This window comes from Echeneis naucrates, chromosome 19 (genome assembly GCF_900963305.1).
Source record: "Echeneis naucrates chromosome 19, fEcheNa1.1, whole genome shotgun sequence".
NCBI lineage: Eukaryota > Metazoa > Chordata > Actinopteri > Carangiformes > Echeneidae > Echeneis > Echeneis naucrates.
Window position 1 is genome coordinate 6,967,321 of NC_042529.1, and position 66,212 is coordinate 7,033,532.

Sequence of the window (66,212 nt, forward strand, 5' to 3'; positions counted from 1 at the left end):
GAAGTTAAAAATGTGTTTAAAAAATAAATATGTTGAATCAATTGTAACGAAGAAACATTAATAATTTAGAGACGATTATATTTTTTAAGACTACTGTAAACACATTTTTATGAGGCAAAAATTAAAATCTTGAAAACTGTCCAATGTTTAACAACCTTTGCTCTGAGATGGACAAATTTGACGGAAAAAGGGGGGCTAAATTACCGCAAACGAAAAACCCCTTAACACTTGTGTGAGTGCAGATCTCTGACAGTGAGGTGGACTGGACCAGGAAAAACTACATAACCCGTGAACACAGCGGTCTTCCGGGTTTGGATCAGTCCGCTCCGGTCCCCTGTCCCGGGTGAAGAGCGGCAGGCCTCGGAGGGCGAGGTGAGAGACGCGTTTGTGGTTTTATTTCGGGCTCTAACCTCTCACTTAGCCTGTGGAGTCTGGATCGAGGAGGGGAGGGGCGGCTGGCGCGGGATTTGATGGCGAAGCGCGGTGCCAAGTCGCTAAATGTCTGAGCACCAGTAACGCCAGAGACCAGTAAAGCCCACCATCACCGGCCCCGGTGCCAGCTGCGCCACGTGGCAGCCAGGCGGCCCCTGCCAAAGTGGCCCTTGTGGGAGGAACCAAGTATTTCTTTCCTAATTCACTCAGCATCTGTTCATTATTCTGCGCCGGTAAAGGAGGCTCGCTGTCCATCCGCGCTCCGGCCCCCAGCCGGAGAGACACACGTTAGTACGGTCAAGCATTTTTGTTTGTGTGTGTGTGTGTGTGTGTGAGATTGGTTGTGTGTTTTTTTTTTTTGTGCAGGGAAACCGACAAATGAAACTAATCGAACATTTACAGGGTTTAAGAGGAGGATTTCAAATCCAGATCTTCGCTCCTGCAGCAGCTTTTACACCGAGTGTGACGTTAAATTCACCTTCACGCTTCAATTAGAAAAAATCTGTTTTATCCAAGCATCTAGACCGTATTACTATTATTATTATTATTATTATTATTACCACCATCATCATTATTATTATTCATAATAATAACAACACTATCAGTATTAATATTAGAGCATAACCCTTTAAGGATTAATTAACTCTATGGCTTTAGGGCTAAACGAATTATCTGTAATTATTGATTAATTCCATTATGATGATCTATTTCACTCATTAACATTAAGGTTGCCACCTTCCAACTGAGCTGATAGCATCAAATAGCTGGCGTTGTGGTCATTCTAAATATCTGTGACAAATGGGCATAACCGACCTAACTGAGGTCCATAAAATCAATTATCTGGAATCCAGTTCCAGGTTCATTGTTCCAGTGAATGTTTGTAAAATACCACGCAATTACTGTGATGAAATAATCCAGCTGAAGTGCTTTAAAAACGGTCAGATGATCGGATAAAATCGCACAGTACAGCACAGTAAACACAAGGGAAAGTAGGCCCAGGCCTACTGTACATAAAGCTCCATCTGGAGAGTTTTACTCCCATTTATCAGATTAGGGAAACATTTATTGGATTCATTATTCTGGGATTAATTTGGAAAAATATTCCATTGGACTAATCAGTGTCACAATTACAACATAGTAGTTTGTAATGCAGGAGAGGGCAGTGACAGAGCTGCTGAGCAGAAACCAACCAGCCTCAGAACAGCAATTTAAATATTAAAAGATGAGTTATAATACCCCCCCCCCCCCCCCCCCCCCCCCCCCCCCCCCCCCTCGTGTATGTGTGTGTGTGTATGTGTTGAGACAGGAGAAATCCCAATGATGCATATATGCAATGTGTTTTATTTGCCACTTACTTCCCTTTTTTTACACACACCAGTTGAGGAGAGGGCACAAAAAACAAAAACTACCACTTAAAACTGTCTTGTCTACCTGCACATGAGCTAAATTTGGGAGTCACCTCCACCGCAGTGGGCACTGGGTGCCACTGCATCATGCTCACCCACCTTGTATCCTCCCACCATTACCACCCTGCCAGCCCACGCCCAGCCCTGTGAAAAGGGATGAAGCTGGCAGATAGGGGCGAAATTCCACTGCATCTGTGGAACAATGAGGCTGGTGTGTGGCTGCGTGCATTGTGTGTTTGTGTATGTGTGGGCATGTGATTGCGTTCTACCTGAATGTCATATTTGTGGCTGGTTTTTATGTTACATACATGCAGAACGTGTGATAAATAACTAAGTAACTGTATATTTTTAGTCATAAAAGACACGCACACTCAATCACACCAAAACCAAACCACTCACAGACTCGCTGTCGAGTATAAAAGCACACAGAGACCATGAGTGAGGATTTGTTATGTTTGATGTGTGTGTTTGCCCCAAGTGTGTGTGTGCAGTATACAGTCTGTGTTGTGCATGGTAGGGTATAGAGGTTGTTGTCACTCTGCACAGATGGTGGGAGTGTTTTTTATTTATTTTTTGGGGGAGTGTGAGGAAATGGGGGTGAGAGAGGAGGTAGAGGAAAAGGGAAAGGAGAGGCGAGGAGGAGGGCTGCATCTCTGATGCTGCCATGCCACGGTCACGCGGGCAGCAGTAATTGGCCTCCATATTGAGGGGTTTTGCGGTGCTGAGGGGTGGGCAAACTCCCAGCTGGACCTGTCAGATGGTATTCAATCCAGCTCATTGCCCTCGCTCCTCTGCTCCTTTCTCCTCTCTTTCCCTCTGTCTCCTCTTCTTCTCTGGCATGTTCACTTCTTTTTGCCCCCTCCCCTTCTCTTCTCACTGCCCTTTCATCCATCTCCTCGGTCTCCGATTCATCCCACACACAAACTTACACTAAAGTCTCTCTTTTCTTTAATCACACACTCATCACTTTTTTTCTCTTTCCCCTCCCAGCATATCACTTTTTTCCTCACCTTTCTCATCTCTTTACTTTCTTCCCGCCAATTTTTCTCACTAATGGAACATGGTTGCTTCTATCTAACACGTTCAACTTCTTAAAGTACATCACACCCTCGCTTAGCTTCTTTATCACTGGTCACCCACAGACACACACGTTCACTTCTCACACACACAAATACGCCTCATCCAAAACACACAGATTCCTGATTCCCACCAGCACAATTGTGTCTCAGAGACAGCTTTGACTTAAACACCGGTCACTTTTTCAAGTCTGGTGTAGTCAAGACATTTTGCCACATACTGATGCAGGTCAGAAGTTGAGAAAAAACAGCTGGGCTATTTCATTTCAGTTTCTTGTGAACTGAGAGGACATCAGGAGAGCAGGAAGTGCGGTTATATCATGGAGCAGGATTTACTTAGGCCTGGATGTTTCTGCGATGCTTCCACAAATTGAATAGTTGCCGTTGATTTGTTGTGCTTATGGAACAGAAAAATCCATTTCCAAGTTATGTACCAAGACGTTTGTGGGTCATGACGTTAGCGTGGTGGTATAGACGGGTCTGTTCTCACAGAAAGATGAGTGAGGTGATTACCTGGTGACAGTGAATTAAGATCTTGGGTAGGAAATGTGGCAGCAAAATCAAAATGAGTTTGCATTGTAAAGCTGCAGTCGTCTGTCATAATGGCTCAAACCAAACATTTCCAAATATGCAATAAAGTATAGAGAAAGTGGCACAGGTGTGTCTTTATGCTCCAACTGTCAGGAGGATTTCTTCATCACAATGTGATTGTGGAGTAAACAAAAAAAATGAAGCCAGCAGAACATGTATGTGCCAGGAGTGTAGATTTCATTCAAAGTTTAACAAAAACATGCATGCTGGCCATATTTTTACCAAAATCTCCCACTGACGGAGAAAATAGCAGTTGGATACAGTCAGTGGGAAACGAAGCTTTCTTTGTAAAAAAAGGACTTGAGTTTATTTGAGGTATGATTTGGTCAGTGAAGGCTTCAAAGAGACAAACAAAGAGAACGTTGTTACAAACAAAAATATATTATAAGAAAGAATAAATGAATAAATAAAAAGCACCCATAGCATTTTTACAATTAGTCTTTTGAATGATTCCAGTTACAACAGTTTATATGAATTGACTTATTTTTAAAAAAACAAAAAAAAAAGTCCAACATGGAAATAGAATGTGTCTGAATGTGTGTCGTCCCATCCTGCAGAGTTCCTGCCATCACCACTGTGTCTTTCTGCTGCTTTGAGGAATCAGCAGTGTGGGGTTGTAATGGACTAATGAACAGCTGTTGCAGAATTTAAACTCTCTCTCGCACATACAGGGACTACCACCGTCTCACACATGCAGATGCTCACAACACACACATACACATACACACACGTCTCTTTAGTCGCTGGCTTTGACTTAGCCGCCACCCACAGATTTCGACTTTGTGTGGCTCTGACCTCTAAGTGTGCATTTGTCTATGTGTGTATTTTGGTTGGTGTGCATATTTGACATTTGTTTGCTGATGAGAGGTGAGATAATGTAATTCATTTATAAAAAGTTCTTGCTCTATTTTTAGAGGGGATCTGGCATTTTATATTTAGTTTAATATCACAGTCATAGACTGTCCGACTGTGTTCCTTTACTTCAGTCTTAGTGTTTGCCTGGTTTGTAATAGACACTTTTGGCTCATCAGTTGAAACAAAGTCATGATTTATTTATGATATTTCTAAACCTTTATCTATATATTTTGACTGTCACACATCTTTAAAATCAAACAATTTAAAGTGCAAAAGTCAACTCTTTTACTTATACAAACCTTATGTGTTACGGTTTTAATATTTTATTATTTATTTTAGATATTATTTTTTGAAGAATGTGACATAAAGATTTTATTTTATTTGATAGTAGAGTTGCTGTATATGAAACATGTAGAGAAGTGTTACTTATTTTGTCTCTGCATCAGAATGACGTTATCCTGCATATAGATGTAAGGCATTCTATCAAAATGCTTTTTTTATTCTCATTATGATGAATAAGACAAAGCCTGGCATTTCACGCTGAATGTATTATGTAAAAAAGCAAATGACTAACACATGTCATGATAATTAGTGAGTATTGTTGACCTTTATTAACATAATCTCATCTCTCTGTTTAACAGAAGTCAAACCTATATGTCACAGCCTTTCTCTGAAACTGTTTCTCATGAGTGTTGTGCCCACTTCTCTGCTCTCTCTTCCTCTTCTCTGTCCCTCTCTCTCTTTCCATCTGCAGATCCATCCTCCTCAGCTGCTCCTCGGATGCTAAGAGGAGGTAAACAAAATGGAGTGTGTGTCCTGGTCGCAGCCTTGACATGAGGTATTGACATAGCTGTCCACAACTGCTTTATCAGATTAAAAGAGATTATCAGAAGAGGAATGAAGAGAGGAGCTCTCAATTCCCGTCACCACATGGTAGAGAGGGGAGGAGGCTGGTTCTTCCATTAAATGGGAGGAAGACTTGAGGGTCGCAAAGAGACATGCTGATATTGGACACATGCTCATGCATATGCACAAATGAATGTATCAATGTCTATACAAACATAAAGAGTAGCACAGGACCAAGTTTTCGTAATCCAATGAAAATGCATGTTTATCTGTGGTGTGGAACATATGGACACGTATAATATATTGACAGGATTATCACATAACATAAATGTAATGAAAATGTTTTAACTCCAGGAACTGACCTAAACTCTAAAACCATTAAAGCAAAGCAAGGGAAGCCAAATGTATTTGCATAGCACATCATCGTCCACTGAGGTCCTCCAATATTTTAGGAGGAATAAAAAAGGCATTAACGAACAGAAGTAAAAAGCATAGTAATTAAAGAATATAACAGCAAACAAACAAATTAATATCTAATCAGGATCATTAATTTAATGATTTGAGCATCAAGCAGCTTAATGGCTTAATGTCATTTCACCCTGTTTAGTTTTAACTATTGGCGACAGTTACTCACCAACCCTGTAGATCATAAACCTGCTAGGCTTACATACATTAAACTTTTCAGTGATATGTTTAGTGACTCGTTAACAAAAACAAAACCTTTTCATTCATAAAGCAGCAGTGAATAAACTAGCTGGAGATGTGTAATGATCTTATTCGGTAAACCGACGCGTACACATTTTATTAGTCTGGAGGATATAAAGGTGTCAATAATTTTGGTCTTGGTTTGAAACACAAGGTCTCAGATTCCAACTCTGTTTTTGAGATGCTGAAATTCAGATTTAATGATAGTTTAAACATTAAGATCCCTGTCAATTATTACAGAGAGAATTTTAAAATGGTTTAAAGTGCGCTAAGTAATATTTCTCCTTTGTTCTCAAATGGCATTATCTCAGTCTTGTTTTAATCTCACTGAAGGAAGTTTTGTTGCTTCCATTTATTCACTTTTTAAAGGCAAAAACACAAAGAGTCGATGGAAGCAAAATCATTTGTGAAAGAGCTGGTTATCATCCGCATAGCTATGACAAAACAAGGGAAGACACAGGAAAGAAATAGCGGGCTGAATGAAAAGGGCCCAAGAGTAGATCCTTGTGCGTCTCCATGTAGGATGGTGATGACTGAGTCATGAGTTATGATCAACACAACACTATCACCACCTTCATTCTGAGCACCAGGTACTGATGTCCATGCATATAAAGGTGAAGATCTTTGACTCTAAGCTGCAGAACTACTGGGTCTTTCTGATGATGTAAATTTAAAACTAAATTTGTCATACACTTTCATTTCTAAACAAAGTAAACAACAGGGCGGTGTGAAGGATTTAGAAAGTATTACTCAAAAAGGACTGAATTGTGAATAGGTTGGGGACTGTTTTCAGCTGTGGATAAACACTCTTTTGGTGTTTTGGTGAATAACAAGGACAAATTATGGGCCTGACTGAAGATATACTACAATAACCATGTTCTTTGTCATGTCGGCACACGCCAAGCAAGGCAAAGGTCTGGATTTATTGCAATTGTGAGGAAATATTTGTTCGGGGGATCATTTATAACAAAAATGTAAAAATATCACAAGACTTCTTCTTTAACTTGTGCAGCAGTGAGGATAGAAAACCACTGCAATTAGTTTCAAGAGTGACTTGGTTTGAAAAATGAAAAGCAGTCAGCAAATGGGCAGCCATCACAGTCAAACATCAGAGCGAATGAGGAAGTGCATCTGTATCCACCAGGATGAATAAATCAACACTTTCCCCTGAATTAATCTCTCTCAAGTTGAAATTTTATTACAGATGAGCTTGGACATCACCATGGTAACAGGAATTCCACCGCCATTCCCATGTGGATTCACAACCGGCATGTAGGGACTGACAGTGTGACATGCTGCACACACCGCACACCACATACACAGTACACCTGCACAGGCATACAAAAAGCACACTAACTTGCTAAATATAGACACAAACACATTCCTGTCTTCTGCTGGATATTTGAGTCATTCTTCGCACTGAGGGACCTCGTTTCAGATTAAAATATAGATACAAATACATAACTGTTGCAATCACTGACAGCTCAAGTTTTGCACCGTCTTGTACTTCTGTAGGTACACGCACAGACACACTTCCAGACACACAAAGAAACAGTCCACTTTGAGTCTGCTGTTTTCTTGGTCTTTCCAGTTGGCGGCGGCCAGACGCAGCAGAGTTGGCACAGCCAGAGTCAGAGTGCCAGGGGGAATGGAGCGCCACATGGCACGTTCATGGCAGGGCCAGCTGGGGGGGAGGGAGACGGTGAAGGTTTGTGTGTGTGTCTCCGTGTTTGTGTGTATGTTTGATTGGGGGGGTGTTGTGGTGGTGGGGTGCATTTGCATCTAAAATTCCACAACATCTGTTCAATAGGCAGCACCATATATACCACTGATGCTGGTGTGTTTACAGGCAGCTACTATGACTGGGGGTTGGTGTGCACATTTATGTGCATGTGTGTGAGCATGTGTGCCGTCTGTGCATGCATAGGTGAGGTAGGAGAGGGGAGTCAGGGGGAGTGGGAGGGATGCAGGATGTTGAAGGTAAGTTTAACATTTTCTACCAGTGGCTCAGCAGCTTCCAGTGCATGAAATACAGTTTTGGTCAAGAAAGCACAAAAATCAAACGAGAGCTATTAAATTCCCCTCACATATGGCCATTTTGCTGGAGGCTGATTTATGGCATCCGACGTGAGGATCACAATTTGTAGTTCATCACAACAACTGGGTTACGAGTAATTTAAGCATCGTGTTCACACAGTCTTTATGCATCTGAACTAGCTGTGTTCTGGCACATGAGGGAGTCATCACTCTCTTCTCCAGTGTGAGAAATCCATAGATAGACAGACAGACACTGGGTGTGCATGAAGCACTGGGGCAAAGGCCTCTCACCTCTCTGGATGAGAAACTGAAGTCTTAATGTGGCTCTTCCTTCACACATGAAGCAGCACACACGCAAACGCAGGCACGCTCATACAAAAACATGCAAACACACACCAACCCCTCCTCGTCATCCCTGCTGGCACTGTGGGGAAAAGTCCCCCCTCCCACCCCCATTTATCTGCCCCCACTCCACCCACTCCCCGACTCCCCACCCGTGGCAGCCGACGTCCCTCGCAGCGTGGCGTACCATCTGTTGCCCCCCCCATCCCCTCCACCTCACCACCATCCCCCCAACACCATCCCACCCTCCTTCCCCAAAACTCCTCCGCCTTCTTGCACCATCCTATCCATACAACACCTCTCTAGGCCAGCTCTGAGCGGCACCAACCAGGAGTTACACATTCAGCACACACACGCCAGTTTTCATACAATTACACACACAAAACCCCATTGTCCCGTGTTTCACAAGCAAGTTCACTATTGCATCAGCTCAAGAAGGTGAGAGTGTAATGTGGACACACAAGTAAGTGCAGCATTCAGTAACATGAGGCTGCACAAACATGACACAACACACAAACTACAGATGAAGTTGTAGAGCAGGAGAGAACACATAGGGTCCACTGATTGCTCTCATGAATCTTTAATCTGCAAAGCTCTAATAGGGATGAAGTCTGTAAATCCCTCTCCAACACCTCCAGGCTAAAAGTAAGGCCATGCCAAAAGCCTAATTAAATGTTTTTTAAACCTTTCCCCTTGGAGAGGACATAGAGTAGTTTCACCCCAAAGTGTGTTTCTGCCACACTGGCTGCATACACCTAACTGACTTCACAAAGACAGTTTGTGCTATTCTTGTGTATCTGTGTATGCTAACTGTGGTTATGCTTTTTGACAACTCTCCCAGCAGCATGCACAAAACATGAGCACCACAGGCAATTTTAACATTTTAAACTAGGAGCAGAATTAAAAGAATATAAATATATATATATATATGTATGTACTTTATAAGTTTGAGCAATACAAAGTATCCAAAAAAATAAATTAATTACTTAATTAAAAAAACAAAACAAAACTAGGAAACAGTGTAATTATGTTATATAACGTAGTAACTGGTCACAGGTCTGGTTATGGAATGTAGAAAACTGTTTTTAAAATGGATGACCTCAAGTCAAATTTTTAAATAATTTGTGAAATCACAGATCCAATATCTACCTTTTAACAGAGACATCCTATTTTTCCATTTCAGACCACTGATTTTTATCATTAGGAACTTGTGATAATCACAGATTAATTCTCTTTACTTAACTCTGTCAACTTTTACAGGCTGTTAACAGCCAAATCACCTCCAGAGAAATTAAATACTGGAAAACCATCCCTCCATGTTAAGTCCTGCCACTTTCCATACAGTCGTGACCTTCACAGTATGCCAAAAAAACAGAAAGACGGAAAGAAGCTGGCAATCAGATTCAGGGTCATTCCAGTTGATTCAACTGATTAAAGCAACAAATTAAAATTTATACGCCGCATTTGCCAAATTAAAAAGTGGAGTGACACCTAACCTCAGTGACCAGTCTTCCCTATTTCTACCATTACATGTGGGAGATGGAAATACAGATTCAAGAGTTTGATTGCGAGACCTTCAAATATGCGTGTTTGAGCATAAAATTTTGACTGGCACTTTCATTTAACAGTGAGTCAATACTGGCCTTTTATCTTGCCCTTCAACTTCATAAAGACATGTTTATACACCAATTTCACTTTTTGAAGTCTTTCTGTATTTTTTTTTTCTTTTATTAAGCACATCTCAGTGTAGTTTTCTGCGGTATAAACTGATTTTATACTTGGTTTTTAGTCATCCTTGCAACAGCACCAATCTTGTGAAACAATGAACACTTGCCATGGTTTGGCATTAAATAGTCAATTTGAAAATACCATTAATACTGGCACAGATTAACAGCTACTGGCAACTTCAGACTAAAAATAACAGTGATGGTCTTCAAAAACTCCTCTGATGAGCCCCGTGTGTGGGTGGGGGACGAGTGTGGACAGCAGAACGTATCTAAGCAGAGGAAGATGGATAGATGGGGAAAGGGGCACTGCTGTTTGTCCATTCATCTCAGGTGTTCGTGGAAGAGCTCAACAATGACAGCTCATCCATCAGCCACAGGGATACAACCGAGCCTCCTGGAACTCAACCAAAAACCATCTCTATCCATCATGCTCCTCTTCTCCTCTCTTCTCCTCACTATACTCTTCCTGTATGGGTGTCAGGTCTTGACAAGTGGCCGAAGCTCAGCCCTTGTGTGTGTTGCATGGAACAGGGGAACAGCATCAGCAGTGCAGCTTAATAAAAAAAAAAAGAAAAAAGTTTTGAACAAGAAGGTGAAGCAGTGAAACAAAAAGGAGAATAACAATTAGAGTTTGTTGAAGACCATGTGTGCATATGAGGAAGGGAGAGTGCAGGAGCAAGGTAAGCAGCGACACAGCAGCTGTCGACCTAATTCCTTCTTAACGCAGTGCTTGTGCACTGATTAAGAAAGCGATCCGGCCTTTAATTTCCTCCTGACACCGGCTAATGCTCTGTGTCTCAATCGCCTCTCCTTGCTTTTCTTCGTCCTCCACTGTGAAGCGATCTCCTCACAACTGCTGCACAACAGCCTGCGCTCAGCCTACCATCATGGTCTAAGTTGATCTAAGAGGTGTAAGAGATACATCACACACACAAAAAACTGATTTGGAAAATTTTCGAAATCCCAATTCTGTGATTTCATCAAGTGGACTAAACTCAAACCTGGTTCTTGGTTAAAGCTCAGGGAAAATCCAATGGCTTTATGCTCCCGAATGATAAAACCACATAGTCACAGTGAAGACAAAAAGGTGAGAAAAAAAAACAATAAATTGAAGTTTGTTGAACTTTGTAAGATATATATCATTACAAATTTTACTGTGCCTATTTGTACATTTTCTTTGCCAAGAGCGGGTGATGGGGATTGCCAGTTTAAAAGAGCTATGGTCATGGTAAAAAAATGCCATTTGAGCAGCACTACTTGCAGAGTGGACGCTGCAGTGACTCGGCATCAGAAAGGGATGAGACCCTGCTGTTAGCATGCTAACTCCAGTAGAAGAAAAGACATGCTAGAAGAGAGCCAAAACTGGCGAATATTCCTTCTGGACTGGAACATAAACACTAGATCCGTGTTGGATGTGTAGAATTAGCAAAACTTGCCCACTGCTCCTTTAACGTCATGCTGGCGGTGTTTATTATGACCTCGTGTGTGATTCTTTTTGAATGAAACCTGAGCATAAACTCAGACCTTTAACTTTGGTGGTCATCAAATATTCATCAGTGTCAGTACATTAGCACACTCAATCCAGTCTATTCAAGCGTGGGTGACGACACACAAAATAATTCAGACAAAAGTCATCCAGGACCTCAAATCTTGAAGGCAAATTTGTCCATTGTAAAAGATTCTTGTGCCACAATTTTACAATTTGAGGGCCTGATATTTCATGTCTTACATTGACCCGCCAGGAGATATGCCCATATCTGCAGGATCTGCTTATCCAACAAATGTATAAAAAACAGCATCACACATTTCCCAGGCAGAACTAACAAAGTAACTGACATATTGTGTATAAAGTAGCCAATACAATCTGAGAAGTCACTGTGAGAGAGGCCAATATACTACTCTCACATAACATTGAGCACCAATAAAATCATATTGGCTTCCTCTGGGTCCTCTTGAGCAGCCACAGCTCAACTGTACAACTTGATCCACACTCCTCATTATGAACAGATTGATGGTCTGGCTGCGAGAACAGCACAGAGAATACAAAGGTGGAAAGAGCAAGATGTCCATTTTTCAAGTAAACAACAAGAGGAATTTTACCCTTCAGGAAACACAACATTTTACGGGTTTTGGGAGCACTTACCAATAGAGGAAAATTACAGAGTACAGTCATGAATGTGACAGAGCTTTCTCATTTTATGTACTTGCATATCTTTGTAAATACTCAGGACAGAAGAAAAAAAAGGAAGCATCAGATCACGGTTCGGCTGACAAAGACAGATGAAAAGCCCCAAAACACGCTGGAAGAATAGCACATTATGCTCAAAATGGGGTTTCTGTGTGTATTAAATATATTTTACGGTGTGATTAATTTCTCCTGTGTGTTACAGTATGAAATTAGTTACTTTAGATTTGGTCTGCTGGAAAAACTCTTGACTGTTAGTCCATGGTCATGTACATGACAACCTTTCTCTGGACATGGACATGACCTCGTTTTCACTTGGAATAATGGAACGATCTTGTGCATTTCCCAGGCAAAAATATCAAGTTCAAAGACATGCTGCACATTGCATAAAGCAGTCTGCCATGACAACACACTGAGACAGGCCACGGGTACACACAGTACATCCTATTAAGTACACACTGCCACACTGTTGTGAGTGAGAGAAGAGCTGGGTGGTAAACAGGAAAATGGGACAATTAAGACCCATTTTAGGGTTTAAAACGTAAAGTAAATTGAAGAAAATTCATTTTAAATGCACATGCCTAATTCATGAGGCAATATTCTGACAATGTGTGCATTTTATTATGAAAGAGACAAAACTGTTGTGATTAGTAGTAAAGGTAATAAAGAGTAATATAATTGTTTGATAAGATAGTAAGTAATTGACATGGTCGAATAAATATTCAACTTATATGTTGTTGACCAAGGTTTTACGATACTACAGATGCAAATATAAAAGTGCTAATAAACCTAAAAACAAACATGAGGCGTATTTGTCTGTGAGTGTTTAGTACACAGGCACACACATGCCATTCGGAACGCCATGTGGAGTGTATGTGAGAGAGGTGGCGTTGCTAGGAGCACCAGGTTGTGTGCAGACAGTGGTAACAGAGTAGAGACGGCGGCGGCAGCAGCCTGGCAGTGGAGAAGAAAGGAGTGGAGCAATGCCAAGAAGATTCCCCCTGAGAGACTAGTAGGAAGGAGAGAATGAGACAGACTGAGAGGGAGAGAAACACGGAGAGGGCACGCTGATATGATCGTGTGTTTTCAGCTGAACGTTACAAGAACAATTTACCAAGACAAACATCTAATGGGTAATGACTTGGATATAAGGCTAAGATATAGAGGGTCATTAAAAAGCTAAACAAAAAAGAGATAAAAACACTTACTCCAGCTTTGAGGGAAGAGGATATAATGGTGTGGATGCAAGGAAATGGTGATGATGGAACAGCAGGAGGGGGAAGATGGCTTACAAGGTTGACTGGAGGGATGAGAAAGAGAGAGAGAGAGATTGAGACAATCTGTTGGGGCTCATGTTCACCGTCCCTCCTCATGTCACCCATCTATCAGATAAACTGTTTGCCTATTTCCAACCAACCCACGTCACTTCCTCACCTCTGCGTGTTACCCCGCTGTGAGTCTCCCTTGTTTTCTATTTGTTGTCTCCTTGTCCAATTTCTCTCTTCCTTCTTCCTCCTGTGCTTTTCCTTCCCTTATTTTGTCTTTAAACGGGGAGTCGTGTGAACAGGCTATGCAAATGAGATGGTTATTACCCCACTGCTCATCAAGCCGCGCAGAAGAGACATTAATAGGCTGATGAATATGCATGTGAATTTGTTAATTAAGTTAATTATTCTGCTGAAAATGCATTCGTCTTCCAAGGACATCTTCCCCAGGATTTCAACCTGCTCCACTCATTAGACATGCGATATTTCATACACAGAGTGAGAGAGAGAGAGGGAGGCAGACAGTGGGAGGGAGAATGAAGGGGAGAGGAGACAATGCTGTTTTTGGAAAGTGGGTGCCATGAACAGTTGGGGTTGTAAAAGTATGGGGTAAAAATAATGTAGCTTAATGTCATCAGTGTTCGCAATGGGATGCACAGTAACTACCCATAATAGCAAACCACATCCTGCTTTTCAGATATGGCACATTATTCCCAAAAAGCTCTTGCTGGAGTTGATACTTTCAGAGTTTTCAGCATCTTTTTTTGTGGTTGCTTCTACCTCACTGGTTACTTCTCCCTAATTGCTTATTAAAACCCTCTTAAATGAACTTTTTGTGCCAACTTTCCAACACATTAATTAATTGTTGTAGCCAATTAAGTGCCGTTGTGCAAATGAGCCTCATCACAAATGGTCCTATAGGGCCGACCCCTCCTTTCGCTCTCCCCTCTCCCTCTGTCTCTTGCTCGTCCCTCCCTCCACCACCCTCCCAGCTACTCTTCCCAGCTGCCCTTACACTTCAAGGCACTCGGTGCCAAAGAAGCAGAAACTGTGTCCTGATAATGCTTCACTGTTTTCTGGACGTTTCCAGCCTCCAGGCTCACTGATCTCAAACTTGTATATCTGGTGGAAAAGCAAAAGCCTCGGTTCATTGCTTTTGTTGGGCTCTTTCATACAAGAGACAGCTTGATAGTCTATCCACCAAAGCCAATAGCGAATCTGTTGTTCGCGTTGTCTGCTTTATTTGTCTTGTAGTTGCAAATTGTGATGTAGGCATGTGCGCATTAAAAAGGCTATCTTTACTCACTGACTGCAGGTAAAATGTGAGCTCACCTAGAGAGATGGTGAGGAAAGGAGGGTAGTCAACTTCAAAGCACTCAATAAGGTTGCCAAGCTGTTCACACATCTACATCCCCTGTGTTAAAACTGGAAACATGCAGAAGAAAATCAAATGTGTTTTCATCGCCTTCAACACCATAACGTTGTGAAAATGTATGGAGGGTTGGAAAAAAAACATTAGTTATGTTGTTATAGGCTACATGAGAACTGCACATGCAAACTATACAGTCTTTATATGGAGGAGATTCAACAAAGGTCAATTAACACATGTCTGAATGTGTACCTCCAACAGATACATATGTACATGTGTTCAAATGGGTTTATATTATTTTTTCTTAGTGTAGACGATATTGAAGAATATCTAATCAATGCATTTTTAATTCATGACATGTAGCCCTGAGAGAAACTGTGCAGAAAGGTGTATAGTAATGATTTATAAGATACCCTTTTCAGGCACAAGCTGAATTAATGTTAACATTTCAACACCACAATGCAAACAACATGTAGTGACACCTCTTTCAGCACAGGGGCTGAACTTTCCTTTCTTTTCCTCGTGTCTGGCTCTGCCCACTCTCCTGCCATTCGGACGTGGCACTGATACACCCACCATGAGGATTAGGGAAGCTTTAGCCACTGTGCCAGCCTCGCTCCCTGTGCCACCCCTTCCCTCAGCACAGAGGAGGGTCCCGTTTGGCATGGCAAGGTGAACTAGCCTCTGATTGATAGGCATGGTTTCAGCCTGCTACTGTGCTCCCCAAGGCCTGTGCTTCCCTTTCCTTTCTCCTACTGCTGTCTTGGCAGCGGTGCCCACCTTCTCTTCCATGCCAGTCAGCCAGCTAAAGCTCCTGGTGGGCACATCAATTACATAGCGGCACCTCCCCTCTTTTCTCATGTCTATCTGTGGGTCTGCCTACTGTCTCAGGCGATGCCAATCTGGTCCCTCTCCATCTTCACTGCTGTCTATAGCTATCTTGTGTGTGTCTGTGCGTGTGTGCATGAATGATTTTTTTTTTTTTTAACCTAAGTTCATAGATATATTTTTGCAGATGCACAATTGCACATGTATTCATGCACACACTCCTGGTCCCTCTCTTCCGCAGGTCATAATGGTTGGTGGGAAAATCCTCCCCAGAGAGTCCTCATTGCCACAGGCTCAGCTGTACAATAGGCTCAGGTGTGTGTATGAACGTGCATGTGTGTGTGTGTGGTGCCTTGTGCAGACCCAAGGCTGTTTTAGCTGGTTGAAATACATTTATCTATTTCTTCATTACATATAGGATATTGTAATTTTCCTATACAGGAGGGTATAAATATATTCTTCGTGGGAAACAGTACTATCATGGCATTGAGGCGCTGCATTGCTGTGATTTTGAAGGTAATGAACAATAATTTTTCAGCCTTCCTTTGGATTTTCGCGGTTAGTTTCTTTTGGCAAACCATGAATCATTTACTTGCGGTGATCGTACGCCATCTGGAGTCATGAACAGACCATAGACTTTTATTAGAATAAGTCCAGTTTGGAGATTTGTGTACTGATCTGATCGTTGGAGTAAAGCCAGACCAATTACAGGGATTGAACGCCTCGTCTTAAATTATAGGCTATAAATAATCAGAAATAATGAAGTGGATAGTTACAGATCAAACCTTATTTTTTTTTTTATCTAATTGGGTCACAGAAGTAAACAATCTTATTTTTATCTCATATTTTTTTAAAGAAGTTATTTAATGGTTAGCATGTGAAGGAATAAAGACTGAAACAAATTGGGACGGGGGAGGAAATGCACTCCAGGAAGAAGACGAGTTTTTGACGTTTGCCCAGCTCAGACTCTACGGGTCCTCGGACGGTGAAGCGGGGAAACCGAAGAGGAGAAGCCGGACAGGGGAACAATGGCGGCGGGGCCTGGTGTCTCGATGCAGAGCGGAAGCCCCGCAGGAGAACTTTCAGTCCCGATTCAGCAACCGGGGAGCCAACCCCATGGGGATCGGACCAAGACCGAGGAGGTCACAGGTGAGAAGATCACCTGCGTATTACGTTTATTTCTCTTGTTGTTGTTGTTGTTTTTTTTGTAAGCTAACCATGGCTAACGGCTAACTTAGCCGGCTACGTGACGCTAACCGGTGTTTGTTATGTAGTTTATTAAAATGTTTGGCGGGCGAGTTTGGGTGTATTTGGACAACCTAAATACACCATATGAAATACTATTGAAACGGAAAGCTGGTGGTAGGAGACGGAGTTTGGTTTCAGCGCAGAAGCAGCTGGCTCTGTGTAGTGAGCTAGCAGCTAACGTTAGCACCTGGCTAACGTCAACTTTGTAGAAACGGCACCGCTCAGGTTGGGCTCTACAAACATGTCTCCTAAACTTATACGTTGGCACCTCTTAAGCTGACTTTAATTTGAACTGCTGACGAACTGAACCAACTCGCTTAACGAACAAATTAAACTAACTAGCTGTTGTACTGTAATAGCTATCTCTTTCTGACAGGTTATGATGCCAAAACATTAGCCTGTAATTGACCAGACATGGGGAGCTGACTTCTGATCTGGGGGGGTGTCATGTGTCTAATTTGCTTGCTCAACCTTTTCTGCTTTTATTTTTCTTCTTTATTTCTACGCTGCCCCGAAAAATACCAAATAAACTGGCACCAATGACAGAAACTGGTCATTTTGGTACACTTCAAATTTGTTCTAATATTCGAGGTAGCACAGCCTTGGTACTGTGATTACTGGTACTAAGTGTAGTAGATGAGGCAAACAAGCAAAATGTTGTGTTATGCACATGTCCCAAGCACGTTGGTTATGTATATTGTGTTTTTATTTCTGTGGCCTTTTAAGGGGGTATATTGATGAAGAAAGGATTTCACCTTGTCATAGTTCTAATTAGACCTTCTGTAGAGATAATCAGCAGATGTGTGAAATTGATGGGCATCAAATACAAAGACTATCGTTGGTATTGAAGTTGTCATTGTAAGAAATTGAATCAGTGTACTGGTGAGGTGAGGCTATCAGTATTTTGAACAAAGACATAGAATGTATGCTAATAGAACTTTTGCTTTGTTAACTTGTGTGTATTGGCTCATTTGCAGAAGCGGAAAAGCAGAGTCGCATGGCTGTCCTGCTTGAGCGGCTTCATGCCAAACACAATGCTTCACGGCCCTGGCAGGAGACCTGCAAAGTTGTGCGACAGGCCATGGTGAGACAGAGTAATATGTTTTAATTTTCAAATCAGCATTTATGGTCTTGGATAAGGGTGTTACTTTGATTTTTTTTTTTTTTTCCTTCTTGATAGAAGCCCCCAAACTAAGAAAAACAAATCTTTTGCAAAAACAGTTCACTAATGGGTTAAGAGTCGATCAAAGATACTCCCCCAAAAATCTGAAGGAGCCATTGTCTCAAATGTGAAGAGCTAAGAGTATGGTAGCTATGTATGATGAAATGCACCATTAAATTTAATGGACCTATGCAATCTTTAGGTTTCAATGGAGATCATGGCCTCAAGCAACAAAAAAAGCATCTGCCATAATGAGGGGAAGACTTTCCCTGCACTGAATGAATAATAGAACAAGTGATATTTTTTTTTTAAGGTCCCCTGCTATGAGCACAAATATAATACACATTTTAATGGGTATCGCAGCCGGTGCCAAGTAGGGAGCCAGAGGATCCTTTGTCAGATCATTTTTGTACTCACAAGAGAGACTCAGTACCAACAAATTTAATATACATCATAACAATTATTCACTGCAGTGCTCAAACAAGTTTTTATTCGAACAACTTTTTAATAGTGACATAATAGTGACCTATTGTGCTGAGTAAGCCAGTTGAAAAAAAAAAATCCTGAATAATAAATCTTGTTGATCCAGCACTTTTTAGTTTTTCATAACTCCTCCCCCATTTCTGTGTTTGTCGTCACACTGCCTCCCAGGAGAAACGTGGTACAATGCATGCAGCAGGTCACCAGCTCCTGCTCACTTGTCTGGAGACCCTGCAGAGAGCGCTAAAAGGTGAGACTGTCAACTCAAAGGACAGAGATACAAGGGAGAGCCAGGCAGCATTTTTAGATCCTGTTACCATCAAATGATAGGGGACATAACTAAATTTAGACTGAAATTACTATTAATGTGAAGGTAATTTCAGCAGTCTAGTATGTAGACATGCTGTCTGTAGTCAGTTTTATGACATGATTACATTGTTATTTTCTGCTTTCTTTTTCAGTCTCAACTCTGCCCTCCATGACAGATCGACTAGAATCCATTGCGCGACAGAATATGTGAGTTCCATCACTTTTGCTCATGTTTTCTCATTACTTCAACCAGGTCGATGTCTGATTTAGAAAGAAATCCTAAGTAAAGGGTATTAAGGTTGGAAGGTGCTGATTTTTTTTTTTATTATTATTATTTTTTTAAACATTTTTTTTACATTACAGATGAGAGTGAGATCCCTAAATGTCTTAGTGGGTTACCCACAAAACCATTGAGGGTTATCTGAACTGTAATGGCTTCAATTAGCATGGATAATTACTTTCTTGACCAGTGCACTAAAGTAGTTGTAAAACTGACTAAAGGTGAAACAGGTGAGCGTGTGTTCCCATAGACACAGGTAAAAGTAATGTTTTCTCAGTGTCTCATTTGTGTCCAATGATTTGTTTTATTTGTGCAGGCTGGGCTCCCACCTCAGCCCAACAGGGACAGAGTGCTACATCACATCAGATATGTTTTATGTGGAAGTACAGCTGGACACCAGTGGCCAGCTAGTGGATGTTAAAGTGGCTCATCAGGGAGAAAACCCCACGGTCAGTTTACTCTAAATCTGAGTCAGATACTGTAGGCGATCGTTTATCGTGAACTTACCACATTTTTAAGAATTTCTTGACGACAAACTGGCTGTTTTTCATTCCTCCTATTTATTTCTGTTCATGCTCCTTGAGTAACAACATTGTGTTTGTGTACTATGCCAATCTTTTCTTGATTGATTGGGTACAGAGTTGTCCTGAGCTGATTCAACATCTAAGGTGGGTGGAAAGGACACACATTGATTTACACTCATTGAACTGCTGACTTGTTTTATTCCATAAAATACAAGTGCCTGTGAAAAATACTTTCCTAAATCTGCTGGTTTTCATATTAGGGAGAAGAACTTTGAAGAGTTTTCAGAACATCTTAAAGGATTGGTTGACCTGTATAAGCTCCCCGGGGACAAGTAAGTATGGGCTATAACGATTTTCAGTTGAAACTGTCATAGTGTTGAATAATTTTTTGGTAGATAGACTTAATGTTACACCAGAGTAATGTGAGCACAGATGCCACATATTTTTTACAATATTGTTTTGTATCAGCTGTATTTGATCACCTTTCTTTGCTGCTGTGTTCCAGTAAGCTGAAAACTAAGATGTATATAGCACTGCAGTCCTTGGAGCTTGATCTCACTAAAATGATGCACATGTTTAGGTAAGTTCCCCAAATCTTTTTGTTACCTTACACATCACCTTTTTTTGTGCGATGTGATTTTAGGGTTCTTGTTACTGTTACCTGTATACAAGTGCATTTAATATCCTTGCTGGGGGTTGGCCAGGTTTATGGAAGTCTTAGAGTAGGTATTGGTAGTTTCCTGTGACAATTTTAGCTGCACTGGGATCATTTTTAGAGCTATACAAATAAGGGAAATCTAATCAGAATATTGTATGTAATTGCAGGAAAGTTAGCAAGTTGAAGTGGTTAATTTTGGAGCATTTCATTTTTGATGTGCGTTCTAGGTTGGCAACCAATGCCAATACAGTTGAGACAATTCTTCATGGCAGTGTGGGTTTGCTGACAGCCAGAAGTGGTGGCCACCTTGTTTCTCTCCAGTGTTATGTGTCTCCTTATGACATATTTGAAGAGGGAACAGGCACGCAGTTCAACGTAACAGACAACAATGGTAAGTGCTTGGAGGACATGGATAACAAATGTCCACAGGAAGGATGAGGAACTGGCCTCTAGCCATATAATTTGATGTAGGGTTTCAGTAATCTTTGTGTGACCCATGAACCTCTTTTTTTGCAGTTCCACGCTCCCTGGGTGTTAGTGTCTCGGTGACAATTGAGGGAACTTCTGCCATCTATAAGCTTCCGATCGCTCCACTCATCACTGGATCCCACCCAGTGGACAACAAGGGGTAAGAGAGTGGAGCTCTTTAACCATTTTGTGGTTATGATGGAGACCCGGTACAGAGCTGGTTGTTGGTTGAGAAGCGAAACGTGTCATGATATTTTTTTTCATGTGTTGAATTTCAGGACGCCTTCCTTTTCCACTGTAACTAACTCCAATTGTGTCGACCTGCCAGCTTGTTTTTTCCTCAAGATGAACCGCCCCATGCCTTTCTCCCTGTCCTTTATTCAGAGGATGGGGAATGCTAGTTGTGAGTAAACCTCATGGAAACCGAATATCAATTTACAAATATGTCATTGAATGACTGATGTGGACTTAAATCTCTATTTTTTTTCCCAGCTATCCCAGTCTTTGAGACCTCGCCCCAACTCTCACCTCTTTATCAGTTAATTGTACAAAGCCAGCTCCAGCAATTGGAGGAGGGCAGCTCCACTCCACCACCATCACACAACATGCATTTCTATTCTGTGAGCAAACAAACACATTATGGTTATTTGCTTTTTCATTCCACACATTCTTACATAGTCATCGTCTTTTATTTGTTATATTTACTCTTCCTTAGGTGTTGCCAGATCAACAACACTGTTATTTTTTGAATGGTGATGCCCCAGTGCAAGATGGTCATTCTCTCCAGGGAGCACTGGTGTCTAAAATCCCCTTCCGCCATCCAGCACAAGTGCCACTCCTGTTGGATATCATCCGACACCAGGCAGCCTATAACACTTTAATTGGCAGCTGTGTAAAACGAACTTCCATTAAAGAAGGTAAGAAGTTGAATAAACTGTATTTGGTCAATCGGCAATGTGTACTAATTGTAACATGTTTGCTGTTTGCCCACAGATAGTGCAGGCCTGCTGCAGTTTGAAGTATGCCCTTTGACTGATTCCAGTTTCAGCGTGTCATTCCAACATCCAGTTAATGAATCATTAGTCTGTGGTGAGTTCTTACTTTTACTAAAGGAAGTTTTTCCTTGTCACTGTCACCAAGTGCTTGCTCAACGGGGGATCTGTTAGGTCTCTATAAAAAGTTTGGTCTAGACCTGCTCTATATGTAAAGCGCCTTGATGTAACGTTGACATGATTTGGCGCTGTACAAAAAAGAAAGCAAAGCAAAAAACAAAATCTCAATAACCAGCCATCAGTATTGACTATTGTACATTTTAGTGATATCACACTGTGACTAATTGGTCCTTTTCCCACTTAACTCCTAGTGGTGATGGAGGTGATTGACTCCAGACAGGTATCCTGCAAGCTATATAAAGGTCTGTCAGATGCTCTGATCTGCACTGATGAATTTATCACCAAGGTGGTTCAGAGGTGAGCTTGTTATTTCCTTCTGACTGAATGAGAGCAAACATTATAGGTTTCAGTAGTAATGTAGAAAATTGTGTTGTCTCTCCTCTAGATGCATGTCCATCCCTGTTACCATGCGGGCCATTCGGAGGAAAGCAGAGACCATCCAGGCAGACACTCCAGCCCTCTCTCTAATTGCACAGACAGTGGAAATCATGGTTAAAAATAATTTGCCACCCTCTGCTAGTCCCACCTACAACATGGCAGCAGGTGACGGAACCAACCCCATGGGACTGCCTGGACTCACAGGGGGAAACACACCTACAGGAGGACCCCCTGGGGGACCTAATTTTACAGGTCCAATTACTTCCTTGTTTGGAATTTCCCGAACAGACAGGCAAGCCCAAGGAGGAGAATGCCTAAACCAAGGAGGGGTGGCTGGCCAGCAGCAGTTGCAGCAACAACATCAACAGCAACAGCAAGGTCAAAGCCATTCAGATGACTACAGCAAAGTCACCCAGAATCCCATACTGACAAGTCTGTTACAGATAACCGGAAGTGTGGGTTCTAGTCCCAGCTCCCAGAATGCACCACCTCCCCACCAAACTCCACCGCCAACATCCTCCCCTGCCAGCAACACCAAGAATCATCCTATGCTGATGAACTTGTTGAAAGACAACCCTACCCAAGATTTTGCGACACTGTATGGTTCTAGTCCATTAGAGAGACAAAATTCATCATCTGGCTCCCCACGGACAGAAGGCATGAGTGGAACCTGCCCTGGAAATAGCATAAAAATGAAGAAGAAGCGCCAACGGACAACCGAAAAGGGTGGGGTGTTGCCTGGAACTGCTGCAGGTGGTGGCATAGGCATGAAATCGCAACAAGGATCTTCCATGCCACCACATCACCAGCATCATCCAGTCACACATGAAGATGATTTCCACCGTGAGCTCCTTTCTATGGATGTGGATGCTCAAAATTCTATCTTTGATGTTAACCTGACAGGTGATGGCTTAGACACTCCTCATAGTATCACCCCAGCACCCAGCCAATGTGGAACACCGCCCTCTGGTCCTGGCATGCCTTATTCCCAGTCTCATGTTCAGTCTCAGCAACAGCAACCACCAGGTACCGTGCCACCCCGAATGGTTCGCCTCTCCAGCTCTGATAGCATTGGACCTGATATCACAGAAATCTTGTCAGATTTGCCTGAGCAGACAGGCAAAGGCAGTAGTGGCAGCCATGGACAACACCCAATGGGCAGTGGTGGCGAGGATGGAGGTCCACTGGGTACTCCCATCCGTGACTCCTCCAGTTCAGGCCAAGGTAGTGCAGTGTTTGACTCAGCGGATATTTTCAATAGTAATAGCAATGAGAATCCTTTCACAGATGCCGCTGATCTTATTGCTGAAGCTGCTGCAACTGCTGCCACTCCCACCAGTGATTCCTCTTCCACCAACTTTTTCCCTGATGCAGCTGACTTCAACCCTGACCTTCTGACCTCAGGCCATGGCTTCTCCCAGAATTACTTTGATGATAGCTCACCAAGTGCCGATGCAGACATGGACCTGGTCAAGGGTTTTGGGGGAGGTAGTCAGCAAAATACCCCATCAGGGACCCCTCAGAATCCAACGCCACATGGACAGAGCACCCCAGAGCCCTCACTAAAGGACCCTTTTGATATTGGAATGGTTTTTGGAGGCAACAGTGGTGGTGGTAAACCACTCTTGGGGCCAGCTCCTGATTTGGGAGACACACATGGTGGAGGGTCCCAGAGCCCCCTCATGATGGGCCTTGGAGCAGCTTGTGGTGATTTTAAAAGTGCAGAACCTAAAGTTAAACAGCAACAAGCACTCATGCGCCCAAAAGATGAGAATGGTGCTAGTGGAGGGACCAGTACTGGGATGGGAATGGGGAGCAGTTCAACAGAGAGCAAACAGGTCAAACGTAGCAGGACCCCATCAAGTGAAGGAAAGTCTAAGGATAAGCCTCCCAAACGCAAAAAGCTGGACCCTGATGGAAAGTCGCCATCTCACAGCTCAGGTGGAAGACCTTACACACCTCCTAGTGGTGGCTCAGGCTCTGGTGGAAGTATAAGTGGAGGAGGCTCCAAGTCCCCTGGCAGTTCAGGACGCTCGCAAACTCCTCCTGGTGGTGCAACACCTCCAATTCCCAAAATAACAATTCAGATCCAAAAAGGGACTATAACTGGAGGGAAGACCTCTTCCCATGGTGCATACACCTCCAGCAGCATAGCCACAAGTAGTACGGGCGGGACAGGAGGAACCAGCAGCAGCAAAAGCCATCATTCTCACTCATCTTCCTCAGGGAAGATAAAGTCCAAGGAAGGCTCCATGACACAAGGCAGCAGCTCCAAGCCAGGGAGTGCTGGAGTAGCGGGTGGAGGTGGACCATCCCAATCCAAAGGCTCCTCCCAAGGAATGGGTGTGGGCAAACCAGGATCCTCCCCAATCACTAAACATGGGCTGTCTGGGCCTGGTGGAAGCGGAAGTGGAATAGGAAGTGGTAATAAGGGTAAACCTCAGGGTGGCAAGCCTTCTGGGTCTCTTATGAATCCCAACATGAAGCCGAACATCTCCCCCTCTCACTCCCGCTCCAGTAGCTCTGGCGACAAATTGTCTTCCCCTATGAAAATGCAGCAGTCCCAAGTTCCAGGAACACCTCCCTCTTCTAAAGCTAAATCACCAATGGGCTCAGGGGGTGGCAGTTCTGGAGGGTCCAAGTCTTCCTCTAGTGGGGGAATGAGCTCCCAGAAGCCAATGAGTGGAAGCTCTTCCTCTGGTTCCACATCTTCATCATCATCATCATCTAATTCATCCTCTTCATCTGGCTCCATGACATTCTCAGGAGGATCCCAGTCTCAGTATGGGAGTGGTGGGGGTGGTGGGGGCGGAGGGGCAGGAGGTGGGAGTGGAGGCAATAGTGGAGGCGGAGGAGGAGGTGGAGGAAGTGGGAGTGGTGGTGGAAGCAGTGGAGGGGCAGGTCAGAACAATGCAAACAACCCAAACGCAAAAGGGAAGTCTCCAAGCAGAAACAAGAAACCCTCTCTTACAGCAGTCATAGACAAGCTGAAGAGTGTAGGTGGAGGAGGGGTGGGGGAGGATGGCTGTGAGGCAGGACCAACAGTGGGGGGAACTGGTTCTGGATCTGCACCTGGTGGTGGTCCTGGGAATGTTCCCTCTAGTGTACCTTCAAACATGGGTCCTTCCAAGCATGCTTCATCCTCCCAAAGTGGGGACTATAAAAGGGAAAAATCTGACAAAGAGGCAAAAGCTAAAGTGTCAGTTTCTGGAGGGAACAGTGGGGATAAGAAGTTGATGGACCCAAAAACAGGAGGGGTAGGCACAACTGGTCTGGCCAAAATTATTATTAGCAAGCCAGATGGTGGCTCACCAAGCATTAAGGCCAAAGTGACCCTTCAGAAAGCAGGAGAAGGATCCAGTGACTCCATGCGGCCCCAAATTTCTAGCCTCAAAGCGTCCCCCCTTTTCAGTGGCTCTACCCCAAAGCATGACCGCTCCTCCCCGAGCCACAGCCGCTCACCAGGATACACCCCACTCAACCATGACAGTGAGAGCGAGTCGGGCAGTAGCTCAGTGGCTGAGAAGTCCCACCAGAACAGCCCCAGCTCAGACGACGACCAGACCATGCGCCCGCTTCCTCCCCAGGACTACATGAACTCCATCCCCCTCAGCTCAGGGGAGAAGCACAAGAAACACAAGAAAGAGAAAAGAAGCAGAAAGAGAGGGAACGGGAGAGAGACAGAGACAGAGAACGAGACCGGGACAAAGAAAAAAAGAAGTCATCATTGTCCATGGGGCCGTCTTCGCATCCAATAAAAACAGACAGTTGGTCTCGGTCACCCATCTCAGCCTCAGATTCATCTTTGTCTATGTTGGGTTCAGAGCGTCCGTCCCGGCCCAGCCCAATGTATATGAGAAATGAGGATGATGACCTCATGGACTCAGCCCTCACTGGGAACCTTTAACTAACAAGTTCTTTATCTTGCTCTTTTGTTCTTACACTTTTAACAAGCATTTTACATACAAATCAAACTTCTATTTATTTAACGCAAGCCACAGATTGAAACTCAGATTGAGACTCTGAATGATCACTGTCCTGTTAAAACTGTATTTTACTGTTATAGTGTCAGTGTTTAATTTTGCCACACTGTATTACAAATCCATCTCAGAATACAGACTTTCATAAGTGTCGTTAAGGAAATGGCTTTAAACAGTATATTTTTGGATTATTATGGATATTATTGATTATTTTTGTTTTTCTTTGACATCAAAATATCTTGAGTCAGTCATTTTTACTATTCATTTATTTCAACTGTCACTGTTCAGTCATGAGTGTTCATGGAGGAATGCCACTTATGCTTTGTGTTGTAAGTTCTGTTAAAAAAAAGATTTTAGATTTTGATACATTTTTAAATGTTGATGTGTAAATTAGCGTAGGTAAATAACTCTGCAGATTGTGACAAAAGTGGGGGACACGTGTAGGTAATTTTTTTAAATGTAGAAGTTTTGGAAGGTTGAAATAAACATTTCACTTCTGCATGAGGTTCATTGTTACATTTCTGTTTTAGCAGATTAGACTTCATGATTCATTGGGCAGGTAAGATGAGGAATCAGTGTGAAGGATTTCATCTCTATAATGGATCTCAATATACTCAAAAAAGGTAATTATTTTTCTTTTTTTTTTTTCAGTACCTGTTATATTTGTGTAAGTTGAGGTTTGAAGTGTTTCACTCCATCTGCCAGTAGCTCGCCTACAAATCGACACTAGATGGCAGCAGTGCATCAGCCTGCTCTATCACTAGTAAAGTCCTACAGTCCCAATGATTCTGCTTGGAAGTTAAAATGATGTTGATGCAACTAGAGCATGAGAAAGCGAATAGGCAAAGGCCCAAAAAACAAAACACTAAGGAGAGTAATGAGAAATGGCACCAGCAATAAAAATAAATGATAAATTAACACACAGTGAACAATCGAAACTGCTCAATATAGCATCCAGACCAAGATAAAAACATGGCTTGTCTTGTTTTAAAGTACAAATACACAATGTGATAAATTTAAGGTTCAATGCTGCTAGTGGCATTTATCTGCTCTTAAAAAGCCACTTTGATACCTTTAGTTAAAGCTATGCGAGACAGGATTAAATAAAAATGTTAAACAAAGAAAAAGTATTCAGAATTATCTCACTAGGCAGGGCAACTGATGTAAACATGTTTTAAATGGTGACGTTATATCAAAATGTTTTTTGGTTTTGTGGAACCTTATCTATGCGCAGAAACGCAGAGCCTAGAAGTTTGTATTAAATGAGTCAGGTTGAAATCAAAAACAGATATTCCTCTGTAGACAAAGAAAGAAACACAATTACCTCTGGTGGCTTTCATTTCCAAACTCAGAGGACTTGAAAACCAATGTTGCTGTGGGCTGACCAGCCAGCTGATCTTCTGACCCATTGCCTCTCTTTTGCTGATGACCTGGCAGTTTTTTTTTTCCCATTAAGCTTTTGATAAACTGCTTAGGAATGAGGTCTCCTAATGATTAAGCAAAAATCTATTATGGACTCCAGTGCATAAGAAACGTGACACTCAGCTGAACATGTTATCATCAATCATATGCTCTCGGTGGGTAGTTCAGGGTGACTGCCTTGTGCTTGGTTCGCTTGCCATTCTTCTGAGTGTCCCAGCGAAGGGCATCCAACCATTTCTACAATATGAACTAACTCCCCTGGGGAAAAGTGTCATTCAGCTAAATACGACAACACTGCAGGATGTCGTCACTGCTGCCACTGAGCTGTAGTTCAGTTTTCACGTCAAATCAAATTTTTTCTTGGTTGGTATGAATTTACCTCTTGTGTTTTCATAGCTCCATCATTATTTGGTTCTGGTTTTTGGGATGAATGCTTTGTGTAAAAAAAAAAAAAAAAAAAAAAAAGGAGGCAGTCCTTAGACAATCTGGGAAATGGCATTAAGTATCAAAGTGGTGAAACAACTTTGTTTTTTCGGATCCCAAAAAATTTATGTAAATGTGAATTTATATTACAAACATATAGCAGTATTCACAGTAAATATAAATTTCAATTTGAGATCATTTGATTGGGTTTTATTATCTGAAAATGATGACAGCAGATATATTTTAGCCACAAATGTAAGAAGCCCCATTTCATTATTAAAAAAGTCTTTTTAAGACTTCCTCTTCTTAAAGTCTTATACTGACTGCTCACAGTCTTAGCTTGTCTCTTCCACACAGGGGCAGGCTCAGATACAACGGAGTACTTCATTACAGTCAGTGGGATCATTTCTGCCAGGCCTTTGCAACCAATTTGTCAAATGGCAGGAAAATAAAAGGAAAGCCTGAGACTGCAAGCTCCACTGCTCGTATCTCTCCCTTCTGCAGCTACTTGAGTCTCTGTTCCCTGTCAACCTTTTCAAACTGCTGAGCTGTGCTCTTCCTCAGCACAGCTAATTTCTGTTTTGTCAACCCTGCCACTCAAACTTTCTCCCTAGCTCCACACACTGTCACACTGCTTGGAGTATATCCATGTTTTTTTGCTGTCCTTTCATCCTCTGTGCACTCGTTCATCATTTGTCAAGCATAAGCCAAAGACAGAATGGCTCTGTTTTGTTACTGAGCTGTTACAGATTTGGTCGGCTGACATAAATGCAGATTTTTTCAGAAAGTTTAATGACATCCTAAATGTAAAGCCTCGTTGTGGTCCCTTTCTTACATGTGCTCCAGACAAAAATTATTTCAAGCCACAAACTGCCATGTAAAACTCCTTCCTTTCTCTGTTAACTATAAAGTCATTACTGCTTTTCAAATCAGCTTCAGTGTTTCATTGGCCAGGTGGCAGCATGGCTTTATGATTCATTAGGTTGGTCTGAAATGTCTCCACTATTACATGGACTGCCATAAAAGTCATTCACGGTCCCCAAAGGATGAATCTTAATGACTATGGTGACATTTCATCTACTGCTACCACATATTTCATCATTCATTGCTGTAGAATTTACTACAGGAGACCCACCAGAGCATCGTGTTCGAAATGTCAAATTTTAGATCAGTTTAGATCGGTTGTGACAGATCTACTAAAATCCTTCTCTTCAATATATAAAGTAATCCTAATTAGGTAAAAGTACATAGAATTATTAGCAGTGAACTGTATTTAAAGGATTAAGAGTACTGGCTCAGTCTGATGTTATTAATTGCTGCTGGAGATGGAACTATTTGGGTCACAAGAAAAGATGTTTCAAGATATTTAGTGAAATGTTTGAAAAAAATCAATATATGATGGAGCTGTCCAGAGTTTAAGATGCTGTTAGGGTTTAACCGCTGGCTCACTCTGAGAATGTGTTGAATGTGCTTTCATAAAACTACAACTGATAATCTGTTTGTTAATTGATTAGAAAGCACAATATTTCCTCCCAAAACACTTTCAGCCTGGAAGAAATTAACCCAATTTGACACAGATAGTGACGTTTCTTTTTCATTATGACTCTGGATAAACAGGGATGTAATCTGAAACTAGTTTGAGCGGCATTAGAGTCGTCAATTGTATCTTGTTGTCCATCTCTGTTGTAAACTCTTCTTTCATCTGCAGCTGATTCTCCTGAATCCTAATTTGAAGTCGGCCTCATGGATTTAATACAACTACTTACTGCATAATTATTGTGCTCCTTTTCATCTAACTGCCAGTTCCCACCTCTCACTTGCCATCTTGTGGTTTCTTTTCTTTCTCTATCTCAGTTCCATCCTCGTCCGCCTCTTCCTCCATTGGCAGCTCATGTTTTCCCCACAGGTTAGTTTTGAACTCTTTTCTGCCTTCACTGATGGAGCAATGAAGGACCAAGTTGGCTATAATCACGTGCATCCATTTCTTATCTGTTTACTAGCCAGTGTGTGTTATAGTGTCATTACTTTTCTAATCATTAATTTATTGCGATGTCAAGATTTATTACATTTCAGAAATGGAATATACAAAAGGCAGAGGGTTGAGATCAGCAAATTGCCGTCTCCAGTTTGGCGCTTAAAGAAGGGCGGCAGTTCATGGGTGTTGATGAGCTGTTTAGCTTGGAAATAACCTCCCAGCTTATCCTGTAGATAGGCAAGCAAGAGGTGGGGGACAGTCATTTGCCAGTTAGTTAAGCTTTATAGCTGCTCTCAGTCAGCATTTGGAGACAAAGGAGGTAGAGGGAGCGGAGAAGAGGAAGTGAGAATAAAGGCATAGGAAGGAGGGAGGCGAAGCAAGTGCAGATGTATTTTCAGCCTGAGAGTGCTGCATCCTTAGGTAAGGATATTATAGCAGGAGAGCCACAGATAAACTCCAGCATATGCTGTCTGGAGCACAGCAGGAGCTACAGCAACAAAGGAGCATTTTATTCAGTTTCACTGGCTGCTCTCTGGGCAAGAGGGGGTTTCAATTGAAAATATATCAAGGGATCAGTTTTCTTGGTTTCACCTAACAAAAACAGAAATGCAGCAGTGTCACCATGCAAATAATTAGCATTTTTAATTAATCCTATTAAGTTTCATCAACAGTTTACGTTTCAATTTTCACAGTTAAAATAGCAAAAAGCAGAATCGTATTTTTCCTTCATCACCTCAGTTTCTGTGTGAAAACAGTTTACGGTATTTTTCAAAATGCAGCACGAGGCAGCACGAGGCTGCAGCTTTAGCTGTATCAAACATTAAAGTTATCCAGAGCCAAACTGAAGTGCACGGGTGCAAAATTGAAATATGTGACAAATAGCAGCAAAACGGAGCAAGCCAAGGTTTGTCCAAGTCCACGACTAAGGTTCATCAACACAATGCCTTCACAAATTCCTCAAATGTGAAGAAATGCACCTTGCGATAAAACTTCTTAGTTAAAGGTAGTTAAATGGCTGTAGTATTTGTGCCCTTTCTAGGCATAATGGTACATCCGTAAGGCAAATCTGAAGCACTTCTTAAAAACAAATGGGATGCAATTGTCCTTATAATCTCTTTGGGACTGGGTTGTGAGTCAAAGAATGGAGGTGCCAAACCCTTTTGGCATGTTGAACAAAAACTCCAATGTCATTCTGGCCACTTGCCCATCCTGCCCGGCCGTCCCTCTCTTTCTCCATCTCCCTCTCTCTCTCGCACGGCTGCCGATAACTCATCTCTTTCCAGTGACTGAAAAAAATCATCATGATAAAAATAACTCACTCAGCCACCCATTGTGCTGTATTGTGAAGCTGTTGCTCCATTCTGGGTTTATGAAGACTTTTTTTTTTTTTTCTGTCCCAAGAGTCTTGCATATTACTTTTAAAATTTAATATAACACATATAAGCTAAGTGTAGCATCTTAACTTATAATGTGGTTCTTCTTCTTTAAGGAGGCATTAATACCCCCAAATATTCCCACATTCATTTCTGTAACTTGCCTGCACCCTGTGTTAGGTATATTAACTCTGGATTATTGTATAAAGTCTTGTGTAGATCACTTGGAATTGCTTTGTCCTTGTTGTCTAGCGTATAAAGAAGTGCATTTACATTTCTAGATTGGGCTCCTGACCCCCACGCAACAAGTGGTTTATATTAATTTCATTACAATGTGAAAATGAACATGCGTAGTCAAAATCGGCTCCTTTACATAATCTCTAAATGTTTCTGACCTCTGCATATTGTCCACTTAGTTTGCTCTTGTGTCCCAACTGACAGAGAGTGGTTTGGATTGTAGATGATGTGAATGCCCACTCAAATATGCCCTTGTTTAATATGAAGAGACGTCCTTTTGCCGGTGTGTGCTCACAAATATATATCCTCTCATTAATGCATGTATTCTGAAACCTTGACCTGAAAATGGTTTCCAAATCCACAATGTGTGTACTCGTTGGGATGTAGCTCTTAGCTCTAAGCTCATATCGTTGACAGACAGCCATATGTTGAGGCACAGGTATGCCGTCAGCCGCTGACTGTCTGTGAATGCAGCACTTGGCACTGCAGATCTGCCTGTGGGGCTTTGTTAGGCAAATAGTTTTGACCCTGTCTCTGCCATTGAATCTGGTTTTCTGCCTATTTGTATCAAAACCAGAAATAACTTGGATTCGTAAAATAATAAAAACAAATGTCACTCTGAAGTGTAGTGCAATGATGATATAATGGAAAGAAAAGTGGAAACAAAAGCACAAATGCTCCAGAAGCGTGTTTTGTTTCTGCAGTTAGCAGGCATTAGCATTAGCACGGGCGCTTCCACAATTGGGTTGATATGAAATTTGGAGCAAGCATTACTTTCCATTCTTAACACCATCAAGTCCTTGGTTAACCATGTATCACAAAGATTAAAAAAAAAAAAACAACTTTCTTCTACATTCAAGTTTTGGTTTGTGTTCAGCTAATTACCAAAATGGCAGCCATGTTAGTCTGCTCACATTAGCACCATTGAGGCCTCACAGCTAGTCTGGATTCAGACTCTTCTGCTGAGTCTCAGGAGTGTTTTGTTGTAAACAAGACGAAACTGAAGGCTGAAGATTCTTCTGTCACAGTAACCTAAATCAAATGGCCGATTTACATACTCAGCGTATATAAATTATAAATACTTCGCCACATATAAAGGAAGTGTGTTAATCTCAGCACTATTACACTGTAACCATGTTTTTTTTTTTTTGGATAAACACGGCATGCTTATCTGTCTCGGACTGCTCACTGAGCATGTAATGATGTTATCGAGTGCGAGAGGCAGCAAGAATTATTTCCATATAATTAAGTTTTGCTCAGACAATTTAATTTCATGATGTTATTAAGTTAAATTCATTTTATTTTCTTCTAAGTGGGTTAACGTCCGGGGCTGTTGGCTCCTCCTGACTCACAGTTTTCTTCTTTATTGGAACATTTATTAATGATTTATCTCTTAGCAGTGTCTTTAACACTTTTTTCTTCTCTGTATATTTAGAGTATCTTGTGGCTTTTCGTTCAGATATAATAGATATAACTCTAGTTGCTCTATCTTCTCGGAAAATGCAGTTCTTTCTGTGATAACTCACACCTTGATAAATTTCCGAACAATTCACAGTTAACGTGTTAGAAAGGATCCAACATCAGCTGTACTGTGGGGAGTCACTTCTCACATTATCATCGGATTCTGACAAACTGTAATGTTTTTTCCTCGTCATGAAAAAACAGGAACCACACTTGAGCATTTGAATAAAAAAAAAAAATGTCCGCCTTACACACACACACACAAAACAAATCCATGCAAACAAGAAGTGGGCCATGTATTCCACACGGAGCAGGCTTATGGTGAAAAACTCTTCAAAGTGATAAATAAAAAACAAGGCTGTTTCGCACATGGGCAAACGTTTGCTTGTTACATCATGAAAGAGATTTGTCTCCTATCAGGAATTAGTGGGTTAACATTTGACCCAGATACGGCACGCATCATCGGTGTTCATTACATCAAAGAATTTAAATTCAGCTTTGTCATTGAAATGTAAAAGGATAAAGTGACAGATAATGCGCTTTTGTCACTTTGTGGGCTACAGCTTCAAGAAAGGCTGAGTGACTTGCAGCTTTGCAGGATGACGTTTAGTTCTTTCAACAACAAAAACGTGTATCCTGTCCTCTATTTTCTCAGCCCCGTGTATCCAAATGTGTACATTTTTTTAACATGTATTGCACTTGGCAACTTCCAAAATCTAAATATTGTTATTACTGTTACTGTCAGATCAAAAGCTGTTTAACGAATGTTGAACAAACTGCTTTATCAAAACACAAGTGCTAATGTAGCCTCAAGCTGCGACACCAGAAGAGAGCTAATGATCATTACATTTGAAGAGCTTCCGGAGCAATAAAGGGGAAAGTAGTTGTATAAGTCTACGTTATGAGCCGTAGTAATCCCCAAGCCCTGTAAAAACTTTATTTCCAAAGTTAGTACCAATAAATTTACCACTACATCATATTTATGTCCTTTTTTTGTTCAGATACTTTCCTTTTGAGACCAATACAATATGTGACTTGCCAAAGTCAGCAGCTGACTGATGCGTCTATGTCAACTTTGATGTGACCCAGATGACTTATGTGGCTAAATTTAGTTTAATAAAATCTGTTGGCCCCATGGAGGGCAGAGCCGTAAGCCTTGGGAGAGATGTGTATATACTTAATTTACTTTCCTGCACTTCCTTTTGAAGTTGGGTATATGATGACAGGGAGATAATATTTGCATTAACAAGGTCACTTGCAGTCTCCAGTATAGTATCGAAATCAAAGTTTTGGGTTTTTTTTCAGTGCAGTGTTAATGCATGTAATGACCGATGCCTTTGTTTCGTGCTGCAGAGTTAAAAAATGTTATTAAAGACAGACTACTTTGAAAAAAAAAAAAGGATTCATATTTTGGGCACTGCTTATATAAAACGCAATTCAAATCCCTCATGCAGTCAACATATTTTTTTGTTCTGCTAACAATCTTTAGATGGTCACTGTAACTAATTCTTCCTCGATTACCACTGTTGGGAAGGATCTATGTTGAAATGTGGCCAGACAGCACCACATGGGAGGCTCTCAGCTTCCAGGCAAACCACAACACAAACAGAACCAAGCTTCTCAAAGAAAAAACAAAACTCTCTGGCCGCCCTGCACTGAGAAAGTGCTGATGTCAGCTGCCTCACTGGACTTCCTGCTGCTCTCCCAATAGATGGGAAAACAGAATTGGCATGGAGGAGAGGCGATAACGAACAAAGTAGAGGCGCTGTGTGGAGTGATGGATTTAAAAATGGGAGAGGAGAAGGGGAGGGGGGCACAGAGAGAATGGGGATATGCTAATTTGAGTAGATGGGGAGATTAAATAGAGTCATATCAGGTCGTGTGCCTTCCAGAGACAGGACCTAATCCACTGCTCTTCCTCCTGGCAGCTCCACTTCTCACACACGGTTAAAACACACACCCACACGACTGCAGGGTCCCACACTTTAGGTTGTGTGCAATGACTTGTGTAATGTGTATGGCAGATCGGGAAATATAGAAAGACATCTTGAGCTGCAGGCCAAAGAAAAAGTAAAAGAAAAAAGTAAATTATTTATGTTTTTGCTAAAAAACAAACAAAAACAAGCCCATGTTGTCTCACATGTATGTTTTACTTTTTTTTTTTAATAAGCCTTTTGTAACCAAGGTGAAAATATTTGTCTTGAGAAATGCAATTTTTGCTCCGTCCTGTTTTTAAAAGTATGTTACACACAGTTATACACCAAACATACACTATGTATGTGTCTAAAGAGACGGAGACAAACTGAGTGGATGGATGAAAGGCAGTGTATTGTAAGTAGAGCAAAAATAAGGTCCCTTGAGCTGTTAATAAACGATGATCCTGCAAAATGGATACCAACTACAGCTCCATTACATTAGAGAAAAGGATATCACTATTTTTCTCTGTTACTGGTACTTAATGTACTTTGTTATGAAAGGGTTAATTCATAATAAATTCATCAATTCATAAAGCGCCATGAGGACGTTCAGTTGAATAAAAATAAAAGTTTCAGTGTTTTTTTACAATGATGGATGCAAAATGAGCCGAGACATGGAAACAAAAGCATACATGGATATAATTGTATGTATAACGAGTGTCAATTTGGAGAAACTCTACATGCAACAGAGTAACACAAGGAGTAAGAGCACACAGTCACTTCACTTAGTTCATTTTAAAGCTCATTGTCTGGCGCACACACACACAGTTTGATTTAGCTTTTTCTTGCATTGATGATAATAATAATAAAATTGCCTTTCATTTGCATAATTACCAACTGCACCACAACACAACTCAATATTTTCTCCAGTTATGAAGAACAGCAGAGGCTTTCAATGCAATGTCAAGCTGCTCAAGGCCAGCCATGGTTGAGTCAGATAAATGGCACCAAAAAAGCTCTGAGGTCTGACGTAAAGACCTGCTCTGCACCTGATAGATAAAGACAGATACAGAAAGATGTCATTTCTTTATCTGTTAAAACGTATAAACAGCGTCATGTAGTGAACTTCACTCATTTACTTGGGTGAGAAGCAGCAATCATTAGAATTCAGTGCAATTCTTTTTGTTCTCAGTTGTTGCTATGCTCAGCCCAGTGTGGAGGAATACACTTCATATTGTAGACAGACTGTTCACGCAACAAGCAAAAATTAGCTTTGCTCAATAAGCCGGGTTCTGTCACTAAAAATAGACATAATTGGCTGAGTATGAAAATGTGCAATTTTTACATGCAAGGAAGCTTGATAATTAATGACACACACACACACACACACACACACACACTTTGAGGCAGGCAGGCAGAAAGGAGCTGTCCGCGGTGCTGAATCAGCCACCCCAGCTTGGCTCGCTCTGGACTGTTGCATCTAATCACCTCTGGCCCTCAGATATTGTGCTGTATGACTTTAATCAGCATTTATATCAGTTGCACCAGAATCAGAATGGACACTAAAATGAGCTCTAAAGGTTTATCATTATTTAACATTATTCTAGATTACATACATTTATTCTTAGTCAGTGGATTATCTATCCAGGGTTACATAGGATTTACCTCAGGTTAGCAGGTAACCTATTTCAGGATGTGATTTCTGTGTTCTGTGTTCTTGCTTTCCAAAGAAAGTATCTGGATAAAGGCAGACTTGTTGTGCTTAAGTGACCATTTAACAGATTTGGTTGGTATTTGTTTTTATTGTGACTAAAGACAGTAATCATTATTTTAGATTAGAACTAATTCAGCTTTATTGTCATTGTACACAATAAATGAAGATATTAAATATAAAATAAATGTACAAAATGAAAATGAACACAGAGGTATAGGTGGGAGGGTCTTCTCTTACCAGCCCTCTAACCTTCAGCTGCTCTTGGAACCTGCTGAGCATTTCACATGAGTACATCAAGAGTTGAAGGGCTGCAGATGTTTCACGATTTGTTGGAAAAAGCAGAATAAGCGAACAGCAGCATTTTCGCAGCTGCACCAACTTTACGGAGCTCATCTGCTCCTCACCTGCAGCCTGTGCCACCCTGAGCGTGCTGACGTCATCGTGCCTCAGCCAATCCCGACGCCGCACCGTGGACCAATCAGGAGGAGCCGAGCACTTTGTCACGGGGAAATCAAAGTTGTGGTGGAGGCGCGTTCGAGTGTGCGCGAGGAGCGGAGGAGAGCCTGCGGATGTGTCGTTTCCAGTTTAAAGTCAGAGGTCTGAAAGCAGTCGGCACCATTTTGACGGAATACCTTCATTGCACTTTGACTGCCCCCCTCCATCTTCCCCCCTCCGGATGGAGGCTGCCGGAGAGAGACGACCTGACAGCCGAAAGCTGCTTATATCGCTGTTTAAACACAGGAGAGGTTAGTTTCTCCACCCCCCTCCATCCCCCACCGGTGGAAGTGGACTTATTATTAAATTCGCTCAAGTTTGGCAAGTTGAAGGAGGAAAACAAACAACAACAACAACAACAACAACAAAAGCCAAGATGACGGAAATCAGCGAGAAAGAGAATGAACCTCAAAACCTTCACCGACCTCCGGCCACCGTGCCCAGCCAGCCGGAGTCAAAGGTAACCACACACGGTGAACTGTTTCCAGGTCCAGCCTCAGAAATCGTTGTTTGTGTTTTCAACTCACTCCCCCCCCCCCCCCCCTCGTTTGGTTTGCGTGGGAAGGTCGACTTGTCCACATTAACTGTCCAAGTTTTCTGTCTGACGGAGCTGATGGGGTGGTTACCTGCAGGCTGGTGTGTCTCTCTGTGGCTCCTGTGCAGAGAGTGAACTCTGTCAGAAAGGGTAACACTATCAATGACACTGACTCCCTTCTTCAGTCTGTCGCCTCATCTGTAGAGACATTCATTATGATGCAGGTGCAGAGGAGGCATTTTTTTTATTTGTGTGCATACAAAAAAGGTTACATGTCACAGCAACGTAGTAAAGAAGTTATGAGCTTAGTGGCTTTTCACCCCCCCACCCCCCCTGTGAGAACAGTAGGCACCTGATGGCGAAGAGGCATGATGGGATTAACCTGCTATGATCCCAAAGGGCAGAAAATTAGCACCTGATTCCCTCTAAACTCCCCCATCCCGCTTCACTTCACTGTTCCAGCATCCAAGTTGCTGCAGGATTCATTTGATTAACCACATTCTGACCTGAAAGAAAGCCATCACGTTTTCTGCTTCAGCCACTAGACTTTGTCAGCAAAATCAAATTTAATAGTTGAATCTGATAGATTCAGGATATAGTCAATGGCTGAGTTTATCCTTTGAGCTGTTTTAAGTGTTGTTTGATACATTGCTGGATTTTTGTATTTTATTTTTATTTTTTTTTGTTTGTAACTTTTTCTGTGGTCATCTTGGTCAGATTCCCTTCAGATTTCCGAAAATTCCTTTTTTTTTTTCTTTTTTTTTAATTGAAAAACAACAACGTTGAGATATTGTGGTGCACATTTCTAGATAGTTGCTGAAGCGCCATTGTCCCTCCAGATCTTGTATCATAAGGCAGTTGTCTACTTCGCTGACAACCCAGAAGTGAATAATGACCTCAGTCCATTTATGCACTATTTAAATAAAAAAGATCTTTGAGGTCTTTGAGTGATCTTTCATGACAAAAAATGGAGTTGAAGTTTGTTCTCACTACATTCTCACATTCTCAGACTTGACCTAAATCTTCGGCAAATAATTTTTTTCAAATGAGCTTCAAGAACAGCCTCAATTTCAGCAGCAATTGCAGCAAGTAATCACATTATGGCAATTCCTTGCTAGTCATTGCCACAGGGACCAAGAACAAGCCTGGCAGAGCAGGCTTCTTGTTTCTATTTGACTACAGACAATACAATGGATGGTGGGCGTTAGGGGGGCTGCGTGAATTTATGAGCCAATCAGCTAGCAGATGTTTGCTGTGTCTAGCTAGGGGCTGGGTCATAATTCACACAAATGGCTGTCCAGACACAACAGAACTGGGAGGAAACATTCCTCTGAGCTGCGTCACCCATGTAACTCTGTGGTTGCCAAGCTCCTGCTGGCAGCCAGGACTGATTCACATCCCACAGGAGAAGATGAAGAATGAAAAAGAAAAGGGGATGGAAAGATCAAATATGTTCTACAACCAGGGTCTCTTTTATAGTCCGCCTGGGGCTGTCTCTGGAGCTTCACTTGTTTCTTTATGTCACTTCCAATCTTCTTATGGAATATTGCTGCATTTATTTCATAACAATTTCAAGTTTCTTTGTCTGTATCTTTCTGAGGTCCACCTACTTAATCTCTGTGGAAACCTTCCCATCACTTCTTTAGCTCTCCTTCATCTCTCACTTTCCTCTTCCTCCTCGTCTCTCCTGTCCCTCTGCTCTGAGTATTTATTACAATGCTAAGTGGGCCCACCAGCTTTCGAGAGTACTTGTAATAGACACTGTGATTGAGTGGATAGTTATTCCACCTCCTCCACCTACAGGCAAGGTGATAGCTCCTAAAATATTATCATTCATCTCTAATCACTAGACACTAATGCTATTCAGGTGCCGTTTACTGACGGTGACGAAGCAATGGCTTAAAGAATATCAATAAGTTTTGGTAGAAATGCTTATTTGCTTTTTTGTCAAAGGTAGGATGAGATGATTGACACCATCTCGTATCTGTGTCCTTAATATGAAACTGCAGCCAGTTGGCTTAGCATAGCACCCTACAGCAGACGACAAGGACCAGAATAGAAACTGGAGGAAATAGTTTGGCTTGTGAAAAGGCAACCATTTCCACCTACCAAGTCTCACAGTTCATTTCATGGTATATCTAATTTGTGTGACGAGTTAAAAATAAAAATCAGAGCAGTTGTTAAAGCACACAAGCACCTTTTTTTCATATGCAAACTTTATTATATGTTAATTTTTGTGCTATAGAGGTTAGGTGGTTTTTTTTTTCTTTCCCGCTGATGTCTATATGCTAAGCTACTAGCTACCGTAGGAACATCAGCTTCATTTCTCAGCAAAAAAAAAAGTGATTCTGCATTTTTCCTGTTCCTCTTGGCTCCATGTTGCCAGAATCCTCCACTACATAAAGTTTAATATTCACTGAAGATAGTGGGCTTAAATGCTGATAATGCAAGGCGCTATGGCCCAGTCCACAGGGTCTTTACATGGCTCATCACATTCTCAGCCAACACAGATATTATTATGAGGTGAAATGATTGTGACTGTTTCTCTCCGACTTTGCCCTTCACACTTAAGCACCCTCTTTTCTCAGTATCCTTCTTATCAGCATGCTTTTTTCTTTTCTAATCTAATTAATTTCTTTCTCTGCGCTAGGGCTATTTATCTGTCTTTTTTCTATTGACTGGCCCACTTAAATGAAAACCAAAACCTTTTCTTTGACCATCTTTCAGTCTCTATCTCTCCCATCCCTAGTCTCTTTCTGACTGCAGTGTGCTCAGAGACAGGTGATTGATTGTTGTTGTGTTTGAAAGGTTGAAGGTGATTTAAGAGTAGGATGAGAACTCTGCAAGACCAGGATTGATGGTTCAGTTCGTTCAACCAAACTGCAATGTTCATTCTTTATTAAGAGTCAATTTCACACCTTTCTTATCTTCAGTTTTACTGACTTTTGATGACTGTGGAAACATGAAAATGCTAAAAATCCAATATATAATTTTTACAATTCATTAAACACATAATTTTACACAAATCTTTAGCTATAAAATTGACCAACTGACAGTTTTGACATTTTATTTCCCTTTATTCACTTCCTAATACTGCTGATGTGTACCAGAACGTGTTCATACCGTTCATGTTTTTGTACTGTGTGTAGATGACATTTCTGAAGAAAGAGTATTCGGTCTGTCTGTGCTTGTTTCGTCTGTATCACTGTTAGCTGGGGGACATCAGTCACCCATCTTACTTCTGACAGACCATGATATATTTGTGTTTGACCTGTCAGAATGATTGACTTGCACTGGCGATGATGTGACATTATTGCCAACTCTTCAAGAGCACACTGCTAGTAAGTCACTGCCTTTGAAATAAAGGAAATTAATTATTAATGATTCCTTTCAACTATTGGCTGAGAAAATCTGTAAGATTGAAACTTTCACTAATAATATAATGAAATAGCTTGGCACCTCAATTGTTTCTCAGTACTCTTGTTCTTTGCTTCTAATGTTAACTGAATTCAGACAATGACTAATTTAAATGCACCATCAAAAAGCAGGAGGATGTGCAGTACTTCACCTGTCTCACTGCAAGAGATGGATTGGCAAAAATTGTCAATGCACAATAATCACAAAGGAAGTGCAGTTTTTGAAGATAACAGGAGTGCAGATCTGGAGCAATCGAGTGTGAAGCTCCAGAGTAGACAGCACAAAGAAGAAGAAAAACGTAGTAGTATCAGAGCTGCTACAGGGTGTCTTAAGAGAGATTGTTTCGCATTTCCAGCGAAATTACCACTTAATTGTCGTTAGGAACTATTGGACTTTTAATGGGCTATCGCTTATTTCACACACAGTGCATGCCTGAAACAGCATATAGAGAAAGTGAGAGCCTGTTCAACTGTTATTTCATTGTTGGGAATAGGTCTAATAAGCATCTCTATCCATTAAACAACACTCTACACAGATGCGGGTTATTTCTCTTCCACATAATTATTTAGGAACAGTTCATATGCCTCTGACTCAAGGCTTCTCAAAGTTTAAAAAATTGATGTGCCAACAGCCTTATTTCTCACATTCATTAATGACACGATATTTCTGGGTGCCGCTGAGAACAAGGGAAAGAACAGTGTAAAGACAAAATGTTTTAGAACTGTTTAATATTTGAAGCTATTGGTTAATTGAAAATCATTCCCCAACCTCGTGTCTTCAGTGAACCCTTATCAATTATTATCAATTAACCCCCCCCACCCCCCCACCCCCACCCCCACCCACCCACCCACCCACCCACCCTTCCCCCCAAACCACAACCACCACCACCACCGTGTGAACATCAGAGAGCCGTTGTGACAGCCACCTAATGTTAACCACAAAAGCTCCTTGTGTAGTTAAACCCTTTAAAGGGCTGGATTTGGAAATGCAAGCTTCTTTTGCTGCACACTCAGGCAGGCAGCATGTGAGCTGGAGCAGTCTTTGCTACTAAGACACTCTTGCATGGCTAAGAAACAGCCTTTTGAACAATAGTTAGATATTTGGAAGCCACATAAAGCTGCAGATGTGACGAGAGAAGCATGGAAGAATATTTTACCTTGATTGACACCCTGCTTTTCACCTATTGAATTAACATGCGGTGTAAGGAGATTAGAGATATAGCTCCAGTTTTCTTTCTCATCTTACCCCCCCCCCCATATTACTGAGTTGTAGATCTCATAACCTATTATTGGCAGGATTTACAGTCTTTCATTATATAATTTTCATCTGATGGAGAGATTTGTTAAATAATACAGAAAAGTCAATTGAGCCATAAAGTATGTATGTAAAACAGCAAATGTTAAAACTTTAATGAGATTACTAACAATCCTAACATTCACATCTACACAACTCCTTTTTGGACAGTGTCAGACGACTCAGACACTTAAAAATTTCTAACATACAACTGTAGAGAGAAAACAGATTTTCCTTTCTGTTGCAGAAAACTGTCAATTAGTTTGAATCCCTGTCACCTGCAGGGAAACTTTGTTGGTACAAAGGGTGATTTCAGTAGCTGCACTTTTACCTAACAATGTCCGACTGGAACTGCACCTTTAATTTAAACGTCAGGTCACTGTGAGACAAAGATCCAACTTAATCAGGTTCCAGTGTGCTCAGTAAGACTTTGAATGTCGTGCAAAGCTTGAGGTGTCCTGAGGACGACCATGCAGTGGGCACGTCATGTGTCAGAGCAGGCAGACAATTAGGAACACAGTGACTTGCTCCATTTTGTTTTAACTGCAGATAAAGTGGCAGCATAGAGGCTACAGACTATTCTGGACTCAGGGCCAGTTTTAGGATTGGTAGAAATGTAAATATTTCATGTGCCTCACATAGAAACTAATGTTTATGTAAAAAGTCTATGATGTAACTTTCAGTACTGTTATCCAAATGATTCAGTATAGCGGATAAGAGCAAATGTGTTTCACCTGCATATTCTGACAGGATGGTTATTGTTTCCATTTCTTCATTGTTAATTATTTAAAGAAAACTGGTGTTTCAGTCCAACATTTCATTAGTGAATTCTAATTAAATCCTTGTGGCACCATGTTTAGGGACTGTTACAGGATCCCTTACCCACCTCATGTTTTCTTACAGAAAGATAAATGGCGTTTTCTGAGAACTGCTAGACAACAAAGCTTAGCTATTAAACTTAATGAGGCAGTCAGATGTATGACCATTCGTCGATTTTCTGTCGTGATGCAATTTCTCAGTAGTTTCCTTACCGTATCTCCTCTGTTGTTTAATAAAATGGTCATGGCAGCAGGATGACTTCGCCTTTCACAGGCATCTTGTGTGAACACAGACCTACCCCTCTTCTTAATCATTAATTTATCCAAGCAGTCCTCACCACAGCCTATTTATAGAAGCCTTCACCAAACATCTCACTGCTCTGCGCTCATTCTCAGACAGCTGTACAACAAGGCATAGACGTCTACTTTGTCTTTCCATTGTATTTCATCTTACCGCATCTGTCAGAGTGGTGATTGAATAAGGCCTCAATGCACTAATGGATTTTCAAAGGTGTGGGTGTTGATAGTGGTGCTGTGGTATTTTCAGTATATCTCATCTATTATTATGCTCTCTTCAGCCATCTGTTTTACACATTTACCCATTACCCATCATTTTCCTTTGACTGTCTCCATGATTTCCTTGTCTTTTATTTTCTGATCTTACCATCTTCCTCAAACCACTGTCTGTTCTAGGAAACTACAGCTGAGCTAATTGCTGTCAGAGGTTCAGAGTGTGATGCGTTTCCAGCTTTGTGATTCATAAATAGACTTTTCAACACCTTACGGAGAAACGCAAGAATACAGAGAAATATGGAGATTTGTATTCATTAGAACTTCTGACTAACAACAAAGATGCAAGATAATTAAGATATCTCATGGGATGTGTGTGTGTGAAGACATTTTGGCAACAACTAATTATATTTTAGTGCATCAGTAATGTCAGTGCGTGTGTTTAATGACCACATGTTAAAACCTGGTTGATGATCCTTATGGATTAATAGATTTAGCAACATGTTTAGGGATAGAGTTGTGTATTTTAATTAGTTTCCATCCTGTAACAGAGAAATTTAGTAGTTTAATTCATTTGAATTTCAGTAAGTAACCAAGTATTAACTCCAGAAGGTATAAAAATGCCCCACAGAAAGGACCCAATTTGATCCACATTTACCAGCCATGCACAGCTTTTTATCTTAGGCTACTGCTGAACTAAGACAGCCTCCAGAGCTGTTGCCAAGCTGCAAAAAATATATAGCATCTTTGTACATCTGGAAAACGGTCATAAAACACTTTAGCCAGTCTATTTCCTTCATAGCACTTAAAATGACTTTAAAAATTAAGAGGGGGGGGGTAGCAGTAACTGAAGCTGAATAATAAGCCCTCTGATGAACTGCATTAAACCTCCCACTTCCTCCCATATACCTCCCATATAACATATTTCTAACTTTCATTCATACAGACCCTATAGATTGTAATGGAAAGCTAGGAAATATTTCACTGCCTCCTGCCAATACACTGTAGTAGTTCAGGGTAAAGTCAGTGATGTCCAATTATATCTAAATCTACTTAAAAAAAATAATTAATTTTTTCATTAGCCAAGTTAAATCCCTGTGTCTTTTTTTTTTTTTTTTTAATCTTTCTAAAAGCTCGCAGAGGTATATTAACTTATTGATTATCAGCCATGGGTGGACTAGTTTGTGGCTGCAGAAACTGTTCCTTTTCCCGTGGAACTCAAGCCTTCATCCTAGAGAAGATGAACAAAGTAAAAAAAAAAAGGAATCTAATAGAGGGGAACATCCATTACTCAATGGGCGACCAATCGAGCCAAGAAAAGGCCATTAAGGAAAGCATGGACTCAGCTCCCTGTAGAAAACATTTATGAGAAGCACTCACTAATGGGTCAACAGAAAGGACTCTTTTCATCACTCAAACTAATTGGCATCTGTAAATCTGTAGCTTAAAGAAGAAAAAGAGGAAGCTGCTCAATGCTATTGATCAAATTTTCTGTGAAGGAGAGAAGATGGGGCGATGAGGTGGATTTCAAGGCTCAGTGGTACAATAGACATGATTAGGATGCAACTTTCACACACATAAAAACTGTGATGGAACAATATAGTCTCCTTCAGTGTTTCTTTTTCCTACATGACTAAAAGGAAAAAGCATGAATGCCATAAACCAAACAAAGGTTTGTATGAGGCAGCATAATGATTATTATAGCAATGTCTTCAACACAATCACAAAAAGACACAGCTAATGAGCTCTGTATAAACTGAGGAGGCACACCTCTGTCCAAGGGACCTATTATATCCTTGCCCTCATTCTCCAGGCCACGAGTGTATTCACAGTTATTTCCATATATTGGGTCCCATTGCTGTGAAGGCACTGTAATTGTTTATCATTATCAGTTCCCCTTTATCGGAGCCAAGTGCGCTGGATGGCAAGCATGTGGGAAAAGGAGGGAGTTTGAGGTAAAGATAAACACGATGTTCGCCGTGCATCACTTACAGCATCAAAAGGGAAGGTGCAAGCCGCTCAATAAAACTAATCAAATGTGAATTTTAAGGGTTATTGACTTGAGTGGGTCTAAAAAAAACAAGAGGGGCGGAGGACTAAAGAAGATCAAAAGCAGCCTGACAGGGCAAGGACAGACGGAGGGTAGACCTGACAGACTGATTTTTAATAGAATGATTTCTCAAACACAAACAGCCCCTGTGATGGATATGTTTGCCATCTACTGTTGTAAGCTTAAATAATGTCCGTATATATAGCTTAAAGTGTCATTATTTTAAAAAAGGGTTACTTACTAGGTCCTCTATGTTTCCTGTGTTGTTATGAATTAAGTGACTTGTGCCCGCCTTTAAAGATTGCAGTTTTTTTTGCCAGCACAGTTGCAGTATCAACTTAAAAGGTGATCATTTGTCAATGTTTTGTTCATTGCTTGTTACTGCTGTGTGTGACCAAACATCAGAAAATAAGATCCTTACTTATTGTTTAAAATTCCAAAATGTAGCTAATGTGCTTCACAGTGTGTTTGCATGTTTTCATCCATTTTAATGGACAGTGTCCAACCCTCCCAAAATTGTATGCATTAGTATGGCTCAGTTTGCAAGTCCTTTTGTGTGTGTTGTATTGTGTGTGCAATTGCCTGTAGAAGAACACCTTCATTATTGTTTTGTTTTATCTTTCAGTTGCAGCGTCTGAAACGCTCCCTGTCCTTCAAATCAGTCATGCGCAGCAAGAGTATGGACAACTTTTTCCAGCGCAGCAATGGGGAAACCCGCCTACCCTCAGGCTTCATCACTACACCACCACCACCATCACCATCACCATCATCTCTTCCCCCATTCTCCGGGTCCCCCCTGGCCTATGAGCGGTCTCCCTCTCTGTCCCCATCACTCAGTCCCAACCCGTCCTTGTCATCACACTCACCGTCTATCAGTCCCTCACTGTCTGTCACCTCCAAAACTCTGCCAAAGACTCAGGCCCTGCTAGTGCAACCAATCAAGACTCACTTTTTCCAGGAGCATGTCTTCCGCAGGCCGGCCAGCTGCCAGCGATGCAAACACATGATCCAAGGTAGGTCAGTTAATTTGGTTTAGGACTGTCTTTGGAAAATGAAGATTTCATTTATCATGTTGAATGACTCCCACAAATTCAATGAGTGTGTCCTAAAACAAATGTCTTTTAAACTGTAGTTTGCAGTTTAGAGTCAGTTTGCCCAAACTAGAAGAAACAAGACTGTGTAATTACTCAGAGAGATTTATGTTTATTTGTCAAGGCATCGGCATCTTTGCTCCTGGGTCTTATTTGGGTTTATTGATGGTTTAAACATCTTTACTCAAGATAATCTGCAATGCTCACTGTTGGCATTTTGGATTTGGTCCATTTCTTCAGTGCAACACTGTACCTATAAAAATTCTTGACAACAAGCCTATTACCTTTTCCTCCTCAGGGTATACTGACATCTCTCGGCTTAATGCTTGCATAGTGCGTTTAAAAAATATGTTTCTTTATCAGTTCATAGAGTACGTTTGAATATTGGCTCTAGGATTTAGCACTTAAATACATTTTACATGCACACCACAAAGCACCCAAGTGTCCAAATTAATATCCAACAACAGTTCTTTAAGACCCACATCTGGCACAATTATTAGTCTTCAAAAATAAGCTTGCAAAAATTAAAAATTTAAGTGAGTAGCAAAGCTTTTATGCATACATGAATTTTTCATACTTTTACATTTAATGTTTGAAACACCTACAACTGCAAAGTTTATCATCCTGAATACAATTCTCCTGAATACAATAAATGTAAAGTGTAGCATCTGCTAAAAATAAGATAATAAAAATAATTAAAAAATAAAATAATAAGAAATTGCACAATAGGTGAATCCAGACAGTCTACATTATTTCCCCTTTATTACCATGACATTTAAATTTATCAGGGTATTGCAGTTTGCAGGAGCCTTAACCTTTTACTTACCACACAAATAATGTTGTCTTGAGTTAAAGTGAATGTTGGTGTTTTTGCAGGGAACTCAAAGCAGGGACTACGCTGTAAAGCCTGTAAGATGGCGACCCACCTCTGGTGCTCAGCAGAGCTGTCCCAGCAGCCCTGTAATGGCAAGGTAAGAGCGCTTCAGACTGTCTCGCAGCATAGTCAGGTTTCACTACCATAGCCTATATGCCTTCATAAAGCTTCAATGCTCTGACCACAAACAATAAATCCTATCACAGTTCTGACACCTTTATCTTTCTGATGTTCAGTCATCTCGTGCTAACAGGAGTGTGAAACTCTCGTGGATGTTCTTCGAGCCTCACTTGGCTGGTTTTGAAACCTATCCAGTGGCATATATAATTGACTAACATTGTTTTAGCATCATGTTTTACACCTCTATTTTATCATTCTCATGAAATTCTTCAGTCTTGGGAAAAGAACAATGCCACTGCTGAAAAGACACTTAATCACCCATCAGATTGGCTTGCTTTTAATTATTATTATTATTAAACCATAGTTACTTCTCTCTGAGCTAATCGGCTTACCGTTCGGTACTAAAAAGGCACGTGTTTCCTGCAAGGCAGAGACTAAGCCAGAATGCAGTGTCAGCAGAATCAAATAGCAAAGGGATGCTGTAAATGTCTCTTTCATTCAGTTGGCATGGCTTTTATTCATGGTAATATGCTTAGACTCAAAGCCCTCAAAGCACCCATCTTCTATTCTCTAAAAGAGAATAAATCTCATTTCACACCTGCAGACACAAAAAGGTACAGGTTATAAATGGAACATAGACTGACCAGACCTTTGCAAAGTTGACCAAGACACTGAAAATGTATGAAAAGATAACAATTGGATAAAATGATCTTGCAAAAAGCAGTAGAGCATGATGCTGATGAAGTGTCAGCGGCCAGGTCCTTGCTTTTTTTTCACTCAGCATTTTCTTCCTGCCGTATGTGCTGCTCTTCTCACATCACACCCTCGTCTCTTCCTCTGTCTTGTCTGCGTGTTACACCCTCCCTCCTCAGTGCTGTTGGAAAATCAATATCTCTTTGTACCAGCTGGTCTGGCTAATTCGGTGTGAAATTCACTGTGTTTGAGGCGCTCACAATCCCTTGAGGATATGACACGGCAGGCACTCGCCAAGCCATCAGCAGTGTCCTTTTCGATCACTGCACACTCATCAAAGCAAGGATTAGGCATTTTTCTGAAACTGCATGGAGTTCGATGCTACTCCTTATAAATCTACCTAACCTAGGGTCCAGGCGTCGCTGACAAAAAAGTGTTAAGTGTAAAATTTTACTTAGATTGTATTTAAACGGCTGCAATTATTCAGATGTAGTTTTGAAACCATGATATACTGACCATACACATTGGACACTAAATGGAACTGTAAAGCTTCTCAAGTGGCCTTTTGTTGCAGAATTAGTTGGCAACATTACAATTCAATCCATGTGATTGGTGGGGAAAAGTGAGTTCCACCCTGGCCAGCAACAACTTTGAAATTCTCTAAAGGTTGCACACGTGGATGATTATGAGCAGATAAAATAAATTTTGATATTAAAACAAAAATCAATACGCAACTTTCGCTAGCTTGTGTTTATGTAAATTAGAGTAATTCAAGGTGAAAAAATGAATATCAATGACCACAGGCCTTCTGGTTTTCTCTCAGCCCATTTGCTGAGCTCACTCGTACATGACCAGCTGTTTTAAAATGTCCTCAGAATCAAGAGGCTTTAAATTACCTTGGAAACATGACAACTTTTTTCTAATCAATGTTAATTACACTTAAAAGATGTGTCACAGTTTGATTAAAGAAACAGGCTTGCTGAGCTCTGCATAAAATATTTGCTCCTGCAGGAAACACACGCACACACACTTTTCTTGAGTGGACTTGTCTGTGATCTCAACTGAGTGTGAAGTTCTCACTTGCTTGCTGTCTTAAAGTCTGACAGTGTCCATTTCAGATTTGCTGAGATGAAATGAGACATAGCTCTTAGCTATTTGACGTGAAAGCGAAAGTTTTTGATGCAGAGGAAATTAATTATCAGTTCTGAGCACGTTAGTTTATTTCAGCTGGGAGGACTGGCAGAAGATGAGGCCAATCATTGCTCATTAATTAGCATAATATGAAGTGAGTGAAGCATTTGCCAAGTTAGTTTACACAGAGCTCTTTTATTTTGTTTGTGGCCTGGGTTTCCCTGAAGGATTTTGCAGCAAATGGATGAAAACAAAGACAATGAACACTTTGCAGATAAAAAGCTCGAAGACACTTGGCCAGAGCTGCATGTCTCTACTGAGCTGAAACATTTCATCGACAAGGCCATCAGCAGAAATAATTTTATCCATCCTCCAATATTCTTCATTCTCAGATAAACAATAATTTTAATGGTTAATTATTTATTTTGAAATACAAACATATCAAAATTCTAGTCTCTTTTTCATTTTGGGGGGGCTATGGATGGCTAGATGAAATTTTTAAAATGTCATGAACAATTTTTTAAGTTCAGGATGATGCCGTTGAAAATTTGTTTATACTTGTTACATCATGAAAAATATGTATTTTTTTTCCTAATGAAACATTGATGGTAGGAAGCTGAAACAAGGGAAGCTTTTCTAGAAAAAACAAAAATGTGGCCTGAACGACAGAATGACAGAAAATAAGTTACTAGAGCTAAACACATTTGTTTGATGGCGTGCCATTTTCAGCATATATCACTGTAACACAGATGAGAAGAAGTAAAGCTGAGATCCTATCTTTGTAACCTGTTTCTATTTGCAGAACACAGAAAAGATTTATCACAGCCTCCCTGTCAAAAACATTACTTTGTAATGTTATCTCCTCGGCTGATGACTCATGTACTGTAGCTAAACATATTTCTCCTGCTAAATAAAGAAACACAATCAGATATCAAAGCGTTTACAGTAGCAGATCTGCTGTCCCTCTCACAAAGAGGAACCTTTGTGGAGCCTCAGTACACAGACCATGTGGATAAATCAGCTTGAAGGCACAAGAGAAAACGTGTCCGATTCCATCAGAAATACGACAGTCTTGGAGGACATTTTTGCAAGAATTTGAAAGAGTAGCTCATATCAGATGATCTGACCTGCATATGCCAAGGTTGAAAACTAAATCGACTAATTTTCCTTCTTTAACCCTGAAAGACTTTGAATGAGCTTATTGTTGAGTTATGGTCTGTGTGAAATCATGAGTTCTATTCTCTCTTCTACAGTCCATAAACTGAAGAGTTGAGATAGAAAACAGCTGAAACACAAGCATGATGTAAAAATGAAAAAACAAACAAAAAAAAAAAGTTCTTAGAGGTTACCGCAAGAGAAGCATAGAGGCAGCCATGCTGCCTCCAACAAACTACTTTCATATGCAGCTTTTCTGCATTAGCAAGTTCCTTTCAGTGCTAAAAAGAAGCGTGAAATTCATTAATGTAAAAGAAAAAAGAAGAGATGGGGAATGAGCATTAGTTGTTTCCTTTGACAGATGTCCTGGGTTCACATCTTGTCCCATACCATTAAACAGCATTGACTTTTTCATGAGTTAACTATGGCCTCATTGTTCTCCTAACTGCAAAAGATGGATTTAAGGCATACAAATCATTTTACGTGCAAAGTCGTTGTGGGAATAAGTGAACATTTTTTGAGGTGCAAGAGATGACATGAAGCACAGTACTTGAGCGTATCAGCTTTGGAATTGTTTCAATTGAGTTGAAAATAGTGAAAGAACATCCAGCTTCAATCAAAGCTGCCTATTTTCCAGATAAACCACAGCTTTTGTCTTCGAGACAAATATTACAGCTACTGTACCCCTTTTGTTCCCCTTTTCTGCCTTAAGTAACATTTGTCCTTCCTCTGTTGTCCTCCACGTCTCGCTGCCGGCCTGTCAGACAGGAGCTTTCAAGAGAAACTTCAGCTCTCCTCTGCTAACCATCGATCCGCTTGGTGTGGTCAGAGAGGCTCCTGCTGCTCAGGGTGAGTGATGGAAACGCTGGCTGATTTATCACAACACCGAACAACAGAAATCCCAGGATGACAAATGACAATGTCTGTAGACTTCAGTCCTTAATGCCCGACAGGTCATTGTGTGTGTATGTGTGTCAGCTATAAAACTGCACATGTGTTGCTCTGTTCCTTGGTGTCTGGCCGTGTGTAGAAGCAGATAACGGCGTTGTTGACCCTGTGTATGAGGCACTGCGCTATGGGACGTCACTGGCTCAGATGAGTCGCTCCAGCTTTGGCAGTATCTCAGAATCACCCTGTCACGAGGTAGTAAAGCACACAAGACAAAAGCCCAGTCATTCGCTGGAATTAATATTTCTGATTTTGTTGGCTGCACCTTATTCTTTTTTGTAGGCTGAAAAATATCAAGACAAACTAGAAAACCAGCCAATAGCTGAAGAGGAACACATCCCAGGAAGTAAGTCAAATCCTTTTCCTTTGGACATTTAACTATTAATCTGTAGTCTGTTAGTTTGTTGGGGTTTTTTTCCCCCAAACCTACTACAACCTTTATCTGCGTGGAAAAAAAATGGTGAAATATCTGAGTTAGAAATAAAAAGGTTTGAAAGAGCAATGACATAGAGCAAAATGTCCAGTTACCCAAATTACAAAAACCTATTAAAGATGTTGCCGAATTAGTGTGTACGTTGACCAAAATGTCATTTAAATGTCATTAAAACTGTCATTTTGACAATGAAAAACAAATTCACACCAACAATGAAATGGAAAGAATCCCAAAACAGAATGATTCATTATGAAGTCATTGTTCATATTATGATGGATCTTTCCATAACAGCATTTCAGTACTGTAAACTCAGAATAAAATCTTCTGTTGGAGAGATACATCTTATTTTAAGGTTAATTAAAAAGTAGGCAGATAGATGGGAAGTGAAAATATTGAGATTCTTTCAATATTCTAAAATGTTGTGGGCAAAGGAGCAATGCAAGCTGAAAGTAGAGGTGTGTGTGTGTGTGTTCAGCACACAGAGAGCCCCAGGAGAGGGGATCATCTCTGTTTGTACTCCTGCCACTTTACAGTTAATGACCTTGACTTCGACCTCCCCTCTGTTTGCAGCCTTTCTATCTCTCTCCCCCTCTCTTCCTCCCTCATCTCTTTCCTCTCTTTCTCTTTTTTGCACGTGGCCTTACTTTCTCTGACACATATCGTCTTTCCCTTTCTGTTTTTTTTCCCCCTCTCCCCTTCTCTTTGCGTTTATGTGTCTGCGTCTCCAGTGCTCACCCCTCCTGAAAGTGAGAAGGCTGATTCAGAAGACAGGGTCAGTCTGAAGGTGTGTAGTCAGCATTCTTCTCATCTTTCGCTTTGTTGTTCTCGGCAGTACTGCACTTTGTCAACCCCCTTTCAAAATAGCTTTCCTTTTCACTTGATTTCAGGCCTCCACACGAGGTAAATGCTGATCACAATCTTCAAATCACTCTCTGTGCATTTGTTTTCTTGTCAGACTCCCAAACGGGTCGAGGTCCACTCCATCCACACCTATGTGGCTCTCTACAAGTTCCTGCCTCAGGAGAAGAACGATTTGGAGCTACAGTCAGTCCAGTTTTTTTTTTTTATTTAATTGGGTGTGTGAAAGTAATCACTTGAGACAGAAGGAAGTGTTTACCTGGCCAAAATGTTCCTAACAATCACACACCATCTGCCACCTCAGCGGGATGATCGCAGGGGGCTGAAGGGTTCGGGGTGGGAGGAGGGACAGTGCTAGGTGGCCAGGAAGGACAAACAGCTGCGAGTGTATGACAAGAAAAAGTCTGTATGTGAGTAGGTGTGAGAAATCACTCAGTGTGGTATAACACCCACCACTAGTCTGGAGGATACGTCTGTGCTAGAAGACAGCACATGAGGTGTCTCTACACATGGACAGAGCCGTTCCCTCAGATAAATAACCAACTTTATGGTGACATTTACTATAGTGTACATGAAGCAAGCCTGTTTTGTATTTATAGGAAATCTTTTCTTGAGGAGTGATGTCAAGTATGAAAACCTTTCCAACGCAAACAAGACTCAAACATCACTTTGTAGCAAAGTGGAAGAAATATCTTTTTAAAGTGCACTAAAGTAGCATAAATCCCTTTTTGTTTTGTTTTCCAGGCCTGGCGACAGAGTTCAAGTCACAGATGACTCCAATGAGGACTGGTGGAAGGTGGGGACAAAGTCTTCTTCTGTTCAGATGCGCTGAAGTAATTTGTCTCATTTGACGAACAGATGCATAGATGCATAGATGAGTAAAATATTCTCACCAAAAATCTCAGGATTGTCCCCACAGGGCTGGCACTTACACAGCCATAGTCAGTAAGTGAAGCACTGCCACTCAAATCAGAGCTGTTCCGAGATGCTAAGTCGGTGGATGTGCTTGAAGGACATCAGGCATGTATGTGTAGCAGAGGAAGAGAGGCTGAAGACAGATTGCAGGCTGTGTTTAATGAGCCATCTGAAGATCTTAACCTTCACCTGCCACAGCACAGACAGGTCTTTACATAAACCATGCAAAAGGGGAAAGCAGAAGGATGTACACGGCAGTAAAATGGTAGCCATACTGCTCCAGGTCATTTTGCTTGTCTAAATTGCCTCAAATTAACTAAGACCTTTAAGTGGCTCGTATGAAATGTACTTAACACGTCATTAGATTATATGTTTTCCCTTCCAAAGTCATATAGTTCAAGCCTGAATACTGGAGAAATCAAAATAAAACAAAGGCAGCGTTGTTATTCTTCCCTATTTGTAAAATCAGTTTACTACAAGTCAGCCTGAAATGCTTATGGTGATAAAGCACATGCTTAGAGATGTGACATAAAACTACGCTGTTAAATACAAATAAAATAAAAGCCTACAACGCTGTTAAATTACTGAGATAAATTGCAATTTCATACCTTGTAAACCACAATTAAAAAAGTGCCGTTTAAGTGCCACAGAAATCTCCTATGGAGGAGCCTTTATCGGGATTGGAGCAAAATACGTGACTCTGAAGCTCACAAGCTTTATACGTGTCTTTGCCAGAGAGTCTGAGAAGAATAGAGGGGAATGAGGACTGAAAATGCAGATCCATTTTGGTTCAAGTGCTCATGTTGCTAATTATGGAGCAAAAAAACATTTTCCTTGTTAATTATTTTGGTTCATCCAAATTTGTTTTGTTCCTGTGATAAAAATGTAGTCATATCTAGGCAACTGGTCAAGTAAACAAAAATGAAAATGCAGAGTATTCAATTGTGTATGCTCAGTCAAGGACTGTGAAGGACTGAGGTGTAGCTGCCTATGTGTTGGTTTTGCTGTTTGTGTTGAAATGTAACTAGGCAGATGGTTGAAGTGTAGTGAGTTCGCTTCACCAGGCAAAGTTGTTTTTTGTTTTTTGTTTTTTTTTTGCAGACTGAGGGAGATGATCCTTAGACGTTTTGTACGGAGATGTTTTCTTGTTTTACTGTTTTTACTGTTTACTCACTCGCTCCAGTACAGTCCCAATACAGTAACATAAATTGTCTATTTGTGTGTATGTGTCCGTTTTTGATTGTGTTAACAAGGGGAAAAGCAAAGACAAGGTAGGATTTTTCCCAGCCAACTTTGTGCAGCGGGTTCGGCCAGGCGAGAGGGTGTGGAAGGTCACCACTGGTTTCCAAGGCAACCGAGACAAAGGCCAGATGACTGTAAAAGAGGCCCAGGTGAGCGCACATGAAATTCACATGTTTCGTTTTTATCACTTACACTATATATATATATATATATATATATATATATATATATATCTTTTTTTTTTTTTTTTTTTTACAGCACTCACACACTGAATTAATTTAAAACATATGCAAATGCATGCGGAAAACTGCTGAGATTACCGAGGACAGCATGTAATGTCTTCCAATGCAGTTCACGTTTAGCCTCAGTCCACAAACTCCCTCGCTTCACTAAATGTCACTTGCCCCTCCTCCTGCTCAACGCTGCTCTCCCCCCTCTGCAGATCTGTGTGGGGAAGAACGAGGAGGTTGATGGTTTCCTCCGCCTGACTAGCGGGAAGAAGAGAGGCCTGGTCCCTTTGAAGTGCCTGCTAGAAATATGATGGCGAATGGAGATGTTCACTAAAACGGAAGAATACTCAGGAGTGTTTACCCAACACCTCACTGACCGCCAATCACCAAACCCCACCCCTCCAAAAAGCGACAGTGAAGTAGCAGCTTGAGTGGACGACCACCCACAACTTTGCTTTTTACTGCACAGGATTTTAAAGGTAAAGACTAAAAGAGGGGGTAGCTTCTTTAGTTCCTTAGAGCTACTTTTCTTGTAGCACAAATTTACCCTCTGAGGTTTTATACACCTTCACCACAGAAATGTAGCGACATATAGCAGAGGATAAGCACGCAGGAAGTCCTGCTACCTCAACAGCCATCTCCATTGGCTATCTGTCTGCGACAAAGAGGAGAGGACTACTGTATTATGATGTCAAGGCGTGTCCAAGCCTAACGGAGTTTGTGAGCAAACTGTCTTCATTTTTTTGTCCATGTAATGATAACAAGACATAAGAGTTTGTGAAAGGTTTTAGCTGTTTATTGTAGTTGCTTGTGCCAACATGTTTTGGTTGGTGGCTCCAACCTCTTAATCAGATTTGCTTTCATAGATTTAGCTGAGGATATAAACTATGACTCTCCAGTTTTGGATGTGCAGACTGCAGCTCACCACGAGCATGTGTCTGCTGTTGTGATACAGATTGAAGATGTGCATACGTGTCACTTCTGCTCTGGCCTGAAAATGATTCAAGCGTTACATTATATAAAAACCCAACAGTCTTATCTGCAACAAATGAAAGTCAAAAACACACACACCACGGTTTCTTTTTGTCAGACTGCTCTCCAGTGATTAGATTACAGTACGTTTGGGGTTTTTTCTTCTTCACAGTTCTGATGTGACAAATGCTTTCTGGGTAACTCGGGGAGTTCCTGTCTCACTATGCCCTTCCATCACACTCTTTCTACACACACTAACACTCAGATTTTATAGTTCACTCTGTTCAATGTAACTCTAAAATCAATCTATACAATCTTCTTCCTGTCATTGTAATCTCTGCATTGTTTATCAATATGTCCTGTAATATTTGCTGGCCCATCTGGTTGTATGCTACAATATGAGGATGGTGTGCTGTCCTGAATTGATGATCTACATGTTTTTCCTCAAAGGAAGAGCAGAACAAAGAAAAACTGTAATTCAGGACATTGAGTTAAACACCAAACTCAGTGAGGGGTTTTTATTGTTGTTCCTTTTGTTTTTGTTTGTTTTCATTGTGAAAAATGTGAGGAAGGCTGTCAAACTTTGTATCTGTCAGACATGAACTTCTGATGAATGGCTCTTTCCTCTCCCAGCACGTGTTTACTTTTAAGTAACACTGAAGGACTGTTAATTGTTGCTGTAATTTAAGTTGAGAAAAGTTAAAAATGAGATCACATCCTCTGATTTCTTTTGCTGTCAATATAAACCATAAAGCAGTTCCAAACTGCCTTTGTTGCAGCAATAACTGTAAATAGTATGACAGTGTTTGTAAATAGCCTTATGAAGATACTATATGTATTGGCACTGAATAGCAGTCTGAGCAAGAGGTTTGCAGCTATCCAGGAGCCAACTAAGGGCATTAACTTCGGTTATGATTTACAGGAGATTATTCTTTACTGTCCCACTTACCAATGTATGCACCTCTATGCTCAATTAACTTCTAGCCCTGTCAGCACAAGTCTCAAATACTATGCACAACAGTTCTAGTCACTCACTTTATTTTGTACTCTGCTTATTTCCAGCGTAGCCACGTGTTAGTGTAACCCTGTGCTTTCGCAGCGTGGCTAAAGATTTGACTTGATTCCAGCGTCAGGAGGGCTGCAGCTTCTACAAAGTGTCCATTTTGGGTCAGTCTGCATCGTGCAAATCTTAAACATTACATTCACTGACTAGAACCAAAATTGGCTCAGGATCAGTATTAACCAGGTGAACTCCCTTACTCACTTTCTAGTTCTCTGCATGGCCAGCTGCCCTGTGAGCCTCACATCTCTCAATAAAGTCAGATGAACTCTCAAGCTGTGTGCTCTTTTTAATTGAGAAATGATTCATGCTTTTTTTTCTTTGCGTGCACTGGATATTCTCTGAAAAAGGCTGAGAGGGATGAAACGATGTGTTAATTTGCAAAAAGCTTACACCATTACCAGCAAAAGTGGTAAGTTGAACTTCTATTATAACTTGAGTGATTCACTCACTCACTCACTTTTGTTGTAGACAAAAAAGCGTCTTTTTGCATCTCGCTCCAAATTTAGTTCTGAAGACTGTGATTAAGTCTTAATTTCTGATTTTGTAAATTCAGATTCTTTATAAACAGTGATGGAAAATGTTGCTTTACTTTCACAATCATTTACTTTCATCACTACAATCGATAGTGATAAAAATACGCTATTGCAAGTTCTGCATAGAAATTTTTACCTAAAGCACATCTAAGCAGAAACTTAAATCATATGTGCAGCAATCTTTGAGTCACGGTGCATTAACGTGTATTAAGTGGAGACACAGAGAGATTAGCTCCATCTTTGATGTTTAATATACACTTGGGTACTTGATACTGTAATGTAAGATTGAAAAAGCAAGGTAATTAGTGAAGTACAGAAAAAACACTTGGACATCTGAGGTTTTTCACCATTTCCAGGCTATTTTTACCCCAAATAGGACACGTGATCAGACACCAGCTGTGGCCAAAGATACATTAGTGTTGCTGTCAACCACAATTCATGATTAGTTTGGCACATTTTCATACTCACACAATAAAAAACAAATTGGGCTGATGGAAATGAGTTTTGGAGGAACTGGGTACTAAAAAAACATATAAGTTAAAGTTCTGACCTGATGGTGGTGTGGGATGAAAAGTAGGGCCATTGTTACTGAAGTTACGAAAATGGAGATCCAGCCAATGACTGCAGAGTATTTCGGTCAGAAGCAAAATGGTGGAGGTGCTGGATCACCAGACTCCAAGATCGACAGAATGTGTGACTTTAGTATGGCTTGTTAATAACAGAGTAGCACTAATTCCAAGGACCAGAAGTCTGCACTTTAACCTCAGTTCAGTGAGTAATTTCACACTTAATTCATAACGCAAACAGGAAATGTCTCCCCTTCATGGCCACAAAATTCAGCTCCACTGAGATCTTTGCTTTGAGTTGACAGTGCAAAGCCTGAGAAGACTGCTCCTTCTTAATGACCATAAATAATATGATTAACTCCCAATAAAATTAATTGGCAAGGGAGGAGCTGCTGGCAGGCTGTAGACTAAGCTGGCACAGAGAGTGTTGTGTGTCTCTGTGTGTGTGTTGTGTGCGTCCCTGCTGTGGTGCGAGGAACATTTCTCAAATCATGACCCAGTTCTGTTATCAAATTGAATCAAATGTGATATTCGTCTCTGCAGAGAGAGATTCAGAAATGTGTGCAACTGGAAGTCCGTCAAGCCAGTCGTACATTTTATAGAATTGATGAGTCTTGTGCTCAAGGTGGCCTGGCTCCCTGTGCCACTGAGCAGAGAGGAAATTCTTCCTTTGTGGCTCAAACAGCAGTAACAGGCACCACGTATGAGACTGTGTTACCATCTCTCTGGTATCAAATCATTTTTACCCCTTCACGCTACATCCATCAACATCCTGACACTGAGGTATTTAGTTTGAGGCTACAAATCCTAACCACATATATCAAAGAGACTGGTCCTTAGCATATCATGCCCGCCCCAGAAAATGAAATAAAATGGCTCATTAAACGTGTGATTTGTTACCCGTTCATTTCCTCCTCTATGACGTTCTTACGCCCATCTTTGGATGGTTTGGAGCTGAGCAGCAGCTGCTGGACAGACTCACAGCAGGGGTGATGATCGCAGCACAAAGAGCGCAAGCAGGCAGTAGAAATATAGCAACAACGCAAATTCTGGAAGAAAATCCCTGCTCAAAATAGCACTTGATTATAGGCGGGGGGGGGGGGTAAGAGGAAAGTACTGTCAGGGGAAAATAAAGCTTTCTGGTGCTTGGCAGAAAAAGACAAAAAGACACCTCAGAGACTTCAGAATCAAAAACAAATATGCAAATAAAAATAATCCCCTGTTCCTCACTTCCTCTTACTGTCGGATTTTTTTCATCCGCTGTACCTGAAAGGATGTCACACGTCTATGTGTGGCTTGTAATATGAAACTTTCACATTACGCTTTGACCCCATCAGTCCTGACAGGTATACAAAGCAGACATTGAGAAGTGACCAAAATAAACCTCTCCTGGAGGAATGGAGAGCCAACAGGTGGACTCCTCATTTGGATTTTTGGTTTATGAAATGCTGTATGAGCGGCAGCAGTCATATCAAAGAAGAAGAGTGAGGAGGGCCGCATTAGTGCAATCTTGTTATCACACACTGGCATATATATTAGCTTCATTCCTTTACCTTACCACCTGATATATGCAAGTTTGTGGTGATTCAAACTTTGGTCAGGCTCCCAATAATCTCAGTAACAGAGCAGTGAGAACAAACCAAACAGGTAAGTTGGAGGCTAAAGAATTAAAACAACACATTTAACGCATCTAAACGCATCTAAAATGCTGGTTGGTTGATATAAATCAACTGGGAGATCTGAAAACTATTCTGATAACATACTAATCAGAGCAGCTGAATGATTCCGCTCAGTTTGCTCTGTGAAGCTTCGGTGAGCTCCAGGTCTGAATGGCTGTATTTCTGTATGTCCATTATCTGTAGCGCTTCATCCATCAGGGCCACAGGCAGCTGGAGCCAATCCAGGCCGACACCAGGTAAAGAGACGAAACAGCCATTAACACGCCACACAGATCAGGGAACTGAACCCAGAACCCTTTTTCTATGAGGTGACAGCACCAACCACTGCACCATCATGCCCCTCATATAGATGTAATCCCCCTTTTTTTTTTTTTATGTGTGTGTGCAGTTATTTATTGCCTCGTCAAGCCTTCATGTTCCTGTTGTGTTTACATTCCTCCGGACCCCCCGGCCAACTGGACCATTAAAAATGAAGAAGGTACACGGAGATGCCATGTTTAATGCATGCTCTCATCTCCTGCTGCTGAGGCTGCCTCTGCACAAACACAACAAGGCCCAGGCCAGAGGTGAGAGGCGGCACACTGAGTTCCTGGGCTTCGAGTCTAGAAGCCAGCGTGTATCTTTCTGAGTTGATGTCAGAAGTTGTGCAGGACAGAGAGCGCAGGCTCAGGGTGGACACATGAAAGCTGTCTTTGAAGCCGAGCACATCGGTAACGGTGGATTTGAGGAATCACAAATGCTTCTTTGCCTCTATGGAATGAGTATATTAAGGTTGGCCGTAGGTGATTTAGTGTTATTTCTTCTGCACAATAAAAAGCGCTCAAGGGAGTTTTATTTATATGGGTGGATTTGCTTCAAACCAGTTAAACAGTTTCCAGAATCTCTATCATAAAAGAATTGCTTATATAAATTAAATATTTGTAGAAAATAGAATAGGTATATAAAATACACTGCAAAATTAAACAGTCCTCAGCTAATCCTTCATTCTTTGTGATTTTCAATGAGAAGTTTTGGCCATTTTGAATTTGTAGACACTGGACAGGATGTTTTAAGGTGCTCCTGATACGAGGAGTGAAGGAGAAAAGGAAAGAAAGTCGAGAACACGCAGCATAGAGACGACTGGAAGCTAACACAGACACACGTGTGTAGATACAACAGAGAGCGAAGACACAAACATAAACATAAGGGAGAGGAAATAGGATTGAAGGAAAGCTATAACGATAAATACAGAGCAAATTATTCCCGTGGTATATTAAAAACATAAAGTTAATACTTTCACAATGAGGGTTGGATATGAATAACTTCCAGCACTGCAGGTGGGTCAACACACAGAGACACACAGAGACCAACAACCACTCACACTCACACTCATACTCAGACCTACTGACAATTTAGGGTCACCAATTAATCTAAACACATATTAGAAAATCTTAATCAGCTGGATTTATTTATTCAGCACTTTTAAGGTATAATAAGACGTCACATTACGCTGCATGGGAGTTTGTGTATGTTGCTGCCAAATTAGCTCTTTAGCCAAAAGAATTGGCTGCACTCTCTCCAGCATTACTGTAATTATTGGACAAATAGAAGATAAGATGGGCCACTTTTTTAAAAAACGTGGAGCCATCCATCCCCACGAAAAACCTTTTTATTGCATTAGACAATATTTTCATTTACTAAATGACCCTTTAAATCATGTGATTGGTGGAGCGGCTGCTTTATCATCACACAATGACACCTTTAAAGCTCCTTTTGTGAAGAGCAATCACAGCCACAAGTACCATTCATCCACTTAAGTACAAAAATGCAAGATAACAGCATTTATTCCAAATATTTGGATGCTTAATCAAACGGCCCATAACCTTAGATTGAATCTCTCCATCTCCTCCAAGCAGATAAATTACATCAAAGTTGCATCTTTGAGGCATATTTTAATGGGGATGGAAATGGAAACACTTCCTCATAATGAACAAAGTTCTGAGATGACTAATTTAAGTTTTGCTAAACATCATTTCAGAGTTTCCCCATATTTGTTACGAACTGGACTGTAATGAACTCAGGTGACCCAGGAAGTTGGTCTTGATGCCAGATGGCAGTTTGACTTGTCATCACAGATGTTTCTCTGAATTAAACCCATGACGCCTCACGGAAACACAACACAAAGTTCCAGTCTCGCCGTTACACCCCACCTTCACACCTGCTCTCAGCGCTTCCCCTCCACAGCACTTTGCCCAGCGCGCCCCGTCATCAGGAACACCACCTATATTCTTTCCTCTCCATCCACTTCACCTTCCACCCTTCAATCATTAGTTCACATCACTATGATGTTATTATTGGCCACTTCGCTCAAAAGAAAAAATCTGCAGTGGTCACGCAGTACAATTCAGAGACAAGTTCAGGGAGATGAGTGGAGCAGGAGCGGAGTGTGTTTATTTGTGTTGCTAAGATGCCCTTATTACACGTCCTGTTGCTTTGATCAAGAGGGTTTTTTAAAGGTTTGTTTGCTTTCATGCTGATTGTGGTTCATTAATGCCTCTATGGCCTCAGGTTATTTACGTCCACACCAGGCTGTTACTTTGCATGTTTTACACAGTCAAAGCAGAGCTCACATCTCCCTAATCGTTATGTAAACACAATTTTTGTCACTTCAGTGTAAGTATGGAGACATTTGATGTGTGTGGCCGGAGGCTGTTTATGTAATTATCATCTTATACTGAACAAATGCAGTAGTCTTCATTTTTATAAATTATTTAAATGTTAACTCACATATTTAATGTTAAGGGTCGAAACCTGATGTGGCTGCTAAACTGCGATGCTCGGCTCATTAGTTTTTAGCAGGAGCAGCAAGCTGGAGTTCTATTTTTCCTTACCTTGTTGGGAATGTGCTGATTTACTGCATAATTCATAACAAACTGAAAGATCAACATTTTGAATTATGAACATACTTAGTTCTTGCTTAATGGGGCAGCAACACTAACTACACCTTTCTGGATTTTAAATGTTTTTTAATGACTGTAGGATTTGACTTTGCTACTTTTTCAGAAAGAGCATGTCATTTTATTTTTTATTTTTTTCTGCGCTGGCTGTGGAGCTCTTATGCCTCCGATCTTTTCCGCAGTATCCTTGTCTCAGCAGGATGACGGCGTGTTTCCTCTCAGGCATACATGATGAAAAGGGTGTTGCCACAGGTCCACTTTATGCCATACCTCACTAGCCTGAACAGTCCGTGACCTCAAATGGTTTTCAAATCCAACACGCTCTAAAATCTTGAAAGCCTACTTCAAAATCCATTAAGTCACTAAGAAAAGGATTTGAAACCCAAGGGAGAGGTTTTCTTTACACACGCTCTCCCCACGGCTCATATCATGGTACATTTGTGGAACTGAAGATATAAATTTTTCAACTACTCTGCTTCACCTCTTTTCTCTGCCTGTGTTTAAAAAGGATCATACAGTACACATTCCAGCAGTCTATTGTTTTCCTAAACTGAGTCCTATTTGCACAGAGGGCCATCTGAAATGTCCTGTCTGGTGCAAAACTAACCCTAAATTCAAAGCGTGTCAGACACTTTGGGGTTTCTGCCTTCAAGGCGCAGGGATTAGAGGATAATTGGAGCTGCTCTGTTTTGCTAAAGATGCTTCGCTTGCGATCAGCTGAAGCTACATTATTTTACTTGCTGCTCATGTCAACAACTCTCTTACGACAAACAGGAAGATGAATCAGGCAGAATATTCAACAGAGTGAGACATCTGCAAGATGGGGGTAAGGGGAGTCTGAGTATTAAGTCTCTCCTTGCCTGGTATGTTTTTATGAAGAAAAGTGCAGTTTTGAGAAAGCGGGCAGAAAAGGACAGGAAAGAGGGATTAGACATTAAGAAGACAGAGCACAAAAATAAGGATAGATTGAAATGTTCTCATTCTTGTGGTGCTGATGAGGGACATCATGAATAAACTGTCTGTACAGCATAAAGAGGAAGAATAAATAAAACTAACTCCTTTTAAAACTTCAAAAGATTTTTACATCTATTCTCAACCTCCTGTATGCAACAGAGTTCTCTAAATTACAGCCATATTAATGAGCATCGTTCACGTTTTCCCTTTAACCATGATTCTTCCTGAGGCTTAAGATAATAATCCATTTAAAATCCAACAGCTCTTCCCGTACCACTACCCTGACTCCAGGTTCTCCACGGATTAAAATAGCTTTCTTCCAGTTGTGAGAAGAAATTTATTTTACAAATATCATCCAGAGTTCAATGTTACAAATGTAATTCGGTATCTCCCATTTCTCTTGATCATCATCATGTTTCAGTGTTCACTCTCTTGATTGGGTTCCAGCTGTGGATAATTCAGTTGATTTGACAAGATTTGGGAACACGCTCGTTGATGTAAAGCCTCACACCTGACAAGGTACGTCAGAGGAAAGACTAAACCAGAGTTCAGAGGCGAGTATGGATAAAATATTCTGTGTCTTGAAAGTTTCCATGTGTGTGCAGTGGCCTCTATTATTCTTAAATGGAAGAGGGTTGGACCCAGCAAGACTTGCTGACAGGCCAGACTGAGCGATCAGAGAAGGATGTGGATAAGAGAGGCTGGCCACGCTGCCTGAAGAGCACAGACTGCCTGAATGTCAGAACCTCGCAGACTCTGAGTGAGAAAGCATTTCTTTAATTTTGTGCACTTTTTGAAAAAGTACTGTACCAATTTCATGTTAAAGCATATGTTTCTCATGCTGTCAACATTTCCTTTGCTAAATTATAATCTGTAAGATGTTGTAAAACACCATGTAGTCCCACTTATTGCCACGGTGATTTATTATTCTTTTAATATCAGTGCTACTGTGGGGAGTTATGTAATCAATACTCCTAATCAAAAAAACATTAGATATAATTGCTGTGGTATATGAATTGAATAAACTTTTCAGAATGCAACTGACAGTCATAGTTGGAAATGTATTATCTTTTAGTGCTGAAAAGATGAAACGGGATGACTGTGAAGCAGTACAAAAGCCAGGTTTCACGAAGACAGTGATGTGGCGTCTATCTGGACATAAGATCTGATAGCAATGTCTGCCTGACTGATCTCTGATCTGTCACTGAGGCATATCAATCACTCTTTCAATCAGCCCCTAAAAGAATCCCTCAGAGAGAGAACTCCACCTCTGTCATCCTTTCCGTGTCTCCTATGCACCAAAACAAAAGGTTAGGGGAGGAGGTTGATACTGTCATTTTTCAAGAAGCCAGTTGTTTTCATGTTTAGAAATTACAGCTGCATATCTTTCAAAATGTACAAAATGTTTCCATTAGCTTAAAAAAAAAAAAAAAAAAGTCTCATAATAACTGAACAAGTCTGGAATTAATGTGGTACATTGTAAGAGCCCTGAAATGGTAAACCAAGGCAGCCCGACACGGAGCAGAGATCATGAGCAGCGTGTGCAGGGTAATTATTTCAGATTTTAGATAATTGTTTTCAAATTTAAAAATAATCTCCCTGTAATTACTTTCATCTCTGTGTCTCAATTGTTATTAAAGATCCCCTGAACTCTGGAGTTTCTTTCATTTGTTTTGTGTGCGTTGAAGGCCAAGTGTAATTAAGTGCGCTGCTTCATTTCAAATCATATTCCTCTCCCTATCTAATCCCATTAAGGCTCACGCTTCAGGAAATAGGAATGCCTCCTGGTAATGAAGAAATACATTAACGGAGTAACAAAATGGCCTCATTGCACAAAGCCTGTTTTCTCCTTCAGTA

The 66,212-nt window shown here is 41.0% G+C and overlaps 2 protein-coding genes across 2 annotated transcripts; both read left to right on the forward strand.

Moving 5' to 3' along the window:
• The first annotated feature begins 16,647 nt into the window (after positions 1–16,647).
• On the forward strand, positions 16,648–26,822 carry med1 (mediator complex subunit 1). The gene is given in 17 exon segments (XM_029528312.1): positions 16,648–16,813; positions 17,890–17,996; positions 18,726–18,804; positions 19,016–19,070; positions 19,460–19,592; positions 19,783–19,811; positions 19,928–19,999; positions 20,173–20,247; positions 20,553–20,716; positions 20,842–20,953; positions 21,072–21,196; positions 21,286–21,413; positions 21,509–21,710; positions 21,787–21,882; positions 22,157–22,262; positions 22,351–25,988; positions 25,991–26,822. Coding segments are annotated over 17 exon segments (5,502 nt in total). The 5' UTR covers positions 16,648–16,692; the 3' UTR covers positions 26,251–26,822.
• Positions 26,823–37,715: 10,893 nt separating this feature from the next.
• LOC115060307 (SH3 and cysteine-rich domain-containing protein 2-like) lies at positions 37,716–55,963 on the forward strand. The gene is made up of 11 exons (XM_029528192.1): positions 37,716–37,799; positions 46,588–46,975; positions 47,930–48,024; positions 51,791–51,875; positions 52,057–52,169; positions 52,257–52,320; positions 53,136–53,191; positions 53,363–53,451; positions 54,010–54,061; positions 55,434–55,571; positions 55,865–55,963. Exons 1-11 carry the CDS (start codon positions 37,716–37,718, stop codon positions 55,961–55,963), a joined length of 1,263 nt encoding a protein of 420 aa, XP_029384052.1.
• Positions 55,964–66,212: the final 10,249 nt, after the last annotated feature.

What these genes read in the sequence shown, in the direction of transcription:
- LOC115060307 (XM_029528192.1), top strand. Translation starts at nt 37,716, where the DNA reads ATGACGGAAATCAGCGAGAAAGAGAATGAACCTCAAAACCTTCACCGA. An exon ending in CAGAATCACCCTGTCACGAG is followed by an intron (nt 52,170 to 52,256) that starts GTAGTAAAGCAC and finishes TCTTTTTTGTAG; the next exon opens with GCTGAAAAATATCAAGACAA. An exon ending in AAGACAGGGTCAGTCTGAAG is followed by an intron (nt 53,192 to 53,362) that starts GTGTGTAGTCAG and finishes TTTTCTTGTCAG; the next exon opens with ACTCCCAAACGGGTCGAGGT.